The sequence below is a fragment of the Strongylocentrotus purpuratus genome, unplaced genomic scaffold (genome assembly GCF_000002235.5).
Source record: "Strongylocentrotus purpuratus isolate Spur 01 unplaced genomic scaffold, Spur_5.0 spur5_scaffold_6, whole genome shotgun sequence".
Taxonomy (NCBI): Eukaryota; Metazoa; Echinodermata; class Echinoidea; order Camarodonta; family Strongylocentrotidae; genus Strongylocentrotus; species Strongylocentrotus purpuratus.
This window is the reverse complement of record NW_022145612.1, coordinates 39167741-39239829: the sequence shown is the minus strand read 5'-3', so window position 1 is coordinate 39239829 and position 72089 is coordinate 39167741. Positions and strand designations below refer to the sequence as shown.

Here is a 72089-nt window from a genome sequence, read left to right as displayed (position 1 = left end):
GACCGGGATAATAATATATGTACAGCGCTTAGCGACGGTACTTCGTATCACGCGCGAAATAAATCCAGATCATGAATGTTATTGTTATTATCATTATTAAGTTTCCTTCACACGACAGAAAATGCTTTTTTTTTTTTGGGGGGGTGGCACATCAGCTCCCTGGTACGACGCGATAAGGATTCGACTTAGTGCCGGATCACACGCAAAGATGGAATTAATATAATATCATGCACATATTCGAGGGACAAAATATCTATATAATTATGTTTGCAGCATATTACTAGTTTTTCATAATACGAGGACATTTAGAATGGGGTGTGGAAGTTCGGGTGTCGGACATAATTTATCAATTTCATTTGCTTAAGTAGTTTACTATAGAAAAGTGAACATTTCAGCAAGGATACTTTTGCTTTTGATTCTAAATTTATCAAGTCATAATCATGATAATGAGGAAGAAATGATAAGTATCTAAGTGACGTCATTTTTGTAAGTGTATACTAACGAACATTTTCATTTTCTATGATTGTACGATATTTGACATGGCCTAAGTAATGGATTTTTATTTTGAAGCAGCTCCCCCTCCCCTCCCTGACGTCATTGGCGATGTAACCTTGGACCATACCAGATCGCTCTCGAAATGACAATGAGTTTATTATCAAAATAATAGAAAAAGGTTGGGAAAGATCCGACTTCCTTTATCAAAGGTCTTATTTAATACGCATGCGCAGAAATGGCAACCAACACCAAGCCTCTAAAATGCGACCGTGTTGAGATTGTTAAAAAAAAAAAAAAAAATCAAAACCATTCTCGCGATCTGCTGCTATAAATAGCAGGCGAAATCATTAAGCTGGCTCATTGGTTTGAGCAGACGTCCATGAGCAGACCAGATGTTTTGAATCGTCTAGCGGTATTTATTTTTTGGAAACATCAAATCCAAACCGCCTGCGTCTGAAGATTTATTGAAATCTTGATCCACAACAAACGCGTTTCTTTTGTAGTCACTTTCAAAACGCTTGAGAGTGTTTTCAGCGAAACGCAACGCGATCCTGAACGCCGCCGACTTTGAGACGAGCGTGTTAGAACTAGAAGGCGCTTAGTGTTGTGTGGACGCTGACGAATACCTACTTTAGCTGCCAAAAAGACGTATGGAGAATCCCATCTGCTGTTCCATGGACGGGAAATCAGACCAGTGCTCATCATCTCGATCGTCTGCTTCGACCACCGTCGTCTGCGATAAAGGGCTTGATCAAGTCCATTTCGACTACGCCAGCTACGACACCCATCTTAACAAACAGCTCATCCGAAACAACATGATGAATAAACACAGGTATGTTGTTAAATTACCTTTTTTCCCCCACAATATATATGTGTATATATATATATCAATTTGGATATTCCTCCGTCACGGCAATATACAAATAATATTAAAAATAATTAATTGAAATAAAAAGCCTTGAGAGTTTATTTCTTCACCATGATCAGTATCCATTATTGCAATTGTTATAATTATTGTATTAATATATACACTATATACTATTTATTCTATCTGAAGAAATCAAATTCAAACCGGTCATACACTGTAAAAAAATAATAGTCGAAATAACTCAATAAAATTGAGGAAAAGAATTGCCTTATTTTTATTAAGTAAATATTACCTACGGCATCTTAAGTAGAATTTACTTATTTTGCTGAATAAATTTTTACTCAGTTAAATCGAGTTACATTAACGTAAATAATTTAAGTATTGTAATCATTTTAATAATTAAAAAAAAGCTATGATAGGATTACATATTGCACGATTTGGTACCCATCTAATCTAACAAGTAACATCCACTAATCATTCACTACTTCTATTTAAGATTTAACCGTATATATATATATATATATATATATCTACCACCATCACAAACTATTACATACGCTTCAATTCGACACATATTGAAAGGCTCCAAATTTTATATATACTTGATCGTAGCATCTTAAAAGGAAAATTGGTTGACAATTTCCTGAAATATCAAGTTTTGATTTGTTTTTAACTGGGTAACAATTAAAAATTGTCTCGTCTTTGCTTAGCCATGTTAAATGAATTAGTAAATGTTTTAAAGTCCTTAAATTTTCATTCAACCACAAAAAAGAATTGTTTTATTTTAAAAAGAGTTTAATTTGGTCTTAATGAATATTCATAAATTATGTAAATATTTCTATTACGCACTGCATCGGTCCTTACTTTAAAAAGATAAGAATAATCAACATAAATTGTTTGAGTAATACGTATAATTTCTGATTTTGAGTTAAAATTACTAAATTAATACAAGCTGAAATTACTTAAAGTTCTTATGTATTTGATTTTACTTAAATATTCCACGTATGTTCTACTAAATTGAAAGTTTGAGTTAGCAAGACTTAAATTTAGTGCGTAAGTGGCAAAACTAATGTTTTCAAGTAAATTCTACATGGAAAAAATACGTAAAAATTACCAATGAACAAATTCTTTTTTACAGTGTAGTGAAGAAGAGAACTCTCTAAAGGAGTTTTATTTCAATTGTTTTAATTATTACGATTTGTATATCGCCGTGACGGAGGATCGATATTAAATTATTTATTCTATATATTTATACAGTGCGTCCCAGAAAAAAAACGAAACCGAGAATTATCGATGTCTTATCATAACGTAATAACAATTATAATAAATAAATTACAACTATTTGTAAAGCTTAGATCCTCCTCTTTATTTTGATGCAACTCATATGATGCATATTTCACGCATGAGTGATTTAAATTAATTTGAAGAGAGGAAACCAAAAGTCATTTGGCGGACGGTATATTGAATTTCAAGGAGAAATCTTTCGTCTATGGCTGATCGTCAACGAAACGGAGTTAAGTCTTTTGTCCATTCCGTTTGTTGCTACGGCAGGCAGCCAATGAAAACGAATTCGTTTAATACAATTATGGAAATGCAAGCATCACTTTAAACAAACAGAACGTTTTTTTATTCCTTGCTCATTTTTCCTGATTGAGGTGTCATGAAAGGGCAGAAACTGATCTTTCTAGAAATGTGATTTTTTTTTCTTCTTGGAAATTCAGATACTGTCCGCCAAATGACTTTTTGGTTCCCTCTCTTCAAATTGATTTTAATCACTCATGCGTGAAATATGCATCATATGAGTTGCATCAAATGACAAAGGAGGATCTTAGCTTAACAAATAGTTGTCATTTATTAATTATAATTGTGATTAAGTTATGATAAAACATCGATAATTCTGTATATACAAACAATGACAACAACATAAATTCTTATCGATTTATAAGATACTGGCTGAGCTCTAATTTTTTTCCTTCCTTTTGTAACATTTGTGTTGATCGCAAAACACAGTTTGGTTGTATAGTGTTATTTGAAGGGTTTAAGTTAGAAGCTGGACTATTTTCGGAAATGGACTGGAGACCAACTGTTGCCGGTTTGTCTCACAACAGATTTTTTAAAGAATCATATTAATGGAATGAATTTTGTTGGCCAACAGAAGAAAAAAAGGAAGAGGAAGAAGAAAAAAAAGAAAAGAAGAAGAATAAGAGGAAAAGGAAGGGGAAAAAAGATGTGAAAATCCAAGGAAAAGGCTTGTCGTTTAATATGTTAAGGAAACATTTTTAAGTTATACCTACGTACATTCGCCAATTCAGTGAAAGTTCATTTGGAATAATCTCTACGATCTACAAAACTGATCTTTCCAACATTCTTTTAAAACAAATTTATACGAGAAATGTTTTCCAAGGCTACTTGAATGAGTTCACGAATTATTATGACTCGAAATTTGTCCCCAAAACACTGAATTTTCTATGGCAGTTCATAGTACTCTTTGTTAACAAAGAATAAGTCACGTAGAGTTCATGAGAATTAGATGCCTGGATTTCAATTTCTGGGAAATTAATAATTGTCCAAATGTACAAATAAACGATTTTTAGCTGACAAATCATTAAATGTTATTTAATGGGAGAATTACCGGGGAGAATTATAACCGCGAGTTTTGTCAGGCCTATTATGATCACAATATGTTCAAAGCAGTTTTTCTTTTACGGATATGTTTACACCGGTTTCATAATCTTTGAGCTTAACCGTTTCCTTAACTTCCTTTTATTGAAAAGAATACTTCGTATAGGATGTAAACATAATTACATTGATTCGAAACAGTCTGCAGCCATTCATGTTATAATACGATGCTTCACAGCACACGAATAAAGTTCAAGTTAAAGTTCAAGTTTTTATTTCCATTTTCATCAAGGAAAATACAAATGATATACAATAAATCAATTGCAAACAACATTTTACAAAGTATACAAAAGTAGTCATACAAGTGCTGATGTTATTTGTCATGCATTGTAAAAAAAAACATTATTATATTATTCTTAATTGAGTTACGGCGAATTATAAGATCATAATATGATACAATCTAAATCAAGAAGAAAAGTAAAAAATGTTGCTGTATATTTTTATGTCAAGTGAAAATGGAGGGATCCACTAAAAGCATGTCTTGTAAAGTGTGGACCCCTCATAAAGACCAAAAAAGAGAGAGAAAAAACAAACATATTTGGGTTATGGTACATAGTTATCATGACAATTGACAATAATTTGTGCTCAATTCCTAACAGATGGATGATACCATACTGCACAGTGGCAGCTGTCTTCATTGCATGTGGAGCTCTGCTCGGTTTGGTTGCAGTCTACGTGGAGCTATGTCGGGCAAACACCGTTCTGATGACAAACAGAGAACTGATCCACGCTCAAGAAATACAGATGTTAAACCAAACACATGCAATGGATCAACTGAGAAATGCAATGGAGGTAACTCTTCCCTGAATTTGATTGTTACCTGATTTTAATTATACTGAACCTCTTTGAATTTCAGTACTTAATTCCTGTTGAACAACATCGACGATTTGTTCCTGACACGATAAAGATGTATTCCTTTAACACCACTTTCAACATTGAGTTGATGTTTATAGAGCGCTTTTGATAGAAGATACTAATAAGATTGGTATATGTTACATGTTTATATCAATATTATTCACATCTTGGAAACATCATGATCGGATAATCATGATAATATTCCAATCATAAGACCGCTTCCTCCTAATGTGCTATAATTCCGGCCTTGCATTATTTCAATGATAAACCTTAATAGGTACTCACTTCACCTGGGTCAAGAGCGGCAAATGTTAGATTAATGACTTGAAAATGGAAATGCCATGTCGTGAGTGTAACTCACAAATTTGCATCCCGCATCCAGACCAAGCGGCAATGGTTCTAGGAAAATTATCCCCCAGAAAGCCCCATGAAAATACCCTCCGGAAAATAACCCCCAAGGACAACCACCCCCCCCCCCCCCCCGTGGAAAATAGTTTGTATCTCCCGAATGTGGGGGTAATGTTCTACGGGGGGGGGGGGGTTAATTTTCCGTGGGGGTAATTGTCTTCGGGAGCGGTTATACTTGGGGGTAATTTTCCGGGAGGGGGGGGGGGGAGTATTGTCCTTTGGGGGTACTTTTCCGGGGGTAATTTTCCGGGGAGTGATTGTCCAGGGTGTGATTGTCCTGATACAATCGGCAATAATGATGTTAGCAAGAATGGTGGATAAAGTCGGAATAAAGTCTAATCAACTGTATTCGATCGCCCTCATTCCGTAAATCTAGGGCCACTTAATTTGACCCGATCCCTATTTTTTTGTTTTGTAGCATTCTTTATTGCATTCATTCAGTACAAAATATGCAAAACATACATCTTCATCGATTTACATAACATATCAAAATGTAAAGAAAATTGTACATTCCTCAAAAATACATAATATAGATTAACCCCTGGGACGCCGATCCAGGTCATTTAGCGATCATTTGTGGGCATTCGTCCATACACCCTCGAGATGGACACCTCTGCCCTATATTATCCTATATAGTATTGCATAATCACCTTTCAGTACATGTATACATCTTTCAACAAACCTATCAAATCTCCAACGACCTATAATTGACACAGTTTTACTCCGGAAAGGGAAACAATTCGCGTCACACTTTTTTCTGTTTAATAATTCCGCTGACCATTGTGTCTTTTATCTCACGAAACTTTCTTTTTTTGTGCAAGAAAGAGTTTTTCTTGCACAAGAGGGAAGAGGATATTTATATGCTGACAATATCACAACCGGTTATGTATACGGTTAACTGGGCTGTGTCTCCTGCTGAATATCCGTAGTACAGGTGTGAAACTGTCCATGGTTGACAGTTATTTATCGGCACCGATTTCCCACCTAAATGGAGATCTGTTTATCTGCACTCAGCAAGTCGTAATAGACTTGATTTTGTCTTTGGTGTTTTATCTGTCTTACATCACATACAAAATGTATAGAGGTGGAGCCAGGGGGGGGGGGGGGGGGGGAATTGCTCCGTCCCCCCACCATCCCACCCCGCCTATGCTCGAGACGATGAGGGCTTGTTGGTTATCAAAGATTATTATTCGACGGGGGGGGGGGGGGGGGGCTAGCCGCCAAGAAAAGAAAAAAAAAAACGCTTTCGAAACAGCAAACAATCCGGCATCTGGCAAATATTCCGTTACAAAGAAGAAATTAGGTATATAAGGAGTTGACATTCATTTATGGTCAAATTGAAGAATTTAGAACATGAGAAAAATTCAGATTGTTTTTATTTTGGAGTCAAACATCACGAGCCAAGAAAAATAAACCCCTGTTTCTTTTCCCTACAACGGCTTCCTTTTTTAATGGCTCTCCTTGTTTTGTTTTTTCATGCCAAGCGAAATAAATGGAGAAAACTGATTATACGGTGAGCTTATGCAGTTCGATAGCAAGATGTGGCACTATTCCCTTTTCACGTATAGCCCTTTACATTCTAGAAAAAAATATGCAGGGAAACTATTAACTTCTTGCGACCCCCTCCTCCCTTTTAAAAAGAAACATCTGCACGAGAAACTGGTAACATGTACACTTTATAATATTGTAGCGTCGCTCGCGGGGTTGAATGGATAGGGGGGTGGAGGGTAGACCCGTTAATATTCAGAAAAGGAGAAGAAGTGTTATTCAAAAGAACTGGGGATTCATTAATAATGGATGGATCCTGAAGACATTTTTTTTTCATGCAGGAAATGGACAAATGTTCAGTTTAAAATGAAGCATTATATCGCGATGCACTTTTTTTTTCCATGAACATTTTTCAGCTCGGTCACCACACGACCTCGCAATATGAGCGGCTATTTACGCGTATAACCTTAGGCATAATGGGGTGCAATAATTAACACATTACCGGGGAGATACAAGTGATGAAGATGTTGATGAAGCTGATGATAAAGAAGATGAAGAAGAAACCAATAAAGCAAATCAAATCAAATCAAATCAAATGGTAATATTGATATGGTAATATTTTTTTTTAAAGTACGCAGAGTTCTATACTGCAGCATTGGAAATGGATGGAAAAGTTTTAATTTATTTCTCACTCACATCCTTCACCCAATCGTGAAAAGACCTTTTATTCGTAACAAACTATTTTATCAACATTTTTTACTCACCCCCTCCCATTAAAAAAAAAAAAAAAAAAGGGGGGGGGGGCAATGCCGATCCAACTACAGTCTTACAAAAACGTTCCGTTACCTCAAAGTCTATATTGAAACATCATTGGTAGCCCCCCTCCAAACCATGATATAGATCAACGCCCCTGTCAGGTAGTTATTGGACGAGGTCGAAAGTCGTTGGACACTGGTCAGCAAACTTTGAACTGGTTCGAACCGCTTTTTAGATCAACGTTACCATCAAGCCTACTGTAAAATATGGTAGTAATAATAAGGAAGAGGGGTAAAGAGACTTTACAAGTAATACGAGTTTCACCTGTTGCGCAAAGTAGTTGTGTTTGATAAAGGAAGTGATTTTATTTCTGGTCAAAGAACAGGAATTGGACCCGATATCAAGGTGAAAAACTTAGCGGTCATGTATCATGGCACTGGAATTGTCATAATATGCGTATTTCTAACAAAGACTCTGCACTCTAAAAAGACATTTTAAAAGTGTAGAAAAGTTGTCCTGAATTGTAATTATAAGTCATGTATTATTTTAGGTTAGTCTGGACCAGAACAACATTTTAACCAAGAAAAATATTTTTAAAAACTAAAAAACAAAGGTTTCGTGTTTTGTACAAAGCAAACACACTGAAAAGGACACACATGAGATAGTATACTATACTACTCTATACTTTACTATTATTTGAAAATCATTTGTACGATATTACTATATACCGTGCCTGTATTTATTGGCACTCCGTGCAATTTCTATGTGAATATCATTTTTTCGTCATGATCAGAACTTACAGGACTAAAGACTTTACTTTGATTTATCAATTTGTTTAGCTCTAGTTTAAGGTATTTTAAAAATGCAGCATCCAGTATAGAACATTATAAACGGATTTTACTTTTATCCCTTTACAAAACAAAAAATGCGTAAATTGGATCCTCACAAAATAAACAAAAAGGGGCATTAATGAGCGACCTTCGGCGATGAGATATCGAGCGAATTCAACTGAGCTTACTCCACGAATAATCGCATTCATTTCATAGGCAAGGCAACCACACCCCCTTTCAACTTACAGTTTTCTTTAAATGACATAGCTTTTTACAGACAGATCAAAAGAAAACATGATGTTATAATTGTCTTTGTAGGTTCATAAGATTAATAATAGAATTTTTAAAAAGGCGATTTTAATAGTGAATTTGAAAGTGGAAATAGCGAACTAAAATTGTGTCAATCACCGCTCCTTCCGTCTTTGACCGACATTTGTGAGCTACAATCACAAACTTCCATTAACTAAATAAAACATTTCGACATTTGAATGTTTTGATTCATCGATCATTCTATTACAATCCAGGCAGTGGCGTAGGAAAGGGAGGGGCAAGGGGACGGGTAGGTACATGCCCCTCAATTGAACGCCCCCCCCCCCCCCAAAAAAAAAAAAAAAAAAAAAAATGAGGGGAAGATAGAAAGAAGACAATGAAAGGAAAAGTAAGAGGACCGAGAAAGAAAATGAAAGGACTTCGCAATCACCGTCCTATAATCGATGGCCTTGTTAATTCGCATTCATTTCAACGAGTAAGACACCCCACCCTCCTATTATAACACCACGTCCTAAATTGTTGGATCCATACTACGCCATTTTATCCAGGTTGAAGGATGGCATAATACAGTGCATGGCTTTCCGCAAATTGCAAAACCAAAATAATCACAGTCGTCACTCTTATAACATGAACCTAATTTATACCGACACAGCATCTGTCACAATGGGTATAAAATTGGGCTATCAAAACACGAATCTGTTTCTCCTTCTTCCCGAGTATCCCAGGTTCGGTTTATAGTCCTTGTAATAAAAGGTCGACCAAAAAGTACTCAGGAAAAAAAAAATGTATTGGTCAAATAGTTAGTAAACCAAAACACACCCCAAAAATTGTTTTCCTTAAAAAGGACAAAAGGTGTAGATTTGACAAAGAGAGCAAACACACGGAGAGGAAAACTATATTTTCTTTAATTTACCATCCTTTTGAACACTTAATCCACCTTTACCTTTGGCACAATTTTAGATTGAATTAGTGTCATATTAACTGCTATAATTTCATTTGAAACAAACAAACAAAAAAGAAACGAAAGGAAACAGTGCGGTCTCATAGTTCTTAATGTATATCGTGGTTTTTCAATTCCGATCTCTCTGATGTGGTCTATCGATTAATCTCATGTTCTACCAATTGATCGACGATACAGACAACTTTCAATCGCTATCAAACAGCGCGATCATGTACTCCAAAATGAATTAATCTGTAAAGCAGCCTAAAGTGACTCATCATCAATTACACAAATTAGTGTGTCTCAGTCTAAAAGTAGGTTGGGCTCAACAAGACAAAAATCTTGGTTGCTTTGTGGACTAATAGATGAAATACTAAAATGAATACTGAAATATTTCTTTCTTTCTGATATTCTTCTGAGATACCAGATGTATTCGTATCGTTATCTCAACTTGCTCTATCTTGAAGTAGAAAAACAACACAAATACAAATAAAAAGCATATAAAACGAGATTGAAGATATTTGCTTTTGTAAAATCCATTAGTAAAATAATAAGAACAAAATAACTAAGACTTGTGCCGACTTAAACATATTAATTACGACAACGTTTTATAAAATCATTATAGATAGAACATTTGATGTTCTGTGTTGAATATAAGATTTCAATTTGTTCAATTTTTATAAATAAAGTCATATCTTTATATTTAGTCATGTCTTCTCTATTAAGCCTATGTTGAAGACAAAATGTACATCAGAACATCAGCTCTTTGTTCCGTATAGTAGACTGCTCTGTGCATAATTATTTAATTGGCAATCCAGGAATTTTCACTGATATCTTAAACAGACAAAATCGTGAATCCCTGCTAGTTTTCCGCACGCCATATTTATATTGATTTTCATCACTTTTTTCTTCTCATTGTCCAGTGTGTTTAAAACCCTTCCAGCTCATGAAAGAAAGCGGTTGCAAACCTCTGATATGTCTAAAAGATAAGACCTTTGTAACATCGCTGTGCTCATGATTATGTCACTGACATGTCTATTAATAGCTTGGTGGACTTTTGTAACGCAGTTGTCTACATTTTCCACACAATTGAAATGAGTTTTTTTTTTTTTTTAAAGAAACAATCCAACAACGTAACAAACAAACAAAATCAGAAGACACTGCGATATCAATAGTATTTTTAACAGCGGAATATTATTATTATTAGTGTTTATTTTGACACAAGCATTTAACTTTCGAATATGACATGACGGTCGGCTAGTTACAAATGAAAAATATATCTGGTTACACCACATTAAATATATTGAAATAAACATATATATATATTTATATATATATATATATATATAAATTCATTCACATATAAAGGAATTGGAGAAAAAAATCTTATTTAAAAAGAACCGATTGAAGAATAAACAGGTGCATAACAAAGTTTTGGCGTGACCTTAAATCACCTCGTCACCTCAACCTTTGTAATATCACGCGTTTGTACCACGTGATTAGTTTAAACATCCTGATAGAAGGGAAAAGCCTGCTCTCTTTGACCCCCAACCATAGCAATCTGAGATACATCAACAAAACAAAAGGATGTAATATACAGGTGTCCTCCAAAAAGGTTATTGATTTCATCTAGCTGGTCTGCAATAATGATTTTAGCTGAGAGATATTTTGAAAAAAAGTAAATTGCCCCATTCAATGTAGTCACTTTCTCTGTTGGAGTGCAAGGATTCAGTCGCTAGTTTTTCATATACTTGCCAAACGACACAAAACCCACAGGCAAAAAAGAATAAACACAAGAATTGTCAAAAACACAGAAGCTTTTGCAAATATTGCCTCCATTTAATTAGTTACATGACAATCCTATATAACATCACAATAGATTTGGTAAAACTAACCCTTGAGAAATGTGGCAAAGGGGCACATTTGCCTGGCACTTATTGTATAGTAATATCATACTTCCTTTGTGGATTTTCTTTCACAATAATATTTTATCATAATTACTAATCATTCTATTATCAAATGTTGGACAACTGTTTAAATACTCCAACAACTGAAAACATGCTGTAGGATACGGTTTGTCCCCCAAAGAAGGCAATTGGGGATGGCGCGATGGCTCAGTGGTAGAGCAGTTGTCTCGTAACCTGGTGATCCCGGGTTTGAAAACAAGCCGATGGTCTAATTCCGTTTGCCTAAGGCATTATCCTCATTACCAAGTCCGTCGGAGAAGACTTAAAGCCGTTGGTACCCTGGTTGCTTACCTATACAAGCATAAAAAAACATAAACACATTATGCTTTCCTCAGGTTCTTAGCAGTCGGGTAACAAAAAACAAACAAATTTGCCTAATATACTAGTTGCCACTTCTGATTCTGAGCTATTTTGGATCAAATATGTCTTTTTTTAACTCTAGGTAATCTTTTGATGATTAAAATGAACCTTCGGAATAAACTAATCAATGAATCTGGAATTTCAAAGAATCTCGAGAAAGGCCACTCGGAAGAACACAATGCCATTACTCACTATAGTCTTTGCATGCCGACATGCAGATACACTATCATTAAAAGCGGAACATGAATGAAGGTCTCATGTAACTTATTTTAACTTTTTGAAGACAACATTCGGCAAGCAAATCAAGCGCCATGTCAACTGTAATTGGTCTACCAAAAGCTCACACGGTCAGCGGATGTGTAAACATTGAGATAAGTGTCGTATATACTGTCGCTCCCAAAACGATGAGTATTTTTGAAATGCCTGGATAAATTCTGACAGCTTCGAAAGTTTTTGTTAACTTTGGTTAGTACACCTTGACCGCAATACAGCTTGTCAGAATGAGCTTCAGGTCCACGTCAACCTTTCCTGTTCCGCAAATGACCACCTGACCACGACATGGCCTTCTGAAATATGACCTGACTTGGCTTTGGAGGTTTCTGAAATACGATTTGACTATGACTGGAAAATGAAAGACGACCGGACTATGAACGGACTCTGAAAGATGATCGCGGGGACTGAGGATCTGAAAGACGATCAGACAACGACTATAGTCTGAGAGACAGCTTGACTACGACTAGAATTTAAGAGATACCTGACTCCGATTGGAGCCTGGAAGACCTTACCACGATACTGTTCTAAAAGATGGCTCGACTATGACTGGAGTCATGATAATGGGACTAGGATGAGTTCCGTAAGACGACCTCAATACGACCATGATGACGAAATGATGACGAGTTAAGAATGAAAGATGATCTTGCTGTAAAATGTAAATGGATTCTGAAACACGATCTTACTATAAGACTGGAGACTGAAAAACGACCATGATGACGAAATGATGACGAGTTAAGAACGAAAGATGATCTTGCTGTAAAATGTAAATGGATTCTGAAACACGATCTTACTATAAGACTGGAGACTGAAAAACGACCTGACTACGACTTAATTCTAAAAGACGACCTGACTACTGGGGTCTGAAAGAGGACCTGACAGGGGTCTGACATACGACCTGACTACGACTGGATTCTAAGAGACGACCTGACTAACTGGATTCTAAAAGACGACCTGACTTAGACTGGGGTCTGAAAGAGGACTTGACTGGGGTCTGACATACGACCTGACTACGACTGGATTCTAAGAGACGACCTGACTACGACTGGATTCTAAGAGACGACCTGACTACGACTGGATTCTAAGAGACGACCTGACTACGACTGGATTCTAAAAGACGACCTGACTTAGACTGGGGTCTGAAAGAGGACTTTACTGGGGTCTGACATACGACCTGACTGCGACTGGATTCTAAGAGACGACCTGACTACGACTGGATTCTAAAAAAACGACCTGGCTACGGCTGGAGTCTGAAATACGGCCTGCATGACTACATCTGGTTTAAAGACGAATTGAGCGACTCCCCTTAATATTGTTATTATTTTTGCCCCGTTCATGACTAGTACACTTTGGGTATTATGTCCCATGTAAGTCAATTGTTGGCGCGCCAACAAGATATTCAGTAAAATTTCCGTTACTTCCGTGGATTGATTTTCATAGAGGTCTTTTTTTCAATCGAGGTTGGAAACCATTCTAAATTCATCCAACGATAAACCTGTCAATGTCAATTTCTTCGAGCTTAAAATTAAAAATGAAGCAGCTTAGAAGTTCGCCTGACGGCGCTGTCCTTGCATATTTATGAACATACAGAAGAAGAAAAAAAAAATCGACTTAAGCCGAACTTATTCAAGTTATTCAAAATATAGACCGAATGGACATATTTGTATGTAAATTAAAAAAAGAACGTCGACCAAACGTTAACCAAAATGTTACTAATACATGTGAGAGAAAGAGAGAGAGAGAGAGAGAGAGAGAGAGAGAGAGAGAGACCCCCCCCCCAACACACACACAGAGAAAACACACATAGTTCAAAGTCATTTCCTTATCTTTCTTTCATCTGTGAACATATCCATCAGATATGGACAGATAAAGAAATACCACTTCCCTTCCTTTCTTTGAAATCAGATGTATAATGTTGAAATCTTATCTTAATCAAAGAAACATGTATTTACTGCTGTCGCTATACATTTCCTTTTATTGTTGTCTTCATTGTCATTGCCAATTCAGGGTCCAGGTACCAGGTTTCAAGGGGCGCCGAGGGCCGATGTTGTCTCCGAGGAGGCTTCCGTAAAGGCGGCTACAGGAACAGTTTACTTTCACTGGGGTGTGGGGGACTGCCCTGATACATCCAGCTTGGTTTATTCTGGTAAGTATTGAAGTTTTTGTTTGTTGTTTTGAGGATATCACCATTGAATCAGCTTGGAAAATAATGTAAGAGATTTTATCAGTGGCCGATACAGGGCAGAGGGGGACAGGGGGCTTGTGCCCTCCTCCAACCACTTCATACAAACTCAGTCAACTTAAAGAATAATTTAAATTTACACGAAATTGGGTAGGGTGAAGGGGTAGGGGATGGCAAAGAAGACTTGTGATGATGTCCTAATAACAAACTATTGTGCTGTCCAAAAAATGTGCCAGTGGGAGGGCATAACATGTAAAATATTAATAAGAGTCAATATAAATTGTGTCCGTTAGTTCGTTTTTGTTGAAATCTGAACATTCTTGCATTGGCATTATAAGTACGAGATCAGAAACAATTACTGCTGTAGGCATCAATACCATTAACAGGTGGATCAAGGATTCTTTGCTGTTTTTTGGGTTTTAATGCAGACAAAATAAAAGTAAAATGTAGTGACAGTTACAAAAAATACAATGCCAATTTATTTAAATTGTGAACTAACTAAGTAACAAGGCATTTAGGTGTTTTTTATGATCCTCCCACTTCAGATGTTTTATTAAATATGTTTGTATTTAGAAGATTATGTGATATTCTTTCTTGTCTTGACTTGAAAATAAATAGATAAAATGAACTGAAATAAAATGTCCACTTTATTTCTGGTGGTGTTGTATAGGTTTTGCAGCATCTGGCAGCAGCATGTCAGTAAACAAAGGGGGTGGAGGAAACATCTTGTGCATGGTGAGCGATCCAGAGTATGACATGACTACAGGAGGCAGCCAGGACTTCAGGGGAAAGATCTACAGTCTCGAGTACAGGAACGGCAACAACTTTGGCACCCAATCCGACCTACATGGGCATGTGAGTTACATGGGAACTATCATTCTTTTTTCTGGGAAGAGGGGCAATGAGGAGTGAGAAAGGGTGGGCTCTACAGCCTGGAGTACAGGAAGGGCAACAACTTTGGCTACCAAATAATTATGATCTCCATGGGCATTGGCCCAATATTTCTTTCTGAGGGTGTGAGAAGTGGCGAGGGTGAGAAGTGGCGCAGGGAAAGCAATACATATGACATCCAAAGTGAAATATAAGGACGTGAAAGTTACAGAAGTGCTATAATTGGTCTGATTAGAGGAAGATGTACGAAGTTGGGAGGGTGAGGATTACAGTGGTAGGATCTCTTTTCTAAGGAAATCTGGAGGTGGTTGATGTTTCAACTTGTATTTCATTAAAAAAATGAACACATGAGTAAAATTTTCGAACTATTCTTTCTCCACATCTCCCCCCCCCCTCCTCCTGTAGGATGTCCCCTGTGCTGCCTGTATGACTGGGGGAGGACGTCAAGCAACTCTGATGATTCCTGGAAGGATTACTTGCCCCGACAACTGGACCCGTGAATACAGTGGCATCCTCATGTCCAGCAGGAATAACAATGTGAGTATATATTCATGGGATTGATATCGGGGCGATTCCGGACAGTGTCGATTCATTTCATTCAAAAATGAAAATCTCGTGATATGACCGTTGACTAATTCTTTCTTGTATCACTAACACAAATGGTCAAATCGTGATATGGAAAAATGGGGTTAAAAAAGACACATTTACATCTACACATATTTAGGGGTCAAAGGAGCAACATTTTGAGATAAAAATAAAAATGTTGAAACTTTAACATCAAAATATCAAATAGTACATCTAATTTGAACAGGTACAAAAGTCTAAAATAACTGTTTTGTTTACCGTAATTAGTCTTCACCAGGATCTCTGATATGGAGTTATATCTCTATGATATGAGTTTTGATAATTTGATAATTTTTTTATTTGGTATGTTGTTAAGGATAAGTATGTCAGTGTACCTGGAGTATAATGGAAACTGGGGTATAATTGGCAGATGGATATATTCATATGTCTTTGCTGGAGAGCTGGAGGGGTTGGGTTGGGGGTATTCTGCACTTTCAAAGTAACACACAAAACAAAAATCAAAATATCAAGTATGGCAGGAGAGGGGGGGGGGGGGGGGGGGGGGGCATATCCAACATGTACCCCACCCCACCCCCCAGTTACTCAACTGAATACTGGTTCGACTATAACTATAACAACCATGTATTATGATCTCTGCCAACTTTTCTTGTAGGTGCGAACATCTTACACCTGCGTTGCAATTGCAGCGGAGTCTCGACCTGGCACCATGGTCGAGGACGGCAATAGCTCTCTTCTCTATCCTGTGGAAGGAGTGTGTGGAACCGGTGGAGGGTTACCTTGTGGCCCGTATGTAGATGGCAATGAACTGCAGTGCGCTGTGTGTTCCAAATAAATCGGGAAGGCTATGGAGTACAGTTCAAGCTGCTTCAGTGACTAACTGTGTATAAATAAAGGCCACCTGCCTATAATGGTCACTCACATCCCAGTCCTACCAAACCAACACCAGACCGACAACAGACTGCACAAGATCTACATTACCTTATTAAATGGCAAATACAGTCAAACCTGTCTATCGAGGCCACCCACGGAAAACAGAAAGTTGACACTGTAGACAGGTGATCTTTCTAGACAGGTACAACAACAAATATTTTTTCTCGAGGTCGACAAAATGCATGGCCCCTATAGACAGGCGGCCTTCATAGATAGGTGGCCACTAAGACAGGTTTGACTGTATTTTGTCAGTTATTGGTTGAGGTTGTTCTTGTGGTGAGACTGGGGGAAGATTTATAAGAGGAAATGTATGTATTTGTTATAGAATGCATCTAGAAAGGCCACCAATCCTTGATTACTTCTTCCATCTTTCTAGGGTGATTTTCATAAAAGAAGAAATATTGTTGTTTAAACAGAAATACCCCTTTTTAATCACATTTTGAAGGGGACTTCTTGATAAAATTGATTACTCTTGGAGGGGAATTTTCAAGAGGTTTAATAATATATTTGTCACAGTATTATCTACAAGATGACAGATCCTTTCCCCCCCAATTTGTACATTCCAAGGTGCCAACGTTTTTTTTTTAATGTCACAGACCCAGCGGAGAAAAATATCCTTATTGTAGGACAGGTATTCTGAACTTACTTGGCAGTGGGCAAGAAATATACTTGAAATTAAATTGCAGACCTCTGAATTTTCATTTTCAAAATAAGAGGGCATTTCTATAACCCTCCCCTGCCGATTATATATTTTCATACAGTACTTTAAATTTTTATTCTTCCTATTTTGATTATGATCCCTGTATACTTGGTATAATATCATGATGGAAATGATTATCTATGAGCTAGGAAGCCAATACTTTTACAACCAACAGTTGGAGGTGGTGCATTATGCATCTTTTTACATAATCTAAATGGAGTCCTTCAAACAAGTCCTTCTTGTTTTGCGTTTTATGTTTGTTGCGGTCTGCATTGTCTGGCAGGCCAGATAAAGTCAAGAAATCTCAATGAATAAAATATCTGTCTAGGCCATTACAGTAAATAACATTTGTAAAACATCTTCTCTTTGCTGCAAGTATATTAGCATCCTTAGGCAACTTGGCTGAGAAGTAGTTTTAAATGCATGCAGTATATGTTTAGTAGATATGTCTTTGTTATTGTAGCTTCTATATTGAATGGGACTATACGTCTTATAGGACACCTGTAGAAGGTTCATGTATATTGTAAATATGATATGTATTTCAATTACCAATCCATGTTATAGTAATTATGCATAGACTAGTGGACATGACATACATGCACTACTATCTGAATTAGTTACTGGGATGTAGGTCTCAAACCTCTGTATTTGTTTTTGTTTTTATAATGATGTTCAGAGTTTCTCTGAATAAATGTAAATGTTCTTATAACTTGTACTGCTGTGACTTTTATCAAGTGTGTCTCTTGAGTATGAGGAAGTTTTGTTAAGTGTTCAGCCGTAGTGAGGAAAGAATGTTTGGTTGTGCTGGTACTTTGGTTTAAATTTCTGAATATTTTGATGTTAGAGCTTATCTCTCAAAATCCTGACTAATAATGATGGTACTGCAATACTGTTCATATTTTATACAAATTTATTTATGATAAACTGTACGACAAAAAGAAGAAAAAACAACAATGAAATATAGGAACATGAGGGGGGGGGGGGGGGGAGATAAAATCAGTGAAAAAGATTACTTTTTCTCTGTTTCCCTGTTTCTCAATTATTCATGGAAATCATTAATTAACAATTTAAAAAAATAAATCATAAAGGTACATATAAGAAAATTATGCAAGCCATTACCTGCCATGTCCTGTTAAAAGTTACATCTATTTTTTTCCTTATGTTCATTGTTTAGTAATCATGCTTATTCACTAAAGCCAACAACTCATAACTTCTGTGTCCTGAAAGGCACAGGGGAAAACGACTTTAACTTTCTAAATCATAATACTTAAAACAAATCCTGACAAGATGGATACCAATTTGGAGCTGAACACAGGAGAGGGCACAAATTCTAGACTATAAAGCTCTTTAGAAAACATAAAATTCCACTGCTCGGAATGGACAATAAAGATGAGCCTTCTCTGTAAACAAGATTCCAAAATTGTAAAAAACATAAGCAGAAACAAAACTGGATGAGGCCTTGTCCTAGATCAAGTTGACACGTCTATCTCTGCTCCACACTCTAAAACATTGCCCAGCATGAACAGAATTACATGGATTAAGAAGTAGAGCACTGTATAACTTGATCTTGCATCGTTCAAACTCTAATGGCGTTGCATGGATGCCAGTAAGATTTGATCAGAGGGCCTGAAAATCACCTACAATGATCTATTTTGTACACAAAAAAGCCTAAACTATGGTCTGAAAATAACTTGTCAGGGCCTGAATACAGGCTATTGCCTGAAAACTTGCATCCCTGGCGTTGCTATCATTATATTAAGAGAAAATGTGATCAGACTTTCCATCAAGACTATCCTCCAAGGTGCTTCCATAAAGCTCCACGTCAAGCGATGGCCAAGTTGATTAAATTTATGCTGATCAAACTGATGTCGCCGCCGTAGCTTTTTCAAAAGAACATCAGACTTTGCATCACAATGGTGCTCTAACATGGTTCCATGAAGCAACGGCTGAAGCAATAGCTGTGTTTCTACTCTATATCCCCCACTTTCTTCGCTGAATCCTCCGCTCCAGATATCCCTGAGATGCCATCCATTGGAAATGCATTTTGAATGAACACTGTCTCTATTAGGTAAACTTACTCATTGTAAGAAAGAGGAGTATGGAGTGATTCTGATGCCTCTAGCATCCTTGGGAAAGTCCAAGTGCATACCAATCCTCTCAATTATTTAATACAGTAGTTTTTTGGGAGGGGAGGGGGAAGAGTTGACAGTGTCACTTGTCTGTCAAGGAGGTGTCCATGGACTCACTCATCATCGAGTCTGATGTGGTATTCAGCTTCTGTGGCCCATCATCAGCTGCAAAATAAAAAGGATAGAAAATGGATAGACAAGGATTAAAAGGTATGAAGTCACATAATATAACAGACTAGGGCCCTGTTTCACAAAAACTTGTTATCAATATTGAAAACTCCCACAATTCTCTAACAAATGTTCTCTCAGCCAATCAAATGCAGACTTCAGTATCTCATGTCAATAATTGTAACTTGTAACTGCCAAGTTTTTTATGAATCACAGCCCAGTTCACAAATGTATGCTTCAACAATAGCAATTAAACAGAACCACCCATAAGTTTATCAAAGGCTCATCCAACTTAACAACAACCAGTTTATTCACATACATTCTGACTACAGAAATATAATTCCTCATAATAGGTGAATGCATTAGTTGGCTCATGGCTCTTAAGAGAAAACCTGCTAACAAATATGAATATAATTTTGAAGTTTGAACATGTCTCTTAAAAATTGCTTTCTATTATTTACAGAAGTGGGAAATACCCTCTTGCGTTGAAAGATTTCCTAAAAAGATATACGTAAAATATGACAAGCCATTAATTTAGGCTTTAAAAATAATCCTTCCCAAATAATCTACTTACTGTCAAGTATCCTCTGCAGCTCATGGATGGCGCTGATGAGAACATGGAACTGCTTCTTCCTATCCTCCAACTGTGGATGAGAGACAATGGAAATAGAAGAGCAAGATGCACCATTAACCCACAAGTTGCTAACTTCATGCTCACTCGCTCATGGTGAGCTGCATCATCAATGTACACCTGCTTACACTATGAACATGACGGACAAAGAAAGAGGACAAAATATACAGTTCCTCATTCTACCCTCAACAATTGCTGTGGTAGACAAAGCAACATCCCTTCACTGCTATTATGTAAAAATGTGTAGAACAGGTGTCACATGCATATTCACCTGTTCTACACATTTTTACATAATAGCATTGAAGGGATGTTCCTATGTCTACCACAGCAATTGTTGAGGGTAGAATGAGGAACTGTATATTTTGTCCTCTTTCTTCGTCTGTCATGTTCATAGTGTTACATCTTGTTTGCCCACTTGCCAATGAACACAACCAAAGAAAGTTGATGATATTATTTCTATGCTTCTGCTTGCTTTTGCTCATCACACATCCAATATCTTATTTTTATTATGTTTAACAAAAATCCTAGAGAGCATTTGAATTGGGGCCTGAACATAGAATACTTGGATTTTGAATATATTGATAATATAGAGAATCAAGAACTATTACAACTTGTTATTGATATCATCATCATCATCATCATCATCATCTATACGGGAGTGTAGGATATCCTGTAGGTCTCCAGGTCAGATCACTTGGTACATCAGTAAAGGTCTATAAATCAGTGCATGTGTGGATGTCAGACTATGCTATTACAAAGTGTTTGTCTGACCAAAAAGAATCCAAGCTGTGTTTAAATGAGTTGATGCTGGTAGCAGTTACTAGAAACACTGGTAAACTGTTCCAAGACTGGATGACCCGTTTGCTAAAAAGTTACTCCTGACATTCAATCGACAGCGAGTAATGAATAACTTTAATGAATGGCCTCTTGTTCTCTGATACTGTGATTTCACAAAAAAACATTCTGGATCGAGTCTATCTATTCCATGAAATAACTAAAAAACTTTGATCATGTCTCCTCTTATGTATTTATATGAATCAGGGTTCTCACTCAACATTTAAGTTGAAGACGTTTTAGGTACTACATCAGTCTGGGCTGCACATTGTTTTCCTTTTAGCTACTTTCAGGAAACCAGTTTAATCTCTTACCTTCTGTTCTAAAGACTCCTTGGTGCTATTCAATTCACCAAGATCCTTATCCAGTTCCTGCAATTTGCTGATAGGGACATGGTAAAGGGAAAATATAATTGTCAGTCAGAAGAGAAACAAGAACTGTCTACATAAAACATAGGAGACAAAATAGAAAAATATCCCCAATGATAAAAGGTAGCAACCAAAGGACATTGGTGCCACTGCGATGGCTGGGAAAATGGGACAGGGACCGTGAACCAAGTGATCCTAAGTCAAGTGACTAATCCACTCGACCACACTGCTTCTACACCTGGAAGGCTACAAACAATATCAAGGAAAACAGTAAGGTGTTTTTTTCGTTGTTGATAAAAGAATAATGTCAATATAAAAATCACAAAGCACATTGTTCTTCCCATTCACACCATGTATAGTTTATCATTGCTTTGAAGAATAATAAAGGGAGAGAAGATAGGAGAGAGATAGAGAGAAAGCAACATACATGTGAGTGACAAGGGAAAAACAGAGAGTGAAAGAAAGAAAGAGGAGAGGAGGAGAAAAGAGAGATGGGGAGACCGAGAAAATGTGTGAAAGAGAGAGGGAGAGGGATTGAAAGAGAGAGAGAGAGATGGAGAGAGAAAAGAGGGGGGGGGGGGGAGGGAAAGTGTGGGGGGGGGGGGGAGGGAAAGTGTGGGGAGGGGGGGGGGGGAAGTGTGTGGGGGGGGGGGGGAATACTATATTACAATAACTTATATATGACATAAAGCCCAGAGCAATTGTCATAGGTGCTATTGTTAGGTCACCGAAATGTGTCTTACTTCAAGGTTTCTTTCCTGTCGGGTTGTTTCTGGATAACCTTTGCTAATGTGTCGTACTCCTGCCTGTTCTTTCTCTCTCTCTTGGCATCTGAAAGCTCTGTCTTGCATGCATTTATCTGCTGGTGGGCATCCTTGATGTTGCGTTCTGTATTCATAGGGATTGTCATGGAAACATAATTTGTTTTTAAAAAATGTTTTACTCTTGATGTAAGGGGTCCCACTCACTTGATTAAAAAACATATCAAGAGGCGATTAAGCTAGAAATGATTTAACCCCTAAATTACAAAAAAATAAACAAGAAACACCCAGTGAATAACATAAAAAGAGAGATAGTTCCCAAAAACACAAGGAATTACTGAGGGAAGAACTTAAGAAGTACTGAAAAAGATAAAAATCATATTGCATAAAACATTATAACAAATGCTTTTGTAATACACCTTTCTTTTAACCAAAGATTTTTATAATCTTCATTTCATTCCATACATATCACAAGTTTAGAATCTTGTATGGTAGTAATATAGAGATAATTTTTATGAATAATTGGGTATTTGAGCAATGAGATAATACACTTTATAACTCAACTTCAGCGAAGGCCTTCCAGATTTTTTCTTCTACAAATACAGTTACATTACCGGAAATCTAAACTTGTTCTGAGTTACATTTCTTGAACAAGTCTCTTACCAATTGTTGAGTAGAGCTCTTCATAGTTGGACATCTCTCTGATATTCATTTGATGAATCAGCTGTGTTCTTTCTGTGGCAAAGTCTACCTGACATAGCATCATCAGCATCTTCTGGTATGTAACCGTGCTGAAAAATAAAGTTATAAGTAAAGATTTACTTTATGACGAACCATAAATACACTCATCATCATGAATTACAGGTAGCCCATTATTCATTCTTGCCACTTTTATATTTACTTTGATTAAAAAAAATGTATACATATATCCAACTTGTTACTTAAAATCTAGGCATCTGTACTCCTTGGCCAGTGCTGGTATAAACTAGGCCTTGTTAATTGAAAAATCATATAACCTGCAATTAGTGACATTATATCTTGAACAGGTATAGCAGTTAGTTGTCATGGTTTCAGCATCTGTTCTTTATGGGACTGTGTACCTTAATAGAAAAGTTCTCTCGGTAACTACTCAACATATTTCATATACTTTGGAAATCTTGTGGCAAATTGGTCTGTTTGGACTAGTTTTCTTCTCTTCTTCTTTTTTTGGAGAAGTACAGGCCAACATGTTGTTGATGTATCTTTGTACTTTTAAAGCTGTTCAAATAAAAGTTGATGTAAGACACAACAACCACCAACGATAACTAACCATTCTTCTTTAGTCTGATCTGTGTGACACCATTTCACGAAAGTTTTGAGTAGATTGCTGATTCTCCTGTCATCTCCACCACTCTCTCCTTCAATTAGGAGCCTCTTCCTTATTACTTCTTCTGCATTTATCAAAATAATTCAAACATCAACAATTATGATCCCCCTGACAAAGGGGTGTGGCGGTATGCATACCTGAAGTAAGCGACTGTAATAATGATCGTCATCATCATAATGTGAATTACTAGTTACATGAATTTAATGAGGATCTGAGATTACAGTCACTAACTTCAGTCACTAGCCCGCACCCCTTATGCAATTGTATTTTTGTGGAGTGGTTTGCGGTGAAACCTGTGAGAAAGTGTAGATCTATATTATAATATCTTTGGTTCTAGGAAAAATACTCCAAAACAGATAAGAAAAATGACACAAAAGGGGTAAGAAACATAATGCTTTTAAATCGTGACCAGAAAATTAAGGCATTATCTTTAACAATTGATGAAGATTTAGATCTATCATCTAGACCTCTAGTTGATGTTATGGTATGATTTTTATCATTTTACTTGTCACAACGGATTACGGGTCAAAGTCTGGATACGAAAGTACATTAGCGCCCACCTATATATCGATAGAATGAAAATAAGGTTCTAGTTCAGAAGTCTATCCAAACTATGACCCGGATCATACCAAAAAATTGACTAAATCTTCATCAATTGTTCAAATAATGGTCATGATTTAAAAGTTGTTATGTTTCTTACCTGTTTCGTGTCAATTTTCTCATCTTTAAAGGAGTATTTTTCCTAAAAACGAAGACTTATTAGACTATATACACTTTTTTCACGGGATTCAAGGCAAACTGCTGCACTGACGGTGGGGTGCGGGCCTGCGCATGTTTGTTAAATTAGCGACTGTAATCTAAGCAATACGGTTGCTAACTTAACACACGCGCGCTGCGCCCGCACCCCACCGTCGGTACGGTATGCAACTATTGTGCAGCAGTTTGCCCCGAATCCCGTGAGAAAGTGTATATAATAAGTCGACCATCGACCGACCAACAGTCTGACAAATATTAGAATAGAAAATGAAACCAACGACCATCGACCAAATACTATTGAATGGAAGAGTCCAGCAACGATCATCGACCAAAATAGTAAGGCATCTTTGTTTTTCAAATAGCCAACGACCATTGACCAGTACTAGTCCAGTCCAGTCTAAGCACAAAACTATTATATTTCTTTTGTATTTTTAGAACGAGACATCACTTGTTGATTAAAAAAGTCCAAACTATTTTTTGCAATTATGCAATGACATGTCATGACGCACAAAACGGCGTAGAATTCAACTTTTCATCCACCAAATGAATACGAACACTTGCATTATACACTCTTCAATACCTGTATCACCGTTAACGCAAACAATAAAATCAAAATCTATATCTACTGCTAATATATGAAGACTAACAATATGGTAGGAAGCCTTTGTGTTCCTCTTTCTCACGTCACTTCTATAAAAAAAAAATACTAACGTGATATCCTAAGTGTGGGACAACGCAAAACGAGGGGAAAGAAGCATTCCTGAATTTTTACCCATAAATGACAATTAATTTTATTGATAACACCTTGTGTGAGCTCGAAATGCTACAAACTTGTAACGCACACACTGATAAATAATTCTATGATTTCAATATTGGGGGGAAAAGTGAAAATATATCCAGTGAACTCACCGTCTGTCGCCATCATGAATAAATGAATATTTTACTCGTTGCCAATTTGAGAATCAGTAAATTTGTAATGGTCGACACTGCACTAGCACTGCACTATTATGCGATACAACCATCGAAATCCAATACGCGATCGAGAGATATAGACGGGGGGGGGGGGGGGGGGGGGGGGGGGGGGCGGAAAAGAGTGCAAGTTTGAAAGCAAGATAGGAACGAAGTTGATTGGTCAAGGATACACACAAATAATTACAATTGTACTTTTGAAACTCAACTCAGATCCTTTTATTTCAGTTATTACACAATGCTGTAGCATTTTTATTCAAAATTGGAAGGAGGGATTCTCCAATATGTGCTATTTTTTGTAAAAAGTCCCCCGAGATCTTAAAACAAACATATGTTTTGTGAGTGTGAAATGGTTGTTCCTTTATGAAAAGAACTGACTGATTATATTGACAATAGGATTAAGGAGTCTACAAAATGTGCAGATTTTAGTTAATATCTTTGGTCACTTGGCAGTAAACATGAAAAATGTACAAGTTATTTTTTTCTCTGTTTTAAATTTGATGTTATTAGATGTCAATTTCAGCAAACTAACCTAAATTTCCAAGCTTTTATTAATTTTCTAAAAATGAAGAAAAAGATTGAATACAAGATTGCTAATAAGAGAGGTAAATTGAGCCTGCATTTTAAAAAAATGGACGTTTGAGTTGTAGACCATTATGGTCCACCCCCCCTCAACCTCTCCAAAAGAAGACAAAAATATTGTGTACAGTTGGTATAGAGACATTTGTTGTGTGTGTGCGTGTGTGTGTGTTTTGTTTTGTGATGTTTTGTGTAGTGCTGTGTTGGGTACTTTTATTCCTTTCCATGTATTTAAATAAGGTTATGAATAGTTTTATTTGTTCATTCATTAGTAGTACACTGTAGATCAGTTGCTACTATGCAGATATATTGTATGATGCACTTTTCTTAGATGTTTTCATCTGCTACCTATACCTGCATGTTCTTTGTGTTGTGTTAAAGTTTTTCTATTGAAAAAAAGAAAGAAAAGAAGATAATACTCAACCCCAACTACATGGCGTGCTTACAGAGCTAGAGAATACCGCGGAGGCCGTACATCACACCCATAGTCATTGCGAGTAGATAAACCGGGTAATAATAACCTTTTTTTTTAAAGTGAGCACACTTATTTTCCCTTTTTTTATTGTGACCCCGGAAAATTGAAAATCGGGCCGTTCGATATTTCGCTCAGTGGGAGATGGAGGTGGAGGGGGGGGGGGGGGGGGGGGGGTGTGTAGCATGGTGAGCGCTATTTTTACTTAACAATTTTTTTTTTTTTTGGGGGGGGGGGCAGGGGGGATTCAAAGTTATTCGCTCTCATATCTTATATAGTCCCCTTAAATTAGAGGCACATGTTATTGAGAAAGGAAAAGGGGGCATCTGGGCATTTATCAAAAAGGGGAAGGACACTTAAGAAATGGAGCACGTATCAAAGCAAAAAGGGCAATCTAGTAACAGAGGTTAAAAGGTGCACTCACCAGAGATGAGAAGGGACAAGTATCAGAAGAAGAAGAGACTCTTATTAAAAAGTAACAGGACCGAGTGATTATCGTGAGGAAAAGGGGCACTTATTAGAAAGAAAAAAGGGCCATCAATCGGAGGTGAAAGGGAGCACCTCTGAGATTTGAATAGAGGCAATTATCAGAGATGAATTGAATTGTCCAAAAGAGTAATGGATCAATACATTCCTTATGAATCTACGCAACCTTCATCCTTCACACTTCGCATTAAATAGGCCAAATAAATTAATGCTCTCTTTTCTTTTATAACTAAAAAAAAAAAAGTTTTAACGTTTTTTTCTTCATTACACAAAGAATATTAAATTGGCAACATTGGCTATTGCATATTCATAAGTAAATCGCAGTTTCCACTCCGTTGATTGGCTGTGACAGCGCGCTACAATTATGATAGCACGTGTATTTAGTACAAAACTAGATCTATACAGCGCTACAGTATAGTACACAGCAGACTGTACATAATGATATGCGCTGCGTAGATTCTATACGTACACAACCTACACTCGCCTGGCGCGCCCGCCGTTCGACGACGTACGCGAGGCGATCGCGATAAGAATTAGCTGAGCTGCACTGAGGCGAGTGTTCACAGGTTCTTCACGTAAAAGTCACCCCTGCTTGGTGTAAAATCATACTCTTGCGATGTCTAAGAAAGTGAAATTAATGAATGGTGCAATGGAGCCACAAGTCGACGATGGTTTATCGGGACAGCAGCTGTTTGGTAGTGGTGATGGCCTTACATACAAGTGAGTCAGTAATGTAATTCTCGAAAAAACATGTTGTTTAGAAAAATTCAGTAGAAATCTACAGCCTAGACTACCTCCAGTGCAGGAATCAATGACCAGATGACGGATGGAATTGTAACAATGCAATGTAGATCTAGATCTAACAGTTAGATCTACATCATGTACAATAACAACAATAGTCTAGTCATGCACATGTTAGACAGAAATAACCATCTGAAATTGGGTCATTTCTTTAATAAACTGACATTTGTTGTCATTCCCCATAAATGGTAACCCAGAGATCTCGTACCGTGGGGGTGGCTATGAACATCTTTTCGTTCAACTTCACGACATTTTCTTCCCGATTTTCTTTATTTAGATCTAGTCTAGGTCTAGATCTAATTTTCTGATTTCTAAATCAGATGTAAATTAGGTCGGTCTATAGACCTAGATATCTCCTAATTACAGTTTTCAAAATTTGCTAACCTATCATAGAATAATCACGGAAGAGGTTTACGGTACACCATGTGTAAAGTCCTCGAGGGACTGAGGAAAGTGGATAGAAAATGGAAGTGAGATGGAAAGGCGAGAAGAAGAGAGTAGACTCTCCTGCTCCTGCTCTGCAACTCTACTCGCCTACTCAACTCTCCAACTCAATCCAGTCTTCTACTCAAACCTCTCATCCCTCCTACAACTTTCTGGTTTACAGTCCTTTTCAGGACTATACTCACTTCCGAAAGATACTCTTCCTTCCAACCTCCACTTTCTCGCCTTTCCATCTCACTTCCATTTTCTATCCACTTTCCTCAGTCCCTCGAGGACTTTACACATGGTGTACCGTAAACCTCTTCCGTGATTATTCATACCACCATGCAAACCTTCAAACATCATCTATCATAGAATGTGAAATTTTCGGACTTACTTATATGAATTATCCAATTTGTATCTTTGAACTGTGAAACAGTACGTTCATGCATGTTCATGCACTCGAACATAGAGCTATATGACCCGGCGGCCGATATATATTTCCGGGTCAATTCCTACCAAAACATAGCCAATGGCCAATCAGAGCACTCGTTTCGTGGGATTTCGTTGGTCAAGCCGGGCTGACTTGTACGTAGCTACGGTAGCTATTGGACGTTCGAAAAGAAAAAATGAATATTCATCAACTAAAACCAAGATGGATAATGTTGACGACGAGACTTTCTGGGATTGATCATTAATTTAGGATCTAAATGAGCAAGCTATCGTAAGTAGGTATGTGACTATCGCGCACATTGGCTTGGTTTCAGCGTGCCCAGCAGCGGTTTCACGCCCAATACGAGTTACTCTGCAGGGTTCCTCTTTGATTGCGTGTGGAAATGGCGGTTTCTCGCCAGATTTGGCTTGCTTGTCTGATGACGTCATTGGAAAAATTTCCTTTTGCCTCGACCTTGAATTTTCAGAAACGGACATGAGAAAGTGCATTTTTGTTCAAGTCAAAGTTCAATGTCATCTTTACTATCGTAATCTTCCCTGAAGATAAGTTTTAATAGTTCTAAAACTAATTTAATTCGTTTATTTATACATTTTTCTCGTTACTTGATGAATATAAATCAAATCGGAACATACAATCATTGTTTTTTTACTTCCTCAAAATTGATTGTCAGGAAATTACCGAAATTTGTCTGTCTTTTTGTGGCAGTGAGTTCATTAATGACTAATTAGCTAATTAATTTGCTAATTGCTAATTACTAATTAATTACAGAAGGGTCTATAGTACATCAAATAATACAATATTGGTTTTCTTCCCCTTTCACATGTTCTTTCCTTAAGGTTTTATCTAGAAAAATGAATAATTTTTACATTTTTAATGAGACCATCCTTTTTATTGGTCATGGTCGGTCACAGATTTTGAGAGGTCTCAATGGTAAAACAATGGCGATAATTAAATCAGATTTTTAATCTTTAAAAAAAATCATAACTCGCTAAATATTTGTCCTAGAGCTATGGTTTATATACCATTTTAAATGGTTTTTCAAGCCCTTTCCAATGATATAAGATACAATGTAATCCCACAATTTTAATTTTTTTAGTCACATACCTATCGTAAGTCAAATAAGCTATATATATGTTATTTTTAATTTTTATTATAATTGCAGCAGTTATGAGGATGTAAAGAGTGAAAATCTTGTTGCATATCTCATTCATCGCGGTCCGGTCGAACCGAACCATTTGTTCCGTACAGTGCCTCACAGAAAGAGGTCCCCAGACTTCAGTCTCTATAATCGGAGGTCTAGTGGAGCCAGACGTAGTCTCAGTGGAACAACCGACGATTAGAGAGACTGAAGCTTTCGGTCTATGCACATGTATGCCTCACCATGCTCACAGAGTCTTGTCTAACAGTAGACATAGACCTATATTATTAGGCCTGTTGGCCTAACAGTTTATACAAATGCATATTGAAATTGGATAGAAGTTGTAACTAGAAAGGCTGTCCAATTTCCTATTTAGTTAATGTTGGATCTAACATTTTATAATCTTGATAACATTTTCCATGATAAAAATGTAAAATTAAAAGAAGAAAAAAATGTGTCACGTCTCACGGCCGCACAAGTAAGGAAAAAATAATAAGACTGTCATTTTTTTTTAAGGGGTAGCCTAGGTCTAGTCCTCCCTGGTATTATGGTAATGGTAGGGTGTCTGATTGCGCACCCGATGTTGTGTGCTAAAATCCTTCCCATAGAGATTGCAGGCATCCCTATGTGGTCTACGTGCATTGTGCGACTATGCAAAATTGGTCAATGATTTTAATTTTTATGAACGATTTTGAAATTCAAACCTTTATTACTCGTATAACTCAATAAATGTGTCGTATGAAAGAGCAGGTTTTTCTCCATATTCCCCATAGGGAGCCACCCCCGGAATTCTAAAAATATCTTGGTCAAAACAGCGATTGAAATGTTGTTTGCATCCTAGCTCCAGACAACTCACTTTCCTGAGCCCCGGCTTAAGTAGGGCTAGACGTAGGGATAATATCCAGGTGCTTTTTTTTTCGCTAGCCCGAAGGGATCATTTGCTGCAACAGTTTGAAAATACCCTTCCAATATTTTTTTAATCGGCTAATTAGGGATGCGTGAGCTCCGCTCTGTCCAAACCATGGTAACATCGCGCACATAAATATGCATTCGGACCGCTAAAGCTTCAAACCCAGAAGTGAGTACATGTTATAAGTCAATGGCGATATCGCGGAGACAACGTGGTCAGGTTTTGCAAATTCAGCTACATGCATACCGTATTTGCCGGCGTAAAGGCCGCAGTATTTTTGGAAGAGAAAATATCAAAAAGCCTTGCATTGTTGAAATGAAGACGAAAATAAATGTCCTAACACAACATGTGCCGATAGATCTTGATCTAAGTTCGTGCCAATGAATTGCAAAGGTAAAGGAAGGGACAGTCTAACGGAGCTGCCGCGAACATCCATCCGAAGTCGCCATTTTGTTTTTTCCATTTCATGCAGTACATTGTGGTAGGGGTATATCGGACACCAAATCTGCCTGCGATCACTTTTTTAGCTAAACTTCGGGTAAATTATAAGAATATGGATGAATTTGGTATCAGTTTGTAAAAAAAAATTTGTGTTTTCGAGAAAATTATGATTATTTTGTTTTGTCTGTTTGTTTTTTTTCTCCTTTTTTTTTTTTCCTCTTTGAAATGTCAAAGTTGGGGGTGCGGCCTATGCGGCGGTGCGGCCTTATCGCCGGCAAATACGGTACGCATGCATATTGCGCGATGGAGCATCTGCTAGCTGTTTGGCTAAATTTAGCAAAACGACATAACTCTGCGTTTACGTCTTTTTCGTTGAGTCCGAGAGTCCAACCAAAATGATATGAATATTACAGAGTTTTGGAGGGGCTGTTTCTTTTGATTGAAACATCGGTGAGTCTTGAAATTTGAAATATATTATTATTATTACATTTTTTATTTACATATTTTAAAAAAAATGGTGAAAAACGAACCCTAGTAATGGTGTATTATTACTATTGTTAAGTTGGTTTAAAATCTAGGCAATATTCATCCGCTTTTTGTCAGATCAACGAAAAAGATGTACACGCAGAGTTATTTTGTTTTGCTAAATATAGCAAAATAGCTGCATTGCGCAATATGCAAGCGTACGCCTGTTGCATGCGCTTCTTTAGACCGAAATTTTTTGTCTCTTTCGTTCGTTAGCCTCTGATTTGGGTAGGGTCAGCTCCTCTCTTTAGAGACAGAACAGGACCATAAGCGTAAGTGTTCACGAATCGGTGTAACGTTTCTTTACACCAAACTTGGCCAAACTAATGCCTAATTTTGATATTTTACTGGTTGCATATCCGATTTATTTTATATTGTAAATTAGGCCTAGGCTATCGGTTCCACTTTCCAACTTGACTGAATAATTCCATTTAATGGTCCATTTTCAGGAAATTATGGTTCTAAATCGACATCCATGTTGAAAATCTTGCAAGCCGTATTTTAACTCTCGCTGCGCATGACGTCATCTATATCTCATTCCTTCTAGTCTACGCCGAAGGCAAAATGATTATGAAGGAAAAACTGCACGAGCTACAAGTTCTTAATGACGTTATCACAGTTTTTCCTGCCAACAGGAATGGCTGCATGATCGAGCAGCGAATTTGTATTCGCTTTTTGGTACAGATTTACCGCGCATTACCAGTTACACTGTCACTGCAAGTGCGATTTCTCATTTTTGAAGGCATACCGTGCTAAAAATTCCTAATTCTTATTGTCTAATGTTGGCAGGAATGGATATTTTGCAAACAAGCCCAAGATATCTTGGATGATTATCACAACCAAATATCCCATTAATTGCAACTGCGGGCTGATGAAGACGTGAAATTTATTAGCTTGATAATTTGCGATCAGGATAGTTAAAATGGCGGATTATTTGGCAATCTCGAGCTGATGAAGACTGGCCTAATTAGGAAAAATGAGCCAGAAATAACAAAGTTCTGTTTGTTAAAGTAATGCTTGCATTTCCATAATTTAAATAAACAAATTTGTTTTCACTGGCTGCCTGCCATAGCAACAAACAGTTGACAAAGAAGTTAACTCCGTTTCGTTGATGATCAGCCATGCACAAAGAAGAAAAAAGACTTCATGCATGATGGCTGATTGTCAACAAAACAGAGTTGCATCAAATGAAAGAAGAAGATCTAAGCTTTACAAATATGTGCCATTTAATAATAATAATTGTGATTAATTTATGTTAAAACATTGATAATTCTCGGTTTCGTTTTTTCTGGGATGCACTGTAAAGACCCTCTAACAGGACAAGCATGTTCATATTTCGTAGTGAACTTTACTAATGCATAATTTGTAATTTACAGTATTCTACATGGTGGTTTACGTAAAGATACTGCAAAAATACCTACAAAAAGTCACTAATTGAAAGCACTTTAACCCTCTATTTGCCTGTCTTTTAAAGAAAAGTTGATATCTGATTCCATGAAATATATTTTCATTTTAAACTTTTTTCTTTGCAGTGACTTCTTAATCCTACCTGGTTACATTGATTTCACATCAGATCAAGTGGTAAGTTACAGATTAGATTTAAATCATTAGAACTGAAAGTGTCTGAAAGACTGAAACCAATTCTGTCGTCAAGTCTGCCTTGAAGAAATATGCAACCTTTGTTAAGGTTAAACAAACGTAGTATGAAAAATAATGCAATTTCTGTTTGTTTAATTTTTTGTTGTTGCTTTTTTTGTATTTTTTTTTAAATGAAGGAAGTATTAAACATTGTTTAAATTGTGGATGTTTTCTTCATATTTTTCAAAGTGTTAAATTCATAATCAAGAGAAACAAAGGTTGAATTAGGCCCTTTTACTGTATTAAAATGTGGAGGATGTTAATCATGCATGTTCTTGTCCATTTGGTTTTTGCCCAAATTTTAACTGGCTTTTGATTTTCACAGGTTTTCTGAAAAGAAGTCATAATATTTAAGCTACTTGCATCCTTGTCATTGGCTTACAAAAGAATCCCAACTCATTTCATCAGAGATTTTCGACTTGAATTGCCTCTTTTGATTAGAATTGACTCAATTGAGCGTTCTACTTTTCTCTTTGTCACAGTGTTTACAGATGATCTTAAATCAGTGACCTTTGAAACGTAGGATTTGTGTCTTTTAGCCTACATGTGATATATCAGTTTTTCACACAAAGTAAACTTATTTATTATACTGTGTCCTTGGGCTTTCCACCTATGGGATGCATAGATTGATCCATACTCCTGACTTTTCCATAAATTTGCATTCAGCTGTCAGCTGTACATGTATGTGGGTGTGATGAAATCAAGGGAGATTGATTGTGGAGAGAGAGAGGGTTTTTTCTGGGGGGGGGGGGGGGGGATAAGTAGGAGGCTCAGAAGACGATTGTGATGGGAATGGAAAAAAGAGAGAAGAATTTGATGAATATAAATGAGTTTCACATCATACTAAAATGTTGGAAGAGTGAGAATGGTGGGTTTGGGCAGAGAAGAAATTATTGTTATAATAGGTGTTTCACCAGGTCCAGGATGCAATGATAAACTTGTTGTTGTGGCCTTGCCTGTTGCATCAATATCATCACATCCAATAGATTCAGCTGGCAGCTTGCAAGACTGTAAAAATAGAATCATATTATCGTACATGAAGTTGACATTTAATTTAATTTTTTTTTCTCTCGCATGGACTAGTTATGGAACAACAGGGTTCAGAGAATTAATCTCAACATATTGAAATTCAGTTTACTTCGAACAATGTGATTGTTTATTAAGTGGAATTTGATAGAATATTAAGGAGGAATTGTCGACAGCTCTTGTATATTTGTTTTGCTGGAAAATAGATAACTATTAACAAATAAACATCAACATTTTATTTTGAATGCTCAGTGACATGTTCAAAGTTCATCATAATTTTTCTGTGAACTACCGGTACTGGGATTTCCGAAATATTTTTTTTTCTCCAAAAAGAGTTGTCTGAGATTAAAAATTAATAAAAATGAATAAACATTTATATTATGAAACATAACTTCACATTGGACCCTGGACCCCCTACATTGTAGATGTTCCTACCTTCTCCCCCCACCCACAAACAAGAAGAAATAAAGAAATGAAAACAAAGACAATTAGACATGATAGAATGATAAAATTGATATAATACAACCTATTCAAAATGGATGAACAATAAAATCTAATCTAAAGTTATGCAACTTTAAGAGCACAGAATCTGAACCTCACTTGGTTTGCATTTTATAAGAAGATTGATAACAAATGTTTGCCTTTATTTCATGTTTGATGTGCCACGTAGGAGACCATATCACATGCATTATGAAAAATGTATCACAATTTTCATAACTTATGCGGAGTTCAACATTAATGCACGAAGATGGATTGCCAGCAATAGGTCACTCTCATTCAAATGCTGCCGCAGACATCAACAAAGTGATTTAGTTTAGATGGATACACACACATGTACTGTGTGTAAACATATTATCTACATGTAGAAGCCATGTTTTTCATCACATCGTGCAATGATGCATATACTTATATACTAGATATTAATATTTTAAAATAACTAGAAGCCATATCAAAATCCTACATATAAATCAAGCTTTTTACATTGCAGGTTTTCATGCTTTAAATATGCCTTTTTAATGCCATGGTTGGCTACAATTTGACTGGAGGAAAAGATACATGTACTGACTGTACATTGCAACTTGTGCACTGGTTGAAATTTCACGAGTGCAAAGTGAATTGTCCAAAGAAGACAGAAGGAGGTACTTAAATTATATGCATGATTTTTAATTCAATTAGCACCAGGCCTTTTACAGTCCATTAGACAATCACTTTGATCTGTTTCATCCCTATAGTCCTCTCCCTCCCTCCCTCTCTCTTTTTCTCTTTTTTTTTCTGTTTCACTCTCTTACTCTATTTCTCTGTCTGTTTGTCTCTTTCTATCTCTCACTCTCTATCTCTCACTCACATCTCTTTCTTTACCTCCTACTCGTTCATCCTCTCTCCTCTCCTCTCTCCTCTCCTCTCTCCTCTCCTCTCTCCTCTCATCTCTCCTTCTCTCCTCTACTCTCTCCCTCTCTCCTCATCTCTCCCTCTCCTCTCTCCTCTACTCTCTCCCTCTCTCCTCATCTCTCCCTCTCTCTCTCTCCTCTCTCCTCTCCTCTCTCCTCTCCTCTCTCCTCTCCTCTCTCCTCTCCTCTCTCCTCTCCTCTCTCCTCTCTCCTCTCCTCTCTCCTCTCTCCTCTCCTCTCTCCTTCTCCCTCTCCCCTCTCTCTCTCTCCTCTCTCCCCTCCTCCTCTCTCCCCTCCTCTCTCCCCTCTCTCTCCTCTCTCCCTCTCTCCCTCTCTCCCTCCTCCTCTCTCTCTCCTCCTCTCTCCTCCTCTCTCTCTCCTCTCCTCTCTCCCCTCCCCTCTCCCTCTCTCCTCTCCCTCCCCTCTCTCCTCCTCCCTCTCCCTCTCTCCTCCCTCTCTCTCCTCTCTCCCTCTCTCTCCCTCCTCTCTCCCTCTCTCCTCTCTCCCTCTCTCCTCTCTCCCTCTCTCCTCTCCTCTCCCCCTCTCTCCTCTCCTCTCTCCCCTCCTCTCCCTCTCTCCTCTCTCCCTCTCTCCTCTCTCCCCCTCTCTCCCTCTCTCCCTCTCTTCTCTCTCCCTCTCCTCTCTCCCTCTCTCCTCTCTCTCTCTCTCTCCCTCTCCCTCTCTCCCACTCTCTCCTCTCTCCTCTCTCCCTCTCATCTCTCTCCCTCCTCCCTCTCTCCTCTCTCCCTCTCTCCTCTCTCCTCTCTCCCTCCCTCTCTCCCTCTCTCCCTCTCTCCTCTCTCCCTCTCTCCTCTCTCCCTCTCTTCTCTCTCCCTCTCCTCTCTCTCCCTCTCCTCTCCTCTCTCCCTCTCCCTCTCTCTCTCTCTCCCCTCTCCCTCTCTCCTCTCTCCTCTCTCTCTCCTCTCTTCTCTCTCCCTCTCATCTCTCTCCCTCTCTCCCTCTCCCTCTCTCCTCTCTCCCTCTCTCCTCTCTCCCTCTCTCCCTCTCTCCTCTCCCTCTCTCCTCTCTCCCTCTCTCTTCTCTTTTCTCTCCCTCTCTCCCTCTCTCCTCTCTCCCTCTCTCCTCTTTCCCTCTCTCCTCTCTCCCTCTCTCCTCTCCCTCTCTCCTCTCTCCCTCTCTCCCCTCTCCCTCTCTCCCTCTCTCTCCTCTCTTCCTCTCTCCCTCTCATCTCTCTCCCTCTCTCCCTCTCATCTCTCTCCCTCTCTCCTCTCTCCCTCTCTCCTCTCTCCCTCTCTCCTCTCTCCCTCTCTCCTCTCTCCCTCTCTCCTCTCTCCCTCTCTCCCTCTCTCCTCTCTCCCTCTCTCCTCTCTCCCTCTCTCCTCTCTCCCTCTCTCCTTTCTCCCTCTCTCCTCTCATCTCTCCCTCTCTTCCTCTCCCCTCCTTCTCTCCCTCTCTCTTCCTTGCTCTCTTGCTCAATGCAACTGAAGTCAGTGATGCTAGAAGCTTCAGTAGCCTAAAAGGCAGTAAGTAGGAGTCTTGGGACTTGAAGTGTGTCGACTTCGCTGGCAGGTCGTTATGTGAAACAACAGTTACTGCTGGAGTGAGATAGCCTGAGCATAAATTAGCTTGCTCATCTCCTTGTGGGATGTTTACTTCTAGCCAGACATGCTAACATACATGTCGCCTGTGTTTTGGTTGGGTAGGAGTTTAAGAGAAGGTTGAGTTCTGGAAAGAGTTGAAAAATATTTTGTGAGCATTATCATTGTAGAAAGTGTGGAAGAACATCAGATAAAAAATGTTCCCTGAAAAGCATGGCTCTTCAAATGAGTTTATAGCATAAAAATTGGGACGGATTTTTATGCCACATGTGTAGTCCCATATACATATTTCTGTGTACAGTGCTTGTAACTTTACCAAAACTGGGCCAAATTTCTTATCATTTTGATGATTCCAGAACCTTGCAGTACACACCAATACTTAATATATACTAGAGGATGAACCTTTTCTGATCGATTCCATACCGTGTCTTTCACAATGCAATGGCATGACCAGAACTCAACTTTATCTTTAAAGTGTACCGATCACTCAAAACCTTCATGCTGTATGGTTGGGGTGTAGTGTTCTTCAATTTTGCAGTATAGTTGTGGTTTTGTTTGTGCATAATAGTCAAATGCATGTATAAATTTGTATTCTACGTGTACACTGTACATGCAGAATATCTCGACTATCCAATTTTCCATTGACATTTGAAATCGAGAAATAGCCTGTAAAACCCGATGAGGGTAATCCATTTCAATATCAAATTAATTTAAAATGTGGCACATATCCCATTTATCTGATGTCGCCGCATGCACGAAAGGGGAAGTCCACCCTGATATTACGTTGGTTTTAATGAAAGCAAATGAATGAGGGAAACAAATTATTAATTTTTATGCCTCCGTTACGAAGTAGCCGGAGGCATTATGTTTTCGGGTTGTCCGTCCGTCCGTCCGTACGTCCGTACGTCCGTACGTCCGTACGTCCGTCCGTCCGTACGTCCCGTTCTCGTGATCGCGTTATCTGAAGAACCGATTGATGGATTCCTGCCAAACTTTGGTCATGTATGTATCTTGCAGAGCCGATGAACTGATTAGATTTTGGGGTCACGAGTTCAAAGGTCAAAGGTCACAGGGCTCATTATGTATGCAAAAACAGCTCGTGATCGCGTTATCTGAAGAACCGATTGATGGATTCCTGCCAAACTTTGGTCATGTATGTATCTTGCAGAGCTGATGAACTGATTAGATTTTGGGGTCACGAGTTTAAAGGTCAAAGGTCACAGGGCTCATTATGTATGCAAAAACAGCTCGTGATCGCGTTATCTGAAGAACCGATTGATGGATTCCTGCCAAAATTAGGTCATGTATGTTACTTGCAGAGCCGATGAACTGATTAGATTTTGGGGTCATAAGGTCAAGGTCAAAGGTCATGCGGCTCATGTATGCAAAAATAGCTCGTGAACGCATTCTCATTAGAACTGACAAATGGATTACTATTTAACTCGGGACATCTTGTAGAGCCAATGAACTGAGTAGATGTTAGGGTCATGAGGTCAAAGATCAAAGGGTCATATATGTATATGAGAAATTGCTTGTAATCACGATATTCTGAGAAACTGTTAATGGATTACAATTGAACTTGAATTTGAAAAATTTCTTCTGTTTTTGTTTGTAAAATTGCTCTATGACGGAGGCATCATTTCGACTGCGCGCAGTTGAAGTTCCATCTAGTTTTAGCAAACATCCAATTAAAAATAGGATAGTTATAAATGTGTACTGTTCTATTTAGTGAAACAAAAATTGGCAACACCATGCCATATCTTGTGAGCTGCTCTCCAATTCGCTCTGTACAGAAAATTTCATAAACTTACATTTTCTTAGGTATTGGTGACAGAATATTTTTGTTCATGAATACTAAATATTTGCAAAATCATATGGAGGGAGACTGTATGATTGATTTTAAAAAAAAGGGAAATTATACATTTTTGAATACAGGGCAAATAGGAGCAGAGCTCGCAATAAATAGGGCTAGGGTGGGCCTCAGGTTTTGTGTTACTTTTAGGGTAAATGTTATTATTATATGATTATGTACAGTATGTGTGCATTGAGTGGTGCACTGTTGAAGATGGGAATACTGTCTGTGGAGCAACGGTCACTGGAGCATATGTCCTACAACCCATCTTTTTGCTTCCATCTCGGCATATTGCTTCAAACTTGCGGGTTGTTTTCATTCCACGGACTCTTCAATAAATTCATTATAATTTGCAGGATTCTGTTTCTATTAAATTCAGTGATTGACAGCAGTAAAAATATTGATGATTCTTATTGTTGTTTTCCCTCTCTCTCTCTCTCTCTTTCTCTCTCTCCCTCTCTCCCTCTCTCCCTATCTCTCCCTCTCTCCCTCTCTCCCTCACATAATAGGATTTGCAATCCCAGCTGACAAAGGACATCACCTTGAAGGCTCCGTTGGTGTCGTCTCCTATGGATACCGTCACAGAGTCCTCCATGGCGATCGCGATGGCAGTGAGTCTTGCCTCCTAATCACTTTTACCTCCCATGAAATCATCCACGGAAATGCATTACTGTTATTATCTGCTTTGCCCTCCATGTTGAAGGACGAGGATGGATGGGAATTAGATTGGATTTGTGATAATTGTATTAGATATCTAAGGGCACTCAGAATGAAAAGTAGCAAATTGCGTACAAAATCTTATGATGACGAAAAATATGCTAAAATTTAAACAAGCTGCTTTTTATAGTAGTAAAATTAATTTTATGTGTTTGTTTTTAGAGATTCTCTCCAACAACACCTTAATGGCTACTACAATAAAGTATTTTGTTGTTGAATATTTGGTTATTTAATGGGAAAAATCACACCGTTGAAGTTACACAGATGTTGATTTTAATATTTTGAATTTGTCTAGTATTAGATTTTTGTACCGTGCCTGAAACATTGGATACTTTTGTACCAAGCCCAAGTATATTTTTTGTTAATTTGTAAAAGTATTTCATATGGGTAATTGTATCAATTTGTTCTTGCACGTTCTTATATATTACAAATCAACATACTGCAATCTATAAATGATATCTCATCTCTCTAGATTTGCTGATATAAGTCATGCCTTTGACAAACTTTGTCTTGTTCATGCAGAACCTTAAAAACACACATATGCTTTAAATTTGTTCATAGTTGATGGTCTTTCTATATATGGACTTTTCAGTTCTTGATTTTTTTCCGCTCTATAATTCATAGTCATTGTAGCAGACCATTGTTGTTTTTATTTTCAGTTTGATGCCGAGATGGATCCTCTAAATCTTTTCTTCTCCAATGCACATGGATGGTGTTGCCATTAGCAACCATTCTGATGCAGTTTCCTGGTTTTCATAAAATTGTTATCTTATAAAAAGCAAAGTCAATATAGTCACTCACCATACCTTAACATCTACAGCAAGGAGAGAGAAAGAGCGAGTGAGAGTGACAGAGAGAGAGAGAGAGAGAGAGAGGGGGGGGGGGGGGGGGAAGAAAGAGAGGGGGGAAAAAGAGAAGAAACAAATATATGGATGAGGAGGATTGTGTTACAGAAAGAGAGAGTGCTGCAATTGCTGTTAACTTTGTTAGGGGAAATGAAATTCAATTTATACATTCATTGGCAAACAAGACCAGCTCAATTCAGTATTATGTTCAGTAGGCAGCAAGGTGATTCGCATACCATGTACAGTGTGTACATGCATCTACAAGGCACCATATGCGCATACATGTAGGCTTAGTTGAGCACCTCCATCTATACTAGCTAGTGAAATCATGTGCAAAAATATGAAACTAATATTTCTAATAATATGTAGAGTTAGTGGATGACGGATGTTCAGGGACCTGCAGTCATTGTGTATTTATAGAAGCTCTTAATTGCTGAGTACTTTTGCAAAAGAAGCTGTACAACAATGATTGCTATATATATATGGCATGTTTTTACTCATGCATTGTACATACATGTATGTATGCAGATGGAAATAATGGTTTTATTGAATTCATTTGTATGGAAATTTAAAGTAAAAGACTTCAAAAGAGTGTAGGTATTCCAAATTCCATTCCTGCTGATGATAAATCATGCTTATGATTTGTACATGTAATATTATCCCATTTTACTTTTTTTAATATGTACAAGGTGTAGATTTTATTTTATTTAGGTTCATTTTATTTTCCAGTCCTGCACTTTAAATACATGTACTCGTATGTAGTCAGGAACAGCACACCTGTACTACATACTGTTCAAAGTCTCCTTTATTCCTTGGATATTGAAATGTATACACTGTACTTCAAAAAGGAACACGCTTTTGTATACATTGTCTAATTTTAGAAGCATCAGGAAGTAGGATCTCTTAAAATACCATTGATACCTCTGTCATACCAGTGCCAAACCACTGTACACAAAATCTTAACAGGCGGATTTATGGCCAGTCGGGATGATTTAATTTATTTTCAATTTTCAGTCTGGTGTTGCTCTTGTGTGTTTGACCAAGATATCAATTATATACAGCCCAATACACTTTCTACAATGAAGTCCCTATATGTGCAGATACAGTGCATGTCGTTTTGCTTATGATAATATGTGGTTTGAGAAAAAGATTTTTTTTTTTATATACAGGTATACATGTAGTTTTGCTTATTTTTGTACTTTTTTATTCATATTTTTCTCTCACAAATGCAACTAAACCGACAGTTTTTACCTTTACAAAATTTTGTTCCTATTCTTTCTTGTATCTCTCTAATCTGTATCATACTTTAGTTATGTGGAGGCATTGGAATCATCCATCATAACTGTACTCCTGAGTTCCAAGCAAATGAAGTCAGAAAAGTAAAGGTGAGTATTAGAAAAGAGGAGGGAGGGAGGGAGGGAGGGAGGGAGGGAGGGAGGGAGGGAGGGAGGGAGGGAGAACAAGCTATAAAAAAATCTCAGAAATGTATTCAAATCAGGATATTATATCTTTTGTGAACAAAGTAACAAGTAAGTCATTTTACCAAAGAAGTATCGTTAGGAGATAAAAGCATTCTGTGAACATAGTAATGAAGGATTTAATTCTACTATTCCATATATTGGTATTTTGTCATGTGATATTCCCAATTAACACTATGGCCCGAATTCACAAAGCAAGGTTTGAGCTCAGACCAAGGTTTGAGCTCAAACCTCCTTTTGTTTCGCCAAACCTCCTTTTGTTCTTTACAAACCAGGTTTGTTAAAAACGCGTAAAAACGCGTCATATGACGTACGAAAACCAAGGTTTGTCGACAAACCTCCTTTGTGAATTCGGGCCTCTATGTTTGTTGTATTGCCTTGCAAAGTCTGAGAAGGTGAACTTTTGAAGAATGCTTAATATTGTCCTTCTCCCTCTTCCTCTCTCTCAACTATATTTCTCTTTCTCTCTCTGTGTGTGTCTCTCTCTCTCTTTCTCCCTCTCTCCTTCGTTATATTTCTCTCCCCCTCAACTATATTTCTATTTTTACTCTCTCTCTCTCCCTTTCCTCTCTCTCCTTTTCTCTCTCTCTCTCTTTCTCCCTCCCTTTCTCTCCCTCCCTTTCTCTCTCTCCCTCCCTCTCCTCTTTCTCCCTCTCCTTCCGACCCATTTCCCTTCATGTACATGTATCTTTCTCACTTTTGCTATAAAACTCTTTGATAATTCCAGAAATATGAGCAAGGATTCATCATGGATCCTGTCGTGCTTGGTCCTAATGATACTGTTGGCGATGTCTTCGGCTCAAAGGCAAAGCATGGCTTTTCAGGTAACATTAAAAACAATCATTGCTCATCTGCAAGTAATCGTATTAGAGCTTTTCTTAAAAGAATTACATTTATATTTATTCCTCCTTTGTTCAAAGAAAGTAGATGTATAATGTATGTTTGTTTGTGTATATTACTTGCTTTATGGTGTCATTTTATCTTGTCATCACGACTGCAATATTCATTGAAGGAATTAATGTAGAGGAGTAGAAGTTAGAATATTAAATTTAAGAAAACAAACTTTACTTTGGTCTGTGGTTAATGTTATATGTGAAGTATGATGTGCAAAAGTTATCCACATGTAATCCAATAAGTTCTCTTACCATTCTTGTATTCCTTGTCATATAATTTGTACAGACCTTGCAATGAGCGTTAGCAAATTAGTTTTCATTAATTAGACAGCTGCATGTACTGTGCATGGATAACAAAGGAATTGGGACAGTGAGTATCACCATGGAGATTGAAAGCATGCATTGCATAAATTCCTTGATGAGTTCTCTATAGGCCATTTTTGTATGGTAACCAAATTAATGCATACAACTTTGTTAATTGCCTCAATACAAATAATTGAATTCATCTGTTGCAAATAATAGTATCAATAGTCAGAATGCAAATTGCATAAATAAGTTGTTGCCAGCTAGGCTCGCCCTACCTACCAACACATGCATTTTGCATTCTAACTATTGAAATGCATTTATTCATTACGGGTGTATGACATATTTATATGGAGGCACTGCTAAAAGACTATGCATTAAATTAGGTTGCATTACGAAAATGGTCTATAAGGATAGTGAGTAACACCATGGAGATTAAAAGCATGCATTGCCTAAATTCCTAGATGAATTCTCACTTTATCCTCAGTGGCCAGATGCTGCATTCGTTTCTGTTTCATCTGACATCCTCCCAAACATTCAAGTATAATTGGAATACTCATTGTTTTCCTTCACTTTTCAAATATAGGACTAGAAACTTATCAGTTCCCTAGGTGCCCATTGACCACCTGAACTCCTGCCGCACCCACCCAGCTTGCCCAGGTGGCAACTGCTTTCACCCCCTCCCTCCCCCTCCCCCTCCCCCTCCCTCCCCCTCCCCCTCCCCCTCCCCCTCTACACTAGAGAATAATATTCAATTTCATTCAACAAAAAAACATTTCAGCTTAAAGGAAATCTCATCCCAAGATATACATTTATTCATTATCAGAGGTTTATTGTATTATTGCCCATCAATCTACAAGATTTCCCATCAAAGTATAAGAGAGTTTCTCAGCACAATATTTTCTTAATAACGGGACTACTATGCGAAGTCCGTTATCAAGTAAATGATTCAAATTTATGGATGCTTCCTTCCCACTGTGTACTGTAATGAAGTATTTCATTTACCTGCTATTATGTTTTGTACTTTAATTGTCAGAATGCAAATTGCATACCGATAAATGCAGTTGTTTACTCTTCTGGGGTGAAGGTTACACTTAAATGAAGTAGATTCGCCACCTGCTATATATTTAGTATTTTTAAATAAATAGTTAAAATAGGCCATTTTTGTCATGCATTGCAGTTTACAAAGCTCTACTAGACTTTTGTCTACATTATCTAATCTTATTGAATATTGCATGTACATGTATTTGCATATTTTATAAGAATGGAATTGTAAAGTACTTGTAATTACCCTATTTGTTTTATATCACATTCACTTCATGTTTTTGTGACATATGTTCCAATCTCTTCAAGGATGTGGTTTTATCATCCGTATCTTTAAGATATAATATCTCATGTGCTGTTTATTCTTTCTGAAACAAATTTCTTTCTTATTAATGATGTGGTTTTAGCATCCACATTTAATATTGAGACAAGTACATGTGTACACATATGTACCTGCATGTTTTTTTCTTGATTATTCTTCTTTTCAAGTAGAGGTATATGTAGGTATCACTTACATTGTTATCCAAACAAGATGTTAGATCAGCACGTTTTAATTACAGTCTGTACAAATGTAAACTTTTGTCCAAGTCACAGTTGTAATTTTTTTTGACACCATATGAACTGATGTTTAAGGGGCTGAATATGTTGTCATCTCTCAATACTCCAGAAAGCTGGCTTTAATGTATTAATTATTCTTTTTTTTAAAGTTCCCCCTGTAATGTAATCTTTGCATGAGATTGATAGATTTCTTCTTTTTATTTTATTTTATTTTTGTTGACTATTTACATTGGCTGCTTCCTTGTGTTTCTAGGAATCCCGGTTTCTCAAGATTTGCCACACAAGATCCTCGGTATAGCCCATAGATTGTTGTGTTGATCACTTTGATCATTTCTAATCCCCTTTTAATACCTGCTTTGTGAGATTTTTACCTGCCTTTTTTCGATGGGTTGGGTTGGATTGTGTGATAACCTCTTTAAAAAAAAAATTGTTTTAGTGTGTCTTCTCCAATCATACACTGACTATATCATATCATTCTTCACACCAACAGTATGGAAGGTAATCCTGAGTTCTGTAATTATGTTACTGCAGTAATTATGTTACTGCAGTCTCAAGATGCCATTCAATTCATTCTTGATATTTTTTGTGTTGGTATCGATATTGGGATGTGGAAGGTTCTGTGTAACATTGTGTGCTGATGTGAGTTTTTGATGTGTAAATTACCATACCATACCACAGAACTACATGTACTTTCAATATCGAAGGAGAAGAAGGGGGGGGGGGGGGAGAAATCATGCAATGCATATTCTGGGGGAAAAGCTAGCCAAAGATGCAGGTATATCAATAATATTTTCCCATTTAGTTTTGATGAAAAAAAATCCCAACACATACACAAAAACAAAAACACCTGTGAATAATAATAATAATAATACATGAGATTTGTAAGGCGCCGAATCGACCAGACAATTAAATGCTCAAGGCCTAAGTACAAAGTCTGACTTACCAGAGAAAAGTGCTATGATCTTTCAAGAACCCCTTTTTTCAATCTTGGTTGGAACCTTTACAAAGGTCATTGAATTCTGATGATAATGAAGTTGTTTTTTCCAACTTTCAAACAATATTTTGTTATAGTAGGGATTGCACACTGCACTATTAAACTAATTATATTTTCATAGTACTTAAAATGATATCACTCGCAATAAAATAGTTATCGAGGCTCATTCCTCAAATCGCTTTGAAAAATTGGAGTTGAAAATGGAGAATGCAAAATATATAGAAAATACAATTCATTTTTAATTTTTAGTCGTAAGGCTGATAATAATTGTTCTACAAATTGTGGGTTATTTTTCAGTTTTTTTTAATTCTGGGGTTGTTTTTGTTATTTCTTGTTGATTTGCTGTGATTTTGGTGTATTAACTTCATGTACATGTATCTTCCTATAAGAATTATTATAGTACATATAATAAATATAGTACCTACATGTACATGTATGTATTTATGAGCCACAGCTCCATTTAGGTACTAATGGAAGTATAAACGGTGTGGGTATTATGGTCAAATCCATTAACATTTAGAGTTTTGCAGAGTGAAAACAAATTTATTCTACAAAAACATTGAAAATGCCAATATATTCATAATGTTAATGTTTGTTACTCAAGTGCTAGCAGTCCAACAGGGTACCTCTCTAATCATATCTCTTGCTGTGAAGCTACTTTAAGAAGAAAAAATGCTTTATAACACATGGGCTCTAGTTAATGTGATTTATTCAACCATGTGTATTTAATAAGAAGATTGATTTTATAACATATTTAGGAGTAATAGCACACTTTCTAATAATAGAGATTCGGAAATGTGTATTATCGCTACCTACATAAATGAGAGGACTATTATTCATTGGATATTCAATTTAAGACTTTTATTTCCAATTGATTTAAAAAAGCAAAAATGGGTACCTGGTAGGAATTTATTCCTCGAAATGCTAGAGCGCCTTATGGCAGGAGGGTCAAATCTGACTGACATGGGCGCTATACAAGAACCCATTATTGTTATTATATATATTATAATATAAATACAATATAACAAAATAAAATTTAAAAATAAAAATACATCATGAATCGTATCGGACTCGAGTACAAACATGATAAACGCAGAACAAAATTTGAGAAATGAAAAGGAAAAATTGCGTAAAAAGCCCAATTAGGCTTGTGAAATAATATTTATTTTTACATGGAAAATATGATTACATATCATTATATGATACACAATAATATATATCCATCATAAAAGTTATCTGGAGTTCTGATAATATTACTGCTAGTCAAAAAACACAATGTATACTTCATTCTGAATGGTTAGTGATATATCAGACAAATATCTGTGGGGTTGCCTGGTCCATTCATGAAACACATAAGACTTGTTTATAAAGACCAGTTATGGTCATGCGATTGCATTGTGAAAGAAAAGTTGTGGAATCGATCAGAAAAGGTTGATCATCTAGCATATAAGTATTGGTGTGTACTGCAAGGTTCTGGAATCATAAAAATGATAAGAAATTTGGCCCAGTCTTGGTAAAGTTACAAGCACTGTACACAGAAAGATGTATATGGGACCACGCGACATGTGCGCGATATCTATCAGGTCCAAATTTTTTTGAGAGGGGGGCATTTCCAAAACTGATCTTTACCTTAAAACATGGATGAATTATGTGACAATTAAGTTATTTCTACAAGTGTATCAGTAGATCTCTTGATGGGAGAGGCTTTTTTTGCTGTATCTTTTGAAGTGTATATTCCTAATGAGTGCTGTGCCAATAAAACATTTTTTTAGGTGGTGGGTTGCAAATTGAACAATATGAAGTTTGAGGTTATGTTATTGAAATTGTTTGCTGAGACATCACAACATAATTTAAATGTAGCATAATATAGTCTTGGATGATATTTGGGGTTCATAGAGTAGAGAAAAACAAGTATAAAATGCTTTGGTAGGATAACTGAAATATTTGAAATTACTTAAACCTCATGAAAATGAAAGAAAGATGCATGATTTTACGTAGAAGAATGAAGGAATGTCTAGGGCATGGTAGTTTATAGTCGGTATGTAGCAATTTGAGACTTGCAATATAGACGTAGACTAACAGCTAGAAACTACAATAATGACAGCTGTAATGATGTATACAGGACATCCCTGTTAATCCCCAGGTTCATTGGACAATAACCGACCAGTATACAAGTAATAATTCATGTTTCTGATTGCACAGTCAGATAATGAACAAGACATGTCAAATTTATTATCCGCTCATTGTGACTTAACCAAGTGCAGTGCATATCACTAATGTACAAAATTCAAAACATGAATTATTTGTTTTAAAAAGGGGTCTATAATATGAATATAAAGTTGAGAAATAAGCAAAAAAATTGGATTGAAATTCCAAAGATCAAACAATCATGGAGGCTGCCATTTGCATTGAATGACATCACAGTACACAAGCTCAGCCAAACTATGTAATGCATGTGTTGGTGTGCGCATTAGTCCTTGCCATTTGAAACTACGTGCATTTCATCGCGACTTTAATTTTGTATAAGCAGCTGTGCATTATCACTTTTAGCCGTAGGTTATCACTTTTTGATGGGAACTTGCACAGTAGGAGTGAATAATGCACGTTCACGTAGTGTCATCTGACCAATTAGATTACCTATATTCTTGAACCTGCTTATGATATTAACTGTGATAAGTAGCCCTTTAATGATCTTTACAATCTAACAAATACTGCATGGATAATAACCGCTAGGACAATTAACTGTGTGGTTTAGTGGTAATGGTCCTAAATGGGTAGCTGTCCTAAATGATTATTTGTCCAAGGGAGTCCTCAATAGTAGGTGTCTCAGGGAGTAATCTTCCAGAGGTCATAGTTGTTTGATACGCCAATGAACCATCTTGCAACTTCTCTTTTCGTATTTTGAATATCAGTTTCATATAACATATAATATATAATATCTGTTTCATACTATTTTCTTTTAGGCATACCCATCACAGACACCGGAAGACTGGGTGGTAAACTCTTAGGAATCGTCACGGCTCGCGATATTGACTTCTTGAAACCAGAAAGTTACGTGAAGCCGCTCAGTACTGCCATGACCTGTAGAGAGGATCTGGTGGTTGCTCCAGCTAATGTAACTCTGAAACAAGCTAATGACCTTCTGCAGAAAGCCAAGAAAGGTAACATGTAATTAGTATGCCCCAAAGGATACAGCCTTTGGCATGGCAGGGTACTTGATTCAGTAGTCCACTGCCTGGACTGTTCTCTACATGATCCGTGCTCGCTCACATACTAGTACACCATAATATACACGTACGGACACACAACCTTTCGGGGAAGGTGAATTCGTGGGGAGTACGCATATCATACACGCGCGCGCATTTGGGAAAGGGCGAAAGATTAAAACGACCATAAGCTGGTCTATTGATTCAGCTGCACATCAAAGAGTGTACATGGGACCATGACAAAGTTACTATCATAGAAAAATAGAAAATGTGAATAATCTATCACTATCAAAATATTAACACTTAATGATGGGGATTATACGGGACTACAAGACTTAAACAAAAAATTGTTTTCTTTTGTATGCTAATTGCTGCTATTAAGTACTAGGCTTCAGCAAATGCAATATTTTACCCACGGTCCTGTTCTACTGTCGATTATCTTCCCACAAGAATCTACTCTGATTAAAGGAGAGGGTTTGCCTTTTACAAAATATGTCCACTTACAAGACCCTGGTTGAATGTTGATGTTTTGAATGGTTTTGTCATGATCCTCCTTCCCTCTCTCTCTCTCAGGCAAGCTGCCCATTGTTAACGAGAAGGATGAGCTGGTCTCTCTCATCTCCCGTACGGATCTCAAGAAACACAGGGAGTTCCCCCTAGCCTCCAAAGACCCCAGGAAGCAACTGCTGTGTGGGGCTGCCATCGGTACCAGGGAAGAGGACAAGCACAGACTTGACCTTCTGGTCCAGGCTGGCGTAGATGTAGTCATACTGGTGAGTGGTGATGTTTAGATAGTCCTTGAGTTGGGGCTGATAGCAGGTTAAGCCTGCTGGTCCCTCTCTAAGCATTTTGGGACTGAAAAGGAAGATAAGCATAGACTGGATTTACTGGTCCAGAAGCATAGACTGGATTTACTGGTCCAGATGTAGTCATACTGGTGAGTGAGGATGTTAATGGTTCTTTGAGACGAGGACAAGACTAGGATAAACCTTCTTTTGTTAATAACTTTCATGTTCAGAACTATTAATCAATCCAATACTCAAGCTTTTATTTGCGTACAATTTTGACTTGATAATGCCTAGTGTTTCAAGTGGTGAAGATGTAGTCATACTGGTACTGCTGATGTTATCAGTATCAGGCCCCCAAAACAGATGAAAAGCCTATTAGTCCCTCTTGAAGTGTTTTTAGGAAATAGGGAAGAAAGCTTTTTGGGATGTGCACAACAACATCCGATTCATTCGAAGCCTCTTAAGTGTTGCCTAGGTCGCAAAGCAAGCTTTTGCGATTTGACAGACGTGATGTTACAGACTGTGAAGACTTGGTGATACTGGTGGGTGCATGGGGATGTTTTGGGGAGTGCTTCTTGCAAGGGTAGTCCGGGATCGGTTATCAATGCAGTACCTACCACTTACCAACAATTGGCCCCACTTGGTAAATTACCATCAGAGCAACTGCCTCTCAGTCAATAACCAAACCTGGACAATGGCTACCGGTACTACAACAACATAATTAATCCTCTAGAAAAAGCTAGGTATGATAATATTTTTCAAGAGAAAATATGTCTGGATAGGAGTAATCCTGCCAGGGTGATTGTCCATGCTGAATTAAAAGGGAATTAGTGGGTCAAGGGTTAGTTCTCCAGGCGGCAGATTAGTGATTGTATTGATGGTAGTAACTGCAAATGGGTAGTTGTCCAAATAAATAGTTTTCCTTTGGTGTTACCGTGGGGTGTTGGGGGAGGGGACTCAGCAGGTGTCTGTTTGCATCATCATGGCTCATTTATCATTGTTGTGTATCCTGTATGGCATAAGAAGGTTAGACGTGATCCATTTGTACTAGTCAACATTTGGCATTCATGTTAAAACCCCTGCCCCCTTACTTCAATCCTAGATGGATAGAGATCTAGATCACGAAAAACATAATCGTCTGGTGAGTGTGACGAACATTGCCATAGACTCGTCCTCTTTCATGAAAATGTACAACATTGACAAGTCTTAAGACTGCCACACAAACATCTTCTTAAGAAGTTCACTCAATTATCGTTGTAATCCTCAGAAATTATTCCATCTGGTTTGTCAATATGAGAGCATCCACTCTCTTATAAACAAATTATACCAGCACCATATTTTAACCTTGATTTGTTATTCCTTTTGTTGGCTTGGGATTGAGTGAAAGTTAAGATTCAAGAATATTTTTTCATTTGACTTCAAAACAAAATTTGCTACTAATTTCTAATTTCACGCTGTGTATGAAACATGAGAATGACTAGTGACAGTCTTTATGACTTACAGTTGTTGTAATGCTTCATGAAAGGGGGCCCATGAAAGGTACAAACCAACTAACAACTGCTCACCATGGAAAGCAGTAGCAGTAGTCGCATCAGCAAGCAACATCAGCAGCAGCAATAGTAATAGTAATAGTAGTAGTAGTAGTAGCAGCAGTAGCAGCAGAAGTACAGTCAAACCTGCTTTAGTGACCACCTGTCTACAACAAGCACACTTTTTGTTTCCCTTGAAAATGGTTTCTCATTGAAACGTGTACTAAAGGAACCTGTCTACAAAGACCACTTTTTGTGTTTCCCTTGGGCGGTTGCTGTAGACAGGTTTGACTGTATAAGTATTAGTAGCAGTAGTAGCAATAGTAGAAGTGTAGAAGTATCATTAATGTATTTTGTCATGGGAACAGCTGAACCTTCTTTGGGAAACAAATGCTGCCACTAATGCCAGTTGTATACTAATGCATTTACTGTGCATCTATTTCTTATATTAGTTATTACTGAATTGGAATTATATTTTTTTAATGTTGTTCCCATTGAAAATATTGTATTCCTATTTTAAACGAAGAATTCAAATTCCATTTACTATATTTGTTTGTAAACTTACAGGAACTGAAAGGGTAATGATTGTACCACAATGTCCCAAGACTCAAAGAAAATATGGTCAATTGCAACATCAATATGATGCTCCTGTTTAAATGTAAATTTATAATGTACATTGCACAGTGCACTGCAACAAAATAAAAAATACATATACAGGTATATGGTATTTCAACCCGCTCCTCCCCTTCAAAATATTAGTATTTGACATTGAATTGATTTCATTTGATTGTTTAATATTTTTTGTTGTTGTAAATATTAAATGTGCAAGAAAGTTCATAGAATGGTCCTAATGGTCCAGATTCTTTTTTATTTTTTATCGGAAGTATTCAAATCAAACATTGAATATTTAAAAATTGCAACATTTTTTTTGCTTTGGAAACAGCAGTCGGTGATAAGTTGCTGGGCTTATGTAATTTTTTCCTTCTCCATATGAATACTAGTATGACATGCTCATTGTATAGAATAGGTCTAAAGCAAAATGTTAATAGCATTAATCAGTATGGCTCTTATATGCACTAACACGATTATAGCACTCATGTAAAGCTTGTGGGCTGGTGAATATGGACTGAAGATTAGGTAGTAGACATACAATTAACTGTGCACTAGCATGGCTTACTAATCTGGAGCAGCTATGCATGTTACTGAGAACTTCATTCAAGAGTTGTGACATTAATGAGCAGTCTAGTCGGAATGATTGTTAAGCTTGCAAAGCAAGGAAAGACAGACATGGAAGAGCAGACTGCCAGAATTCAAATATTTTGAAGACCTGTAACTTGCATTTTTTGGGGAAAAGAAGAAGAACTTGAGCACATCAATGAGTAGAGTAGAGATATAATACAATGTATATGTCACATAGTGCAGTGTATATGCTTATAAGAACTATATTGACTTATTTTTCACTCATTTTGTTTGAAGCTGTAGGTTAATTTTATAATTGCCCTTTTACTATTCCTTTTTAGTTGAGATTATAAAATTCCTTTTATCCTTTTCAGGTGGTTTTTTAACTTTCACTAGGAGTAGTTTCATTTTTTGGATTAAAAATTAAAATGAACACTTTAGCATGTGTATTGTTTTGTAATGTTTACTCCTGCATGATACACTGTATCTACGTTGATTTAGAAGAGGATGGTAACATTTAGCTTAATATGTAGTTTATTACAAATATAGCATATACTATGTAGATGTAACATTATTCAGACCTTTATTTGCAATCATACTGGGGCTATTTATCTATGCTTGCAGTTTGCAGAAATAAAAATCTGCAAGAATAATAAAAATATTGCAACAAGGGCTACATAGATTTAACTTTAATGCTGATGTACTGTAGGTTTATATTTGTATCTGTATTTGTATCTGCATATCTGTATATGTACAATTTAGGATGCATTCAATGTTAGCAATTGAATTAACAATATTATGCAAATTGGTCATAAAAAGATAAAAATTGTCACTCCTGTATTAACCAGACAAACTGAGACCTCCATTGTTTGTTTGTTGCTTCATAACATGATGAAGAATTTCATTGTTTTAACCAACTTTAAAAAAAAATGTTACATAGACTATTAGACTAATCCCTATTTGTAAGTGTACTCCTTAACAATCCAACTTAGAGACCCCCCCCCCCCAAACAAAGAAAAACAAAAACATAATGATCACAAAAGAAATCCTCAAATTCATCTCCAACAGATGGCCAAAAGATAATTCCAGCTCTACAAGATATTCATTAAGCTAAATGTTAAACTTGTCAATCACATAAAAAATTGAGAATATCCAACTTTCGTGATATCTGTTTCACTTGTTATATATCCACATGTTACCAAGACTATACGATGGCCCCAATGAATTTTTAATTACTCTATTTGCAGGATTCTTCACAAGGGAACTCCAGCTTCCAAGTAAGCATGATCAAGTGCACCAAGGCCAAATATCCAGAGTTGCAGGTGGTGGCTGGCAATGGTGAGTGATGGACTGAATGCTATCAAGAAAGCAAACAGTAATAAAAGAGAAGGTTGAGTTCTGGGGAGAGGGGAAGCATAATTTGTGAGTGTGGAAGAACATCAGAGAACAATTTTCCCTGAAAAAAATGGCTATTCAATGCCTTTATATTCTAAATTTGAGAAGTAACGGCTTAAAGATGAGGCTCGATTTTATGCCACATGGTTGTGTAGTCCCATATACATTTTTCTGTGTACAGTGGTCGTTACTTACCAAGACTTGGCCAAATTTCATTTCATTTTACGACTCCAGAACCTTGCAGTACACACCAATACTTGTATGCTCCATGACCAACTTTTTCTGATGGATTCCAAACCGTTTCTTTTTACGATGCAATCGCATGACCAGAACTCAACTTTATCTTTAAAATATGTCAAAAAGGGGGGGGGGGGGGTTTCCTGGAAATCATACACATAAAAAAAACTCAAGGGGGGGGGGGTTTCAGGTAAAACCCTCCTCCCCCCCCCCCCCTGCGTACGCGCCTGCATACCATTCAAGGATGCACAAAATGGGGGTCTGTATACAGAGACATTTGATTCAATGCTGGTTCAGTTATTTTGATTAGGATTATGAGCCTTTGAATTTTATTTCTTGCAACAAATTTAAACCTGAAGAAACTAGGGATTGGAGGCAAGAAAGGGACCTGTGATAACCTTTGGTTACGGCAAATTTTGTGATTTCATAGTAGAGTATAGATGTAAGGGAGAGATTTCATTTTTCATGAAAGTGAACATTTACAACAACTATTACTTTTTGTCTGCTTAGAGCCAGAACAAAGTTCTAAATGTATGAAATGACATGAATTATCATCTTTCTGACACTGCATATATTCTATTATAATTCTTTGGTTTCCAATGATATGGCACATGCTTAACAATTTTGACCAAGGGTTATTTATATTTGTTTGATTTTAGTGGTGACCGTGGCTCAAGCCAAGAATCTGATCCAGGCAGGTGCCGATGCTCTGAGGGTCGGCATGGGCAGCGGCTCAATCTGCATCACACAAGAAGGTAAGGAACGAGAGAGTGAGAGAGAGAGAGAGAGAGAGAGAGAAAGGTAGTGAGAGAGAGAGAGTAAGGTAGTGAGAGAGAGAGAAAGATAGTGGGAGAGGTAGTGAGAGAGAGAGAGAGAGAGAGAGTAAGGTAGTGAGAGAGAGAGAGAGAGAGAGAGTAAGGTAGTGAAAGAGAAATAGAGAATTTGTCAGCGAGTGGGGAGAGGAGGGAAAGACAGACAGAGGAAGGGGGGAGGAAAGTGAGAGAGAAAGAGAGATGGGAAGAAAGGTAGAGATAAAGAGGGACAGAGTAATAGAGAATCAAATAAATGGGAGAGAGAGAAAGAAGCTGAAGTTTTAAGGATTGAACTGTGCACTCATTTGAATAGCTGCTCTGGCCAAGAAATCCTGAAATCTACAATAGCATGGGCACAGGATGTAACATACTAGCAAGGAATTTTAATTAATAAAATGAACAAGGAATCGACAAGCAAGGCATCTCTCCTCATTCCACCTGTCAATCAAACAGTGAAATTTACTTTCAAACACAATGAACTTTACAGCAAATGAATTTTAGACTACTGTGAAATTTACAACAATTTGGTAAACAGGCAGGAATCCAGGTCACAGTGTTTATGGCTGACCCAGTGGCAACCAGGTTATTAAGGGTCGGTGGCATCCAAAAATAAGTTGATTCCTGTTGATGTGCAGGGATGCATACAACTCCTATTTTGTTATTCAAACATCTAAATATATTTGATAATTTTTAAATATTTTTAAAGATAATTTTCTCAGACCTGCTAAACTCCACCCTATTCATTCTTGTGACATCTATCAATCAGTAGTGAGCTAACAAGAGACAGTGGTGTGTAACTTCCCCCAGCTCAGCACATGCTCACAAAAGAATTGCATTCTTTCATACAAAACCTCCACATTACCTTTCTTTTCCTGGTGATGCTACAACTCAGCTGACATAGAACTCCTATGTTGGTATTGTATGGTCTAATTAAAGCAGGTGGTCAAATAATTAATGTTGTAAAGGTTAATGCTTTGCTAATTATTTAGGGTGCAACTTGGGGGGGGGGATCAAATAGGAGGAAAATAATTGCAAGTACCCATAGGATTAGGTTGTTTTGAAAGGGAAAACCTGTATTTCCGGCTTCTGCCCTCAAGACCCTTTCTTTGCTGATCTATTTCTATCCTCTTCTCTATCCACATTTGTGGTGTATTTCACTAACTTTGCTATTTTCATATTTTGTCTATCTTTGCTCTTATAATTCATTGCTTTGTCAGTCACGTGGGCCGTTTAGGCTTTCGATTTGAGATATTTCTGCAGGATAGTTATGTTTATTTAGAGGTGATTCTACTTTTCAAAGTCATTTGAACATAATTATTCTCATAGTTTTCATAGTCCTTGTAGATTCACAGCAAACAACAATTTCTTTTAAGTAAATATAGTATAGAGCATGATGTATATGACTTTTAGCATAGTGTTGAACTGGATGGCAGAAGAGGGAAAGGAAGACAGAAAGAAAGCAGTAAGGTTGGTCTAAACAAGTTGGGCCAATAAGGGAATCCTTGAGACGAGAAGAAGTGGAGGGAGGGAGTGTCATCATGGTAACAAAATCAGTAACCCCTCATAAGAGGAAAAAGGCTGACTTCAATAAATGATGATGATGACATTTATAGATACTTTAGATACAATGGGCATTTTGATCATGGGATGTTGCTTGTCCAAGCGTATTTTGCTTTTGTAAAAGTGAGAGAGCCTAGTAATGAACTCCAGTCAGATAAGTGTTTGAGAATATGTTCCGCTGTTGAAGGATTTCAGGATGAAAGGGTGTGAAACGGGTGTACAACAGGAGGTTGCACGTCGTAGAGGTTGAGAATCATTGAAATTGTAAACTTGTCCTTCATTTTAATAATACGTACAGTTCTATGGCACATGCTCCAGCAACGAATGCTCCGCAACCTTTATCCTCACTAATACTTTAACTCTAGACCAAACGCTTATTCTAGTCCGAACCTAAAATCCGATTGCAACCCTCACCCTGCATCTAAGATGAAATAAGCCTTGGGGGCAATTGCTGCTGGAGCAAATGTCAGGTGTCAAGTCACCCTATGAACATTTGTTTGATCCTGCACATGTAGTAATAACATGTAGATGAATAAAAATGCAGCATAGTCTTCATGTTACATTCCTCATTTTTTAAATGTCTTTGAAACTTGGAAGACCTTTTTTGGAATGAAATTTTCTTAGAATTAACAGTAATTTTCATCTCATTTTTCATTTCAAAGTAAAAGAATCTTCCTTTTTTTATTGCATGGATCATTTTTGTCTTAATATATTAATATGGATGCAAGCTGCATTGAATATCAAATTAAAGTGCTTTCTGCCAAAGGCAACAAACTTAGAGGTAGAGACATAGTCCTTTTTATTTCTTTACATGTTGTCACTCAAGAATACATCAGAACCTGTCCTACTAGTCATGCCATTGACAGTTTTAGATTGATTCCTTCACTAACTTCTACCGACTAAAACATTCATGTTTAATAGATTAATGACATTGTGTTGATTCAATGTTGACTAACTCTTCTTTTCATAACTCCCTAATATTTTCCCCTAATCCTTTCTTCAATCAATTTCTTCCTCTTTTAACCGATCGTCTTTTACGCTAACACAATCTTAAACAAATCTGTCACGGAATTCTTCGTTGCGTGACCAGCACGGGCAGCACGAGCTCCTAGTAGTAGGCCCTGTAGGCCGGAGGGTGACTTAACGTCTACCTGTAAGTCTGTTGCCTCCGCTACACAGTAGTTGTTAAAACACCCTCTTGCTTTTTCTGTTTTGTATATGCTATGTCATAGACCGTGCTGCAATCCAAGCCAAATGCACAGTTTTGGAAAAAAATGCTGCGTTAAAAAAAAAAATGTAAATGAATGACAAGTGTGCGAAAGAAAAGTCCTACGCGTATTTACTTGAATAGCTCCAGTGTTACATGAAAGCAAATGTGAAGCCTATTGCAATTTTCCTCATAATTAAAAAAGAAACTGCCTTGGTTTACCACTGCTTATCTGAGCAAGGCTTTAGAAGAATTTGTAAAATATTAATGTGAAAAATGTATGTGTACACCATATTCAAAACAAGCAAATCCCTCTTTCAGGCCCATTTTTTCAGCACTGTTGTCATTCAAAACCTACCACAAAGTTTGTTCATGGTAAATCCTTTCAAAATATGCACCAACTGTGAAAAAATATGGATTTCTATCTGAAAATTCTGTGTGTAAGGCTGTACATGTATCTCATATATGCTGAGAGCAGAAGGGCGTTTCTAAGGTAAAATGCAATGATTAAAAACCCCTATGGCTCTTGGCAGATGATATTCATTGTGATTACGGTTTGATCCGCAATTCATCTAAGAAAATGAAAAAAATATGCCAAACTTGAACAAAATTTAATGCTATCTTGAAAAGCTGCTTGTTCAAATTAGAATATATTTTGAAATAAATTAGTTAAAAAAGCACCATGCTTGGAAGGTTGCCTCCTTAAACACTTATATGTAGGAGAGTTTGACTCATTTAGGTGTATTGCAGGCCTGTAAAGTGTTTTCGCTTGTGTTAAAAAAATACAATTACATAACAAATTAGTTGATAGCTCTTTGAACAAAGTTCCAAAACTGTTCATTTGGTTGAAACACTGTATTCTCACTGGTTAGAGGTCAATTGCACAACTTTTGACCTGATGCTGTGACCCTTGGAAATCCTGATCCTTGCATTAATTAAATACAAAGCTCACAGCCTAGGAAGGAGGGAGTTTTAAGTGCTTATATCTGACGTATTTTACAAACTGGTAGGTCAAATTTTCTTGGTGTTTCATGTAGTATCAGAATAGCCGAGAAACATATTTCATCACAATTGTGGGTGATTTAAACAGAGACTTACAATTTAAACAAAAGGTTGATTACAAAGCAGTATTTGTTATTAGGTTGTTTCAGGAGCTGTAACAGTTACTATTAAGCATATTGTGTAGTCATCTCCTGTACTCGAGTTCAGGATGCATTGAAAATAAAGTATTCACAATTTTGGAGGTAAATAATTATTGTTTATAAAAGAATCACCTTGAGATGTAAGTTAACCTCAATAACATTAGGTGTAGGTCAGAAAAAGAAATAAGGAAGTAAGAAGAGATGTTACATGATGAAAAGGGGTCCGGGAGGGGGGGGGGGGGGGTGATTCAAGGGTCATTTAGCATCAGGAAGAGTTGTGCAATGTGTAGATAATCAAAGCATTGCTCCAGTCTGTATACATGTAGACTTGCCACATACCAATTGGAGCTTGTTCACTGCATAAATGTAAAATTTATGTCATGAATTTGTTGAATGTCATTCATGCATATCATGTATATAAAGCAGTTGTGCATGATTTCTTAGTTACTAGTCACACACCACTTTGTACATACATGTATGCCAACCTTATTTTAATCATGAGCCCATACCTTTAATAATGAATGGGTTTCCAGCTTTTTACATTGGAAATTGTCCATATTGATAATAAAGGCCTGGATCTTTAATGGGGTTTAAATTCAAATCATAGTCTGTGAACTTTTAACCATTGTTCCAAAACCTCCACATTGGACCAAAAAAAGCATATATTCAGTTACAACTAAATTATTCATACCCCTTGTGAATTTGATGTTATGGTTGAATTAGGGCCTGTGTTGAATACTTATTAGATGTAATCTATAATTTGTGACATTCTTAAACAAAACATAAATGGGGACAATCAATTTTTCACATGCTTAAAAAAATCACACGACCATGCGCATGCTACGGTCTTGGAGATTTGAACCTTTGTACCATTTAACCTATGAGTTGCATGGCTTTACATTTTCATCATTGTCTGAACCGGCAAGTGTATGGCTATCCTTTGGCTTTAACAAAAATTCCATCTGGCTCTTTTACAGATTTTCTTACTGCACTTTTATGGTTAGGCTACATATGATAAAGTGGTGGAATTATTGTTTTAAAAAAAGTCATATAATTTGTAGTTCTTCAACTCCAAGATGTGTTTCAGTCATTTAGTTTTGAAAGTAGATTTTTTCTTGTACATGTACATGTACATTCATTTTTTGTTCTGATCATAATGCCTTTTGCAACGTGCATGAATCTGTTATTTTGTGTATATTATTCTTTTCTACTTATTTTTTTCTATTTTACTTATTTTAGAGAAGTGTTTAGTAGATGTCTTTTCTTTGAACACAGTAATGCAAACAAAGCAAATCGTTCTCTACCAACAGCAAGAAGAAAAATGATTTTGAACTTGTATTGATTTTATGAAGGGTCATGTAGGAGAGAGTGAAAGAGTGAGAAAGAGAATAAAAAGAGTGTTTAGGGAAGTATATTTATAGAACAGAGTGAAAGAAATTTTTATGTACTTTCATTTTTTAGTAGCAATAGTATTGTTTAGAAGTGAGTTTTTTAAAATTTATTTACATTCATTCCTTGTTTATGAGTTGCGTCTGTGAATTTCACAATAAGATTAAGAAGATAACAGTGAAATGAACGTTTATATTAAGTTGTTATCATTATTTTGTTGTTTTTTACGTGTTTCTGATAAATTCTACATGTGCATGTTCCACATTTTGTTCATTCATTCATACAAACTTTTCCTCAAATTTACTTTTTATGCCTCCGCCACCGAAGGTGGTGCCGGAGGCATCATGTTTTCGGGTTGTCCGTCCGTACGTCCGTACGTCCGTCCGTCCGTACGTCCGTCCGTCCGTACGTCCGTCCGTCCGTACGTCCCGTTTGACCGTTATCACAATATCTCAAGAACCATTTAAGATTTAAACTTAAGACTCGGGAATAGTATTTATCACCATAGGAAGACGATCTGATTAGATTTTGGAGTACGTAGGTCAAAGGTCACAGGTCACAGAGGTCAACTTATGAAATTCCTTGTATTGAGTTTGTTAGCGCGATATCTCAAGAACCATTTGAGATTTAAACTTCAAACTTAAGGATAGTATGTATCACCATAGGAAGACGATCTGATTAGATTTTGGAGCACGTATGTCAAAGGTCAAGGGTCACAGAGGTCAACTTATGAAATTCCATACATTGAGATTGTTATCATGATATCTCAAGAACCACTGGAGATTTAAACTTCAAACTTAGTGATAGTGTGTATCACTATAGGAAAACAATCTGATTACATTTTGGGTCACGAGGTCAAAGGTCAAAGGTCACAGGGCTCATTATGTATGCAAAAACAGCTTGTGATCGCGTTATCTGAACAACCGATTGATGGATTCCTGCCAAACTTTGGTCATGTATGTATCTTGCAGAGCTGATGAACTGATTAGATTTTGGGGTCACGAGGTCAAAGGTCAAAGGTCACAGGGCTCATTATGTATGCAAAAACAGCTTGTGATCGCGTTATCTGAAGAACCGATTGATGGATTCCTGCCAAACTTTGGTCATGTATGTATCTTGCAAAGCCAATGAACTGATTAGATTTTGGGGTCACGAGGTCAAAGGTCACAGCGCACATTGTGTATGCAAAAACAGCTCGTGATCGCCTTATCTCAAGAACCGATTGATGGATTCCTGCCAAACTTAGGTCATGTATGTTACTTGCAGAGCTGATGAACTGATTAGATTTTGGGGTCATGAGGTAAAGGTCAAGGTCATGCGGCTCATTATGTATGCAAAAATAGCTTGTGATCGTATTATCATTAGAACAGATTGATGGATTCCTGCCAAACTTAGATCATTTATGTATCTTGCAGAGCCAATGAATGGTTCATAAGATCAAAGGTCATGGGCTCATTATGTATGCAAAAATAGCTTGTGGACGCATTCTCATTAGAACTGACAGATGGATTACTATTTAACTCAGGAAATCTTGCAGAGCCAATGAACTGAGTAGATTTTAGGGTCATGAGGTCAAAGATCAAAGGGTCATATATGTATATGAGAAATTGCTTGTAATCACGATATTCTGAGAACATGTTAATGGATTACAATTGAACTTGAATTTGAAAAAATTTTCCGTTTCGGTTTGTAAAATTGCTCTATGACGGAGGCATCATTTTCGACTGCGCGCAGTCGAATTCCATCTAGTTTGTTCTATATGTTGTTATGGAAAGTAATCATATTTTGGCAGCACCATTATTATCTTACTTTCGTTGCATGCTATTGCTAATGAATATGCATGGTTCTTGTATATGTGCTGCAACTTTTATGTCTTCTTTGCACTCAGTAAAACCGAAAGAGATTACGATCCTTAAGATACATTTGAATACCGGTAATCAAAATGTATGTCTGTGTACAATATGGCCCAACCGATATTTTTGTTTATTTATCTTAAAAATTCATTATTTATTTTTTTAGACAGTGTATCAGTCCTTTTATGGTTTAATAACCTTTTGCACTATGACCTGTTTTCGTTTTTTTTGTTAATTGCTTTTTTGTCGCAGTAAAGTAAATGTTGGCATGTGTGTATATATATATTGTGTACTTACAATGTAGATACCTGTACTTAAAATAAACATAAAGATTGCCTGCTGAGAGTGAGTGAGAAGGGCTGCTAGTCGATGCCCCTGTAGTTCTCAGCAGGCAAAGCAGTAAAAGAACTCTTTTTTTTTTACTTGGCAGGATGATGAATTATCAACTAAATCAGTTATTTTATTGTTTTTGTTCTGCTTTCCAGTAATGGCTGTTGGTCGTCCCCAAGGCACAGCAGTGTACAGAGTAGCCCAGTATGCCAGGAGCTGTGGGGTACCTATCATTGCCGACGGAGGCATCACGACGGTCGGTCACATCACAAAGGCTCTTTCACTGGGCGCTTCCTCAGGTGAGTGTTTTTACAGAACTTGTCTCTATTTCATTTACTGAATAAGTTTGTAGGTAGTGTATTGCCTTTAAATCATTTTTCATGAAATATGGTGTGGATCAGCATTGTACTGCAACAAGAGTCATAGATTTTGTAGTATTTGTGTGAAAGATGTTCAATAACTGTTTTACCTGACTGCTAAGAAACCGTGTGTATGCTTGTGTAACTACATGTATAAAGCAACCAGGGAATTGACTTTTCCTGGAGAATTCTTGTTCTCTGATAGGGTCCAACTCAAAGTACAGTAGAATGGGATCCTCTTATGCCATTTGCTTCTTCTTCTTCTCTCCATTTGGCTAATTACCTGAATCCTTTGTCCACTTTGTGTTATTCAGTGATGATGGGAAGCCTTCTGGCGGGAACCACTGAAGCTCCTGGAGAATACTTCTTCTCTGATGGAGTCCGACTCAAGAAGTACCGTGGCATGGGATCGTTGGATGCCATGGAGAAGAACCAGTCCTCTGCCAAGAGATACTTCAGGTAGGCCACAAAATAAAAAGGAGATGTGAGCTTTTGCCTCAGCCACACCTTTGGGTATTTGGCTTGCATATTGCTGCGTATTTATGGCAAGCCGTTTTAACATTTATTCCTATTTCTTGATATCGAGGAGATTTTCTGTTGTAAAGCAATGGTAATTCTTCAAGAAATAGGAATAAATGTTAAAACGGCTTACCATAAATACGCAGCAATGCGCAAGCAAAATACACAAAGGTGTGACTGAGGCATTAGGGCAGTTTGCCTTCGAAACTCTACAAAGGGATGTCATTTTTTAGGCTGTAGCCTGTAGCCTGATTTTAGGCCCTGGTACCTCCCCATAATCCGGCTTTATATTGTTCAGTACATATGAGCTCATTAGATGAAAGGAACTGGTATCCCTGTCTATGAAAGAAGTATGTGAAGATGGAAAGTAGCTCTTGATTATGAAAATATCTTTGTATGGTTTGGAATGCTGAACATATTGTTTGAGTTTGAATCATGGTATCTGAGGACAAAATTGGAGCCAAATCTTCTTCTTTTTCTTTAAAATGCAATGGAAATTATCATTTCTCTTCTTCAGTTGATATGGGATGCAGTGATTGAAATGTTTGATATTCTTATTATAAATGTTATTATTAATCAATGTAGAGGTGTTATGATCCAGTTGATAAGTCTACAGACTGAGCCACAATGTTCGTGGTTCGAATCCCTGCCACAACACTAACATCCTTTGGCAAGACGTTAATCTACATTTGCCACACTTCAATTAGGTGAGGTAAATGGATACCTTGTAGGATTATTCCTTGAAATGCACTGTGTGCTGATAACGACTCCTAGAGCTAAACCTCTTTGGACGCGCATAGGGACGTTATATTATAATGTGTTGTGCACTTTACAAGAACAGATTATTATGATTAATTCTGTGTTCTTTGTTTCAGTGAGCGTGACAAGCTGAAGGTTGCCCAGGGTGTTTCAGGGTCCATCGTGGACAAGGGTTCTATCCACAAGTTTGTGCCATATCTCATTGCAGGAATCCAACATGGCTGCCAAGACATTGGAGCACTAAGCCTCACCGTTCTAAGGTAAGAGCAGTAAACAGATAATATACAAAACATCTGTCAGTTTAATAAAGATTTCATTTAATCATTTGTATGGCAACAAACGGATCACAATTTGTTGAGCTTATTTATCTTGAAGTATAAAATTAACCAATTACCTTGGGGATCGTGGTGGCTCCTATGGAAATCAGGGAATTCAGTAGTCAATGGGTTGAAAACATCTGCTTAAAGGGATTGGGTGAAACATAATCCTGGATTTAGCTCATGCTGCAATGATAATTATAAACCTGTAGGTCAGTCAGGAACCCCATGACTTTTACAAGCTGATCGCATGTCTGAATATCAAGATATTTTTTTCATAACACTACAGTCTATTGGGGAAAACGAGTATGGTAAAACCAGTCACTCAAAGATTTTTACTTTTTTGAGACACCACTTGATCATTTTGAAGCGCAACTTTTGTAGGGCTTCAATATTACACCATATCACATGATCACACGATGCCGTTAATCCAGAGTTCGGGGGGGGGGGGGGAATTATGTTTACAAAAATTGTAATTTTGTCTCTGTTCACTCATGTGTACAGTACCAAAGGAAGCGTAGAGAACATTTATTAGCTCTTTCTCTATCTCTGTGAAATCATTATTCTTGAGATCGATAAGGGAGAGACAATCCATGTGATCAGATATTTACTCTTTATCTCCTATCATCCAATCTCTCTCCCAGAGAAAAGATGTATTCTGGCGAAGTTCGCTTTGAGAGAAGGTCACCTTCAGCTCAAGTAGAGGGCGGTGTTCACAGTCTTCACTCGTAAGTTGTCTCTGATTTCTTTTTACGGCTAGGTTATTTGCAACTTCCATAAGAAATATCAAACAGGATACATATACTCTGTAACTTTTTATATTTTCTTTGAAAAGTTCAGGAATCAAAATTAAATGATTTGAGGAAGCTATGGACTTGTTATCAATTATGTGTTCTGTATATTTTTTCAGATTTTTTTTCTTCTTCCTTTTAATGCTTTATCTTTTCACTGATGGACTGTCCTGTCTGTTTTTAATATTTATGGGAACAATGGTGTAACATAGTTCTAATAAATAACATTTTGATATCTGGGACCTGTTTCACAAAGCCTTTTTCCAATGACAAATGACAAAAATCAGTGACAAATCTGTTGATAACCAATCAGAAGTAAGGATTTCAGTAGCTTATAACAAAAACTGTCATTTGTCACTAATGACAAGTTTTGTGAAACACCCCCCTGGTCTTAATCCTCGTGCTACATTCTTCTCTTATTACTTACAGGTTTGAAAAGCGTCTGTACTAAGCGGCCAGCGACCAAGGTTAGGCAGACTCCTTCCTCTCATCGCCATCTTCACAAATCGAGGAAGGCTGGATGCGTCCATTTTGGTTAGCCATAGTGCACAGATGGTGTCTATGTTTATGTGAACAATGTGTTTGTTTATCTCAGAGTGATATTGTACTAGCCAAGTCTATTTTGATATACATTATGATATGATGTGAAAGATCGATGTCTACTTTTATGACTGTCACAAAACAAAGTATGATGCAATGCAGAAATATAAAGGTAACAAACGGTAGAAAAAGATGAAAAATAAGTATTATTTTAACAAATAAGTGAATTTGCTTTCGTCTAGGCTATACAAAATGTGCTGGTTCTTGTAGCCTTTGTCAAGATATTGTATGAACAAAATCTGTTCCGTTTCTTTTTTGTGTCCAAAGCTCTGGGTCTGATTTGTCTCATTTGATCACTCTGTATGATTCTTGTGTGTGTAGAGGTATCATTGTACAGCTAAAAGTTCATGGTTATCCACGTACATACACATACACACATACATCCTCTGTAGATAATAAATGAACAGTTCATGAGGAAGTTTTTTCACGGATCCAACTTCTCTTTTTTTCTTTTCTTCTTCCTTTTACACCAATTGAATGTTCTACTTGTAGGCTTCCTAGACATTTGTCAACCTTTCACACACGGCTTTATTCTACTTTTATTTCCACTACTTAAAGTCATTTTTTAGATAATTTGCAATCTAAATGTCATATTTGCATTTATATTAATGGCCCTCATTATGCATTTGGTGTGAAAAGGAAAAACAAGAACTCTTTGGTCAATGTGTGATATAGGGTCGTTGTTTATTCATATGAGCACTGTTTTTAAGTTTCGGCACATTATACATACATCATTAACTTATTTATTTATTTCAAGTTGGTGCATTCACTACTTATACTGCAAAACAGCACAGGCATGGCATTTTGTCTGCATTAGATGAATTAATATTCCTGTGTTTGAAAATGCATGGTTGTGGCTTTGGATAGGGGCCAATTGAAAGGGTTTTGTAAATGTAGTTTAGTTGCAGAAATATATCAAGTGGAAAAATGAGAGGAAAAGTGTCCTGTTAAACATCACCAAAGGTTTCAAAATTGCATGGACTAAATATGAGCATGAAACAATGACCAAAATCACCAAATCCTCCTGTTTTCTGATGATTTACTTTGAAACACACAAGTCAGAGTTTGATAAGTAATTTTGAATATGTTGGTGCAATTTTAATTGTTTACTTTTAATATTTTGTTTTCATGGCAGTCGGCTAATTTAGCCGACAAAATAGATGAAAATTCTATATTTTTCGTACCAGAATTATGATTCAACCTGATGAGTGACAACGTAGGGTATTGCACATTTCAGGACTGGTAAAACCACTCACTTCTTGAAAATCATATGTTTTGCTAACGGTGCTTTAAATTCATCAAGTCGAAAACGGTCAATATCGATATTCAATTTCTAATATCAAACTTTATCATAGATTAGATTGATCACATAGGATTATATTTTCTGATCTCGGTTGACGTCGAAGAAAAAAAAAAAGTACCAATAAAGAATGGATTTAAAATGTTACAAAAGATTAGTACTAAGTATTTTGCTTTTTTTCATCTGCTTACATCATTTGATGAAGTAAATATCAATCATGTTTATTGATAACTTTGAATATCAGGTGATGAGTGCAAGAAATCTATGAAAGAGTGCCACAAGACCTTATTTTATTTGAAATTGCATCATTATATATTATACGAGCTAGTGAAATCTTCTCATGTAAATACTTCTTTCTTGAAAAAGAGTTATGTCTAATCATGGGTCTTGTGGGCAAATGTTTTCTTTTTTGAGCGTTGGAAATCTCCAGAATGAACTAGCTCACTATTCCTGTCGTATAATTCATATTATCTTTTTCTGTGCTTGAGGTATCAAATAGAGCCGAATTGAACAAATGGAAGATTTGCCTTGTGGAAGAACTGCACAGATTATTTTGTTGACGAGGTATTAATAGATCAGTTCGGATATATTCAAATCAAATACATAATGTTGTACTATGGTACTTTGCAGTTAGCTGAAAGCTTTATCTGCCCATGCACAGATTGTAAGTACATTCAACTGGTATATTGTATGTTATGATAATACCATCTTGCAAACATGTCTTTGTGCATGATGTATTACAAAGAGTACATGTATGTAGGCATAATGTAACAAATCTTAAGACATGCCTGTTTAGCATGCAGACCCCCCCCCCCTCCCACACACACACCTCACACACACGCAAAATGAATCTGAACATCAAGAAACAATACTTAGTCTGGATCACTGGTATTTTGTCAATCATTATAGAGCGCACAAAGGATACTTTATTATTGTGCATTGTTTTTTAATATAATTATGTTGTTTATTGTTAATTGAAAGGTAACAAGGAATAACCTAGGATGTATTTTAAAATTGATATTGTTTTTGTTGAAAAGCAAACAATCTCTCAGTGTATCATCTGCTGAGAGCCAGAAGGGCATTAATTCATGTATGTAAACACAGAGTTAATACCCTTCTAGCTTAGTGAATGGACAATATTTTTAAGGATCTGTTTTTGTGTGTGTTTAAGAGAGAGACAGAGAGAGAGAGAGAGAGAGAGAGAGAGAGGGGGGGGGGGGATGTAATGATTTTATGATGAATTATGTGTATTGGTAAGAAAAGTAAAGTGATACATGTACATTAATCTTCAGATGTAGAACTTTTTTTAAAAAAGAGAGATTATTGTATGTCATGTGGGCAACATGAATTATACATGTTTTTATGGTTTGTCTATGTTGTTATTTGTCTATGTAGTTAGCAATACAACTGCAAAGAGGAATTCATGCAGACTGAAATTGAAATATGACTATAATTATAGTGTTTATAAACATGTCTTAAAACAAGAACAAATGTAGCAAACTTAGATTTTTATTTACATGTACACTTTATGATTTTCATTCCAGAGATATTGTAATATTATTATGTTGTAATTTGGATTTAATTGGTGATTTTACCTTTGTGTTTTTATGGTATGAATTATTGTGCACATTGTAGAAAGTACAATGAAATGTTGAGTATATAATGAAGGTATTAAAGCTTCAACAATTTGTTCAATCCTGTCACTTAGAATCTCCTAAATCCTGCATGTATATGATGACACATACAGGTCCCAAGTAAGTCCAATTTTAAAACTTGAAGTGTGTTGCAGGTTACGAGTATATGTAAATATTCATCCTCTATATCTTCATCTCCATGTTCTATTTGTTCCTCAGTGTATAGCCACATGATTGAGTACCCTGTTTGAGATTGTTTGGCTTTTTGTTACCCAATTATGCTTTACAATTGTTAAAAACAATTTTTTGTTTAGACATTATGGAATTTAAGACTTATCTAATAGCAGTACTGACTTGAGAAACATGTGCAAAGAGCGATACTGAGATCTTCACCTCGGCATGTTTGTTCAGAAAATGTGTTACATTTTATGTTCATGTATGATTAACCTGCATTTCAACCCATCTCCTCAAGGTCTTATATTTTTAAATTTTTTGAAATTTTGAACTATTAAAAAGTACTACATGTATATTGTGAAGAGCTATTAGAAATGTAGCTCGCTTCTTTTAATTTTTTGTGCTCAAATCTCTTTTCGATTGCTTTCTTTCACAACGGTTCAGTTTGAATTATTTGAATATTGGTATGCATGTATTAGTTGCTTTTTATTTGTTATATTTTCTTGTTCTGTGGTTATTATTGGTATATTTTTTGGCAAAATAAAATGACACCTACACTGGTTAGACAGAATCAAGTTTTACACAGTCCATTGGTCAGATACTATGTATTGTTATCGACTGAAATTGTTTAGTATAGTTTGAGAGAGAGAGAGAGAGAGAGAGAGAGAGAGAGAGAGAGAGAGAGAGAGAGAGAGAAGGAGAGAGAGAAGGAGACAGTGATAGAGAGGGAAGGAGGGGGGGGGGGGTAGAGTGAGGTGGCATTAGCAATAAAAGATATATTTTATATGCTGTATAGTACACTGGCGGCTCAACACTGAACAAACTGTTTAAAAAATCTTGACATGCTAAAGTAAGAAGTTTCTATTTCTTGTTTTCTTTGCCTTCACTTTACTTTCCCTCACTTTCTTTTTCTCTCCCCCCCCCCCCCCCCCGTTTTGATGCCTACCTCTTTATGCCCCCTTCATGATCAAGTGCTACTCGTGCCACATTGAAAAATGCCCCCTTGATCCTGCTAATACATGTCGCAGGTTATTACAATAACGGTATAATTATTGTTGCCCAAGACTTTCTCTCTGGTGCTTCTAAAAAAGAGAGAACGCTTCAGAATAGATTTTCTCTCGGATGATATCAACAGAACAAACAAGTGAAATTCAGGTTCAAATTAATTTTTATTTCCTATTAAATCGAATCATATCAAACCAAATTTATTGCATTAGAATCCAAAATTTCTGGTCATCTTCAATAATAGTGCATACAAACAAAGATTAAAAATATATGTTGCAAAAGGAATTACTAAAAATTCACTTAGTATACAAGTACTCTATAACGCGTTTTGATATTATCATCAATGTATAAGTAAGGAGATGTCAAATGAATATTCTAAATTGAGTTTCAAATCGTCGCCGAAACGAACAAACAGATAAACAAATTAAATAAATAATTAAAAAACATATGATTAGAGGAAAGTATCTGGCAGATGCCGATCGGTTGCCAAATGTAATACAAAAATTGTCTAATCATCAAAGATTTTGGTGAACTAATTTGCAACCGCTCGTGGAATTTTTGGCGAATAGTTGGCAGTTGTTCGGCGAAACAGCTGGTCGGAGATCAATGGCCGATGTTTGTAAGACATTCGGAAAGCTTAAAACTACAGGGGCTATATAATTATATATGATATTATTTATATTGGGGCCGAAATCACGAGATCCTAAAGCAACATATGCGATGGAGCAAAGCGACCGAGGATTAGAAAATGATTGCGTCTTTATCCATGAAAACTCGATTCTAATACAATACATAATACTTAAGGATCATGAATTTTCTTCCCTTTCTTCCTTTTCTCTTTGTGTATTCTATTCTTATTTACCACTTGAAATATAGCTTGTACTTTTGTGTTTGTTTATGTAACAATTGCATGTTAGATTGTTTCAGTTTTGCCTATTCTTCCCATCTATCTACCTTACCCGACTTTCCAATTTCCATTGTAAACGTGTGAATACTGCCCTCACGATTTAAATATCTCTCCCTCTCTCTCTTTCCATTTCTCTCTCTCTCTCTCTCTCTCTCTCTCTCTCATTCACTCGGTAATTTTTTTTCTTTATACCTTTCTATCCACCATCCCTCTTGGTGTCCACATCTACCCCTTCTCTTATCCTTCCCGAGCTCTATCTGGTTGTAGTTTCAAAAATGGAACTATGCTAGAGCTTTGGGGAGGCTGTAATGAACGTCCCACTCAGATTGAACACAAGCTCTATAGAAATTAAATCATACAAACCGTTTAAAAAAAAAGTTTCGTTGATATTGGACAATTTTGATCTTATACCTTACATCACACAAAAACAACATATTGGACTACCAAATTTGTCACTCTTGGTATCATTATTTATGAGAAAAGGTTGTTCTTCCGCTGTTACCAGTGAATTTGACCCCATATTAGTGGAAGTATGCTGGTCCGTTTTTATTGGGCCACCCTGTGTAATTAAGTACGCTAATGATATATGTCTGTTTGAGAAAAAAGTTCAGATAGATTTCAAATCGTAACATATAAATGACATTATTTCTGCTTTATTACGAAAAAGCCAATAGTGAATCCAGTTTATCCTTTTCGTAATATAAATTAAATATAAACGAGAGTCTTCATGCATGGCTGATTGTCAACGAAACGGAGTTAAGTCTTTTGTCAAATCTGCTTTTTGATACGGCAGGCAGCCAGTGAAAACGAATTCGTTTAATAAAATTATGGAAATGCAAGCACTACTTTAAACAAACAGAACTTTGTCATTCCTCGCTCATTTTTCCTGATTGAGGTGTCATATGAAAGGGCAGAAACTCAACTTTCTAGAAATGTGACTTTTTCTTCGAAATTCAGATACCGCCCGCCAAATGTCTTTTTGGTTTCCTTCCTTCGAATTGCTTTTAATCACTCATGCGTGAAATATGCATTATCTGAGTAGCATCACATGAAAGAGGAGACTAAGTTTTCCAAATATGTATCATTCATTAATTATAGTTGTGATTAAGTTATGATA

At 36.9% G+C, this 72089-nt stretch overlaps 3 protein-coding genes across 5 annotated transcripts; 2 read left to right on the top strand and 1 right to left on the bottom strand.

The window, feature by feature from the left end:
- The first annotated feature begins 790 nt into the window (after positions 1-790).
- LOC115917911 lies at positions 791-17193 on the top strand. The gene is made up of 6 exons (XM_030973605.1): positions 791-1327; positions 4642-4834; positions 14194-14332; positions 15039-15223; positions 15665-15796; positions 16497-17193. Exons 1-6 carry the CDS (start codon positions 1146-1148, stop codon positions 16674-16676), a joined length of 1011 nt encoding a protein of 336 aa, XP_030829465.1. The 5' UTR covers positions 791-1145; the 3' UTR covers positions 16677-17193.
- Positions 17194-18473: 1280 nt separating this feature from the next.
- On the bottom strand, positions 18474-25424 carry LOC586652 (THO complex subunit 7 homolog). The gene is made up of 7 exons (XM_786425.5): positions 25397-25424; positions 23675-23795; positions 23029-23156; positions 22348-22492; positions 21551-21617; positions 20346-20415; positions 18474-19768 (listed from the first exon to the last, which is right to left on the bottom strand). The coding sequence occupies exons 1-7, from the start codon at positions 25410-25412 to the stop codon at positions 19686-19688; spliced, it is 630 nt and encodes a 209-aa protein (XP_791518.4). The 5' UTR covers positions 25413-25424; the 3' UTR covers positions 18474-19685.
- A 2109-nt stretch (positions 25425-27533) lies between these two features.
- LOC115919533 (inosine-5'-monophosphate dehydrogenase 1b-like) lies at positions 27534-69635 on the top strand. Of its 3 annotated transcripts, XM_030973602.1 has the most exons (15): positions 27534-27713; positions 33218-33266; positions 39658-39759; positions 42021-42095; positions 42916-43012; positions 45240-45278; positions 48944-49141; positions 49760-49959; positions 53930-54020; positions 54974-55069; positions 62763-62906; positions 63281-63425; positions 64361-64504; positions 65206-65289; positions 65782-69635. In XM_030973602.1, the coding sequence occupies exons 1-15, from the start codon at positions 27610-27612 to the stop codon at positions 65801-65803; spliced, it is 1590 nt and encodes a 529-aa protein (XP_030829462.1). In that variant the 5' UTR covers positions 27534-27609; the 3' UTR covers positions 65804-69635. The 3 variants fall into 3 exon arrangements, with proteins under 3 accessions (XP_030829462.1, XP_030829463.1, XP_030829464.1); XM_030973603.1 differs by lacking the exon at positions 45240-45278; XM_030973604.1 differs by lacking the exons at positions 45240-45278; positions 65782-69635 and having other exon boundaries at positions 65206-65293.
- Positions 69636-72089: the final 2454 nt, after the last annotated feature.

What these genes read in the sequence shown, in the direction of transcription:
- LOC115917911 (XM_030973605.1), top strand. Translation starts at nt 1,146, where the DNA reads ATGGAGAATCCCATCTGCTGTTCCATGGACGGGAAATCAGACCAGTGC. An exon ending in ATCCAGCTTGGTTTATTCTG is followed by an intron (nt 14,333 to 15,038) that starts GTAAGTATTGAA and finishes GGTGTTGTATAG; the next exon opens with GTTTTGCAGCATCTGGCAGC. An exon ending in TGTCCAGCAGGAATAACAAT is followed by an intron (nt 15,797 to 16,496) that starts GTGAGTATATAT and finishes CTTTTCTTGTAG; the next exon opens with GTGCGAACATCTTACACCTG.
- LOC115919533 (XM_030973602.1), top strand. Translation starts at nt 27,610, where the DNA reads ATGTCTAAGAAAGTGAAATTAATGAATGGTGCAATGGAGCCACAAGTC. An exon ending in GGCAAAGCATGGCTTTTCAG is followed by an intron (nt 43,013 to 45,239) that starts GTAACATTAAAA and finishes TTGTGTTTCTAG; the next exon opens with GAATCCCGGTTTCTCAAGAT. An exon ending in AATCTGCATCACACAAGAAG is followed by an intron (nt 55,070 to 62,762) that starts GTAAGGAACGAG and finishes TCTGCTTTCCAG; the next exon opens with TAATGGCTGTTGGTCGTCCC.
- LOC586652 (XM_786425.5), bottom strand. An exon ending in GATCAGACTAAAGAAGAATG is followed by an intron (nt 23,157 to 23,674) that starts GTTAGTTATCGT and finishes TTTATTTTTCAG; the next exon opens with CACGGTTACATACCAGAAGA. An exon ending in AGGAGTCTTTAGAACAGAAG is followed by an intron (nt 20,416 to 21,550) that starts GTAAGAGATTAA and finishes TCTCATCCACAG; the next exon opens with TTGGAGGATAGGAAGAAGCA.